We start from the raw sequence: 72089 nt of genomic DNA, 5'->3' as shown, positions 1-72089 counted from the left end.
ATTTTGTGAGTTATTTGACTGATTTTTTCCAGAAATATTCACTTTTCTTCTACTACTTTTGTGTTACCTATGATCATGTCACATTTGTCTTTCATTTCCAATCAGAGTACCCTTTAATATTTCTTGCAAAGCTGGTTTAGTAGTCATGAATTAATTTGTTTTTATTTGTCTGAGAAATTCTTTATCTCTCATTCTATTCTGGATGGTAACTTTGCTGGAGAGAGTATTATTGGGTGCAGACTTTTCTCATTGAGCACATTGAGTATATCATGCCACTCCTTTCTGGCTTTGAAAGTTTCTCCTGAGAAATATCCTTGTAGCCTTATGGATTTTCCTTAATATGTTACTATCTTCTTTTTTTTTCTTGCTGTTTAAAATTTTTCCTTTATCATTATATTTTTCCAACTCAATTACAATATTTCCTGGTGTAGATTTGCTTCTGTTGATTTTGTTGGGGGTCCTCTGTGCATCCTGGATCCAGATATCTGTTTATTTCCCCAGATTAGGGAATTTTGTGGCTATTATTTCTTCAAATAAATATTTTTATTATTATTTTAATTACTTCTTCAAATAAATATTTTATCTGTCTTCTTCTTCTGGGACTCCTCTAATATGAATGTGATTACATTTTTTAATTTAAAAAAAATTTACATTTATTTATTTTTGATAGAGACAGAGGAGGAGGGGCAGAGAGAGGAGGAGACACAGAATCCGAAGCAGGCTCCAGGCTCTGAGCTGTCAGCACAGAGCTCAACGTGGGGCTCGAATTCATAAACCACGATATCATGACCTAAGCCGAAATCGGACGCTCAACCGACAGAACCACCCAGGTGCCCCATGATTACATTTCATGGAGTCACTGAGTTCCCCATGTTTATTCTCATTTTGCATAATTCTTTTTCCTCTTTTGTTCACCTTGATTACTTTCCATTTCTATGCCTTCTAGGTCATTTCTTCTTTCCTGTGTTTCCTCCAGTCTGCTGCTCATTTCATCATGCATGTTTCCCATTTAATTTATTTAGCCCTTTATCTCTGTTATGTTATTCCTTATCCTTTTGTTAAGGGTATCACTCATGTCTTCCACTATTTTGTCAAGTCCAGTGAGAATCCTTATGATCATTCCTTTTAATAGTCCATCAGGCAGTATCTTATATATGTTGCACTTAGCTCTCTGTCCGTGGCCTTGTCCTGTTCTTTCAGTTGTGATAAATTTATCTGTCTTCTCATTTTGTCTAAGTTTCTTTGCCTGTTTCAACTTGTTTTAATAGTCAGCTATGTCTCCCTTTCTTGAGGGTAATGGCTTTATAAAGAAGAGGTCCTGTAGTGCCCCGCCATGTATTGCCACTGCTCCCCAGCACCTGGCACTTAAGGGATTATCTCTTTTGGGTTTCCTGTTCTCTGATGTTCTGTCCTGGCTGATTTACCTTTCAGGTCAGTCATATCCAGTGTCTCTTTTAGTCTGTTGAAAGCAGTGTTTGGTCCCTGGCCTGTTTGTGATGTGTTTTAACTAGGTTTGCTCTTATCTAGTTGTGAAATGAGAACAGTCACCACTGCCACCAGAACAAAGGCTCTGCAAAACTCCTGAGTAGGCAGACATAGTGTAATTAGGGGTTTGGGCTGGTCTTTGAGAGGAGGCCCACCTTGCTGGAACTAAGGCAAAGGAGACTGGAACTGTGGTTCCACCAGAGTGCAGCAGAGGCAAGGCTTGGTGTAAGCAAGTTAGGTAGTGTCAGTGCTGAGCTTGTTCCAGCAGGTGGCCCTGTGCTTATGCTGATGTACTGGGGAAGGAAATGGCACTGGCCAGTTTGTTCCTGAAGGGGTCTGTCTGTGAATGCTGCCCCTCTGGGATGTACTCCAAAATGAACAAATAATCTCCCACTGTGTTCCCCGGGTGTTCTTCAGATTGCTGTTTCCATGCTGTATGCCCTTGGGTTGTTTGCCTACCTCCTCTTCATGAGAAATGCAATTCCCTCCAGGGTATATCCCAGCCAAGCCTGCTGTCCTTTAAAACTCCAGACTTTAAGCCCCACAGTTGTAAGATATCAAGAAATTTAGCTTCTCACTTTTCAAGCCAGTTGCTACCGAGATTCATTTTTCCCATGTACTCCCCTGTGTGTTAGTCTGTCTCTCCTTTTCCACTACCATGGCTCCCTTGCCACTGCTGAGGCCATGATCTGTTTGATTCTCAAACCACATTTCCACACATTATCCCTTCTTTGATGTGGTCTCTTGTCTACATTAGTTGCGCAGTTTTTTTCTGCAGTCTTCAGGTGAATTTGTTAGGTATTTAGGATGTTAATAGTTTTTCAGTTGTGTTAGTGGGGCAAGGCAAGCCTAGGGTCCTCTATTCTGCCTCCATCTTCCCCTATCCTCTAAAAACCCTTGATTTTTACCACGTTAAAATTAATACCAGCTCTTTTGAAGAATTAGAGGGAAAAAAACAAAATGGAAAAAAAATACCCTAAAATCTACCAAATAAGCCATTATTAATATTTTGGTAGCTCTCTTTTCATTTATATTCTCTCTATCTCTTAAATCTATTTGAAATTGCACAAATGCTTTACATGTCAAAATCTGGATGATGTAGACAAAGGAATACTCTGAGGAAAATGTTCAGCATTAACTGTATTAGAAAAAATAGGAAAATGTACAATATATAAACTTAACTTTTAACTTAGAATGCTGAAATATAATTGCAAAACTAATATTTATTTTCCAATTATATGTGTGTGCAATCTTTAGATACCAATCCCTCCTTTCAGTATATTGTAGTTTTTCATACTTCTGAGATATTTATATCATGACCTTCCCTATGTCTTTGCATAAGTTTATTGTTCATTGCATCTTTAGCAGTTTGGCTTGCCGATTACAAAACAATTCATTAGGTAAATAGACAATCATATCTGTCACAGTTTCATTTTTCTTTTTTTTAATCTTTTTTTCTTTTTTTCACAATTCCTTTTATTTATCTATTTTGTCACAACCTAGTACCTTTCATCTTCATTTTCATTCTCCTCATTGGTATGTTATTGTTTATTCTTCTGACTTCCATTTAGCATGTTTACTGTGGATGCCAGCATTTCTTAACCTTTTCTTCTTGATTGTTTTCAGTGGAATATTTTCAGAGATATTTTTTTTTCTTTGAATCACTGAATACTCTGCTTTTACAGGCTTCATATTACTTTTCTCTGTTTACTCATGTTAAAAAAATTACATTTATAAGTGTATTTATTTTGACGGAAAGAGAGAGAGTATGAGCAGGGGAGGAGCAGAGGAAGAGGAAGATAGAGAGAGAATCCCAAGCAGGCTCTGCACTGTCATCATAGAGCCTAACATGCGAATCTATCCCATAAACCGTGAGATCATGTCCTGAGCCAAAATCAAGAGCCAAATGCTTAACTTATTGGGCTACTCAGGCACCTCTCTTTAAACAAATTTCTTTAAACAAGGTAAGGGGACTTTATATTCCATAAATGTTTTAAAAAGAAAACAACACAAAACAAAAATCTACTTGTGCAGCTTTTCCTTCATGCTACTGTTATTGCTTGTGTGAGTGTGTGTGTGTGTGTGTGTGTTTCTGTTCTTTTTTTTTAAATCAAATTTATTGCCATATTGGTTTCCATACAACACCCAGTGCTCATCCCAACCAGTGCCCTCCTCAATACCCATCACCCACCCTCCCCTCCCACCCACCCCCATCTACCCTAAGTTTGTTCTCAGTTTTGAAGAGTCTCTTATGATTTGCCTCCTTCCCTCTCTACCTTTTTTTTTCTTCCCCTCCCCCATGGTCTTCTGTTAAGTTTCTCAGGATCCACATAAGAGTGAAAACATATGGTATCTGTCTTCCTCTGTATGACTTATTTCACTTAGCATAACACTCTCCAGTTCCATCCACGTTGCTAAAAAAAGGCCAGATTTCATTCTTTCTCATTGCCACATAGTATTCCATTGTTGATATAAACCACAAATTCTTTATCCATTCATCAGTTTATGGACATTTAGGCTCTTTCCATAATTTGGCTATTGTTGAAAGTGCTGCTATAAACATTGGGGTACAAGTGCCCCTTTGCATCAGCACTCCTATAATCCTTGGGTAGAATCCTAGCAGTGCTATTGCTGGGTCATAGGGTAGGTCTATTTTTAATTTTCTGAGGAACCTCCACACTGTTTTCCAGAGCGGCTGCACCAGTTTGCATTCCCACCAACAGTGCAAGGGTGTTCCCTTTTCTCCACATCCTCATCAGCATCTATAGTCTCCTGATTTGTTCATTTTAGCCAGTCTGGCTGGCATGAGGTGGTATCTGAGTGTGGTTTTGATTTGTATTTCCCTGATGAGGAGCGACGTTGAGCATCTTTTCATGTGCCTGTTGGCCATCTGGATGTCTTCTTTAGAGAAGTGTCTATTCATGTTTTCTGCCCATTTCTTCACTGGATTATTTGCTTTTTGGGTGTGGAGTTTGGTGACTTCTTTATAGATTTTGGATACTAGGCCTTTGTCTGATATGTCATTTGAAAATATCATTTCTATCAGTTGCCTTTTAGTTTTATAGATTGTTTCTTTTGCAGTGTAGAAGCTTTTTATCTTCATGAGGTCCCAATAGCTAATTTTTGCTTTTAATTCCCTTGCCTTTGGAGATATGTCAAGTAAGAAATTGCTGCAGCTGAAGTCAGAGAGGTTTTTTTCCTGCCTTCTCCTCTAGGGTTTTGATGGTTTCCTATCTCACATTCAGGTGCTTTATCCATTTTGAGTTTATTTTGTGAATGGTGTAAGAAGGTGGTCTAGATTCATTCTTCTGGACGTTGTTGCCCCAGTTCTCCCAGAACCATTTGTTACAGAGACTGTCTTTTTTTCCATTGGATATTCTTTCCTGCTTTGTCAAAGATTAGTTGGACATACTTTTGTGGGTCCAGTTCTGGGGTTTCTATTCTATTCCATTGGTCTATGTGTCTGTTTTTGTGCCAATACCATGCTATCTTGATGATTACAGCTTTGGAGTAGAGGCTAAAGTCTGGGATTGTGATGCCTCCCACATTGGTCTTCTTCTTCAAAATTACATTGGCTATACAGGGCCTTTTGTCGTTCCATGCAAATTTTAGGATTGCTTGTTCTAGCTTCAAAAAGAATGCTGGTGCAATTTTGATTGGGATTGCATTGAATGTGTAGATAGCTTTGGGGAGTATTGACATTTTGACAGTATTTATTCTTCCAATCCATGAGCATGGAATGTTTTTCCATTTCTTTCTATCTTCTTCAATTTCCTTCATCAGCTTTCTATAGTTTTCAGCGTACAGATCTGTTACATCTTTGGTTAGCTTTATTCCTAGGTATTTTATGCTTCTTCCTGCAATTGTGAATGGGATCAGTTTCTTTATTTGTCTTTCTGTTGCTTCATTATTAGTGTATAAGAATGCAACTGATTTCTGTACATTAATTTTGTATCCTGCGACTTTGCAGAATTCATGTATCAGTTCTAGCAGACTTTTGGTGGAGTCTATCGGATTTTCCATGTATAATATGTCATCTGCAAAAAGTGAAAGCTTGACTTCATCTTTGCCAGTTTTGATGCCTTTGATTTCCTTTTGTTGTCTGATTGCTGATGCTAGCACTGACAACACTATGTTAAGCAACAGTGGTGAGAGTGGACATCCCTGTTGTGTTCCTTATCTCAGGGGGAAAGCTCTTAGTTTTTCCACATTGAGTATGATATCAGTTGTGGGCTTTTCATAAATGGCTTTTATGATGTTTAAGTATGTTCCTTCTATCCAGACTTTGTCGAGGGTTTTTATTAAAAAAGGATGCTGAATTTTGTCAAATGCTTTTTCTGCATCGATTGACAGGATCATATGGTTCTTATATTTTCTTTTATTAATGTGATGTAGCACACTGATTGATTTGATAATGTTGAACAAGCCCTGCAGCCCAGGACTGAATCCCACTTGATCATGGTGAATATTTCTTTTTATATGCTGTTCAATTCAATTTGCTAGTATCTTAATGAGAATTTTTGCATCCATATTCATCAGGGACATTGGCCTGTAGTTCTCTTTTTTTTACTGGGTCTCTGTCTAGTTTGGGAATCAAAGGAATGCTGGATTCATAGAATGAGTCTGGAAGTTTTCCTTCCCTTTCTATTTTTTTGGAATAGCTTGAGAAGGATAGGTATTATTTCCACTTTAAATGTCTGGTAGAATTCCCCTGGGAAGCCATCTGGTCCTGGACTCTTATTTGTTGGGAGATTTTTGATAACTGATTCAATTTCTTCGCTGGTTATATGTCTGTTTAAGCTTTCTATTTCTTCATGTTTGAGTTTTGGAGTGTGTGGCTGTTTAGGAATTTGTCCATTTCTTCAAGGTCATCCAGCTTGTTGGCATATAAGTTTTCCTAGTATTCCCTGATCATTGCTTGTATTTGTGAGGGATTGGTTGTAATCATTCCATTTTCATTCATGATTTTATCTATTTGGGTCATCTCCCTTTTCTTTTTGAGACTTTTAGCTAGAGGTTTATCAATTTTGTTTATTTTTTTAAAAAAACAACTCTTGGTTTCATTGATCTGCTCTCAGTTTTTTAGATTCTATATTGTTTATTTCTGGTCTTATCTTTATCATTTCTCTTCTGCTGGGTTTGAGGTGGCTTTGCTCTTCTGCTTCTATTTCCTTTAGGTGTGCTGTTAGTTTTGTATTTGGCATTTTTCTTGTTTTTTGAGATAGCCCTCGATTGCAATGTATTTTCCTCTCAGGACTGCCTTTGATGCATCCCAAAGCGTCTGGATTGTTGTATTTGCATTTTCGTTTGTTTCCATATATTTTTTAATTTCTTCTCTAATTGCCTGGTTGACCCACTCATTCTTTAGTAGGGTGTTCTTTAACCTCCATGCTTTTCGAGGTTTTCCAGACTTTTTCCTGTGGTTGATTTCAAGCTTCATAGCATTGTGGTGAAAGTGTGCATGGTGTGATCTCAATTCTTTTATACTTAGAGGGGCTGTTTTGTGACCCAGTATGTGATCTGTCTTGGTGAATGTTCCGTGTGCACTCGAGAAGAAAGTATGTTTTGTTGCTTCAGGATGCAGAGTTCTAAAAATATCTGTCAAGTCCATTCTATCCAATGTATCCTTCAGGGCCCTCGTTTCTTTATTGATCCTGTATCTAGATGATCTATCCATTGTTGTAAGTGGAGTATTAAATTCCCCTGCAATTACCACATTCTTATCAATAAGGTTGCTTCTGTTTGTGATTGTTTTATATATTTAGGGGCTCCTGTATTTGGTGCATAGACATTTATAATTGTTAGCTCTTCCTGATGGATAGACGCTGTTATTATTATATAATGCCCTTCTTCATCTCTTGTTACAGCCTTTAATTTAAAGTCTAGTTTGTGTAATATAAGTATGGCTACTCCAGCTTTCTTTTGACTTGCAGTAGCATGATAGATAGTTCTCCATTCCCTCACTTTCAATCTGAAGGTGTTCTCAGGTCTAAAATGAGTCTTGTAGTTAGCAAATATATTGGTCTTGTTTTTTTATCCATTCTGATACCCTATGTCATTTGGTTGGGGCATTTAGTCCATTTTTTTCAGTGTTACTATTGAAAGATATGGGTTTAGAGTCATTGTGATGTCTGTAGGTTTCATTCTTGTAATAATGTCTCTGGTACTTTGTCTCACAGAATCCCCCTTAGGATCTCTTGTAGAGCTGGTTCAATGGTGATGAATTACTTCAGTTTTTGTTTGTTTGGGGAAGAACTTTATCTCTCCTTCTATTATAAATGACAGACTTGGTGGATAAAGGATTCTCGGCTGCATATTTTTTCTGTTCATCACATTGAAGATTTCCTGCCATTCTTTTCTGGCCTGCCAAGTTTCAGTAGATAGATCTGTCACAAGTTTTATCGGTCTCCTTTTATATGTTAGAGCATGTTTATCCCTAGCTGCTTTCAGAATTCTCTCTTTATCCTTGTATTTTGCCAGTTTCACTATATGTTGTGCAGAAGATCAATTCAAGTTACGTCTGAAGAGAGTTCTCTGTGCCTCTTGGATTTCAATGCCTTTTTCCTTCCCCTGATCCGGGAAGTTCTCAGCTATTATTTCTTCCAGTACACCTTCAGCACCTTTCCCTCTCTCTTCCTCCTCTGGAATACCAATTATGCGTATATTATTACATTTAATTGTGTCACTTAGTTTTCTAGTTTTCCCCTCAATCTCCTGGATTTTTTTTATCTCTCTTTTTCTCAGCTTCTTCTTTTTCCATAATTTAATCTTCTAGTTCACCTATTCTCTCCTCTGCCTCTTCAATCCGAGCCGTGGTTGCCTCCATTTTATTTTGCCGCTCATTTATAGCATTTTTTAGCTCCTCCTGACTGTTTCTTAGTCCCTTGATCTCTGTAGTAATAGATTCTCTGCTGTCCTGTATACATTTTTTTACCCCAGCGATTAGTTTATGACTATTATCTTAAATTCATTTTCTGTTACATTGCTTAAATAGTTTTTGATCAGTTCGTTAGGGGTGGCTACTTCCTGGAGTTTCTTTTGAAGAAAATTCTTCCATTTCATCATTTTGGATAGTCCCTGGAGTAGCAGGGAACTGCAAGTCTCTTCCCCTGTGCTGTCTGGAGTAACTTGAGTTGGTGGGCGGGGCCACAGTCAGACCTGATGTCTGCCCCCAGCCCACAGTTGGGGCCACAGTCAGATTGGTGTGTACCTTATCTTCCCCTCTCTCAGGGGCAGGACTCACTGTTGAGTGGTGTGGCCCCTGTCTGGGCTACTTGCACACTGCTAGGCTTTGGTGCTACTTCTATGGGATCTGGCATATTAGCCGGGGTGGATCCACAAGGTGCACAGGGGATGGAGGGGCAGACAGCTCGCTTTGCCTTCAGTGGTCCAGTTCAGGAGGGTCCCTGTGGCATCGGGAGGGAGGCTGTCCCATCTGAGGGATGGATCCACAGTAGCACAGCATTGGGTGTTTGTGCGGTGCAAGAACGATCCGTGATGGGAACTGGTTCCCTTTGGGATTTTGGCTGGGAGATGTGTGAGGGAAATGGCACTGGCGAGCGCCTTTGTTCCACACCAAGCTGAGCTCTGTCCTCCTGGGCTCAACAGCTCTCCCTCCCATTGTCCTCTAGCCCTCCTTTTCTCAGAGCAGAGCTGTTGACTTATAACATTCCAGATGCTAAGTCCCGCTGGCTATCAGAACACACTCCATCTGGCTCCTTCACTTTTGCAAGCCAGACTCAGGGGCTCTGCCTTGCCGAGTGGGCTGGCTGCCCCTCCACTGCCCCGGTTCCCTTCCACCAGTCTGTGTAGCACACACCGCCTCTCTGTCCTTTCTACCCTCTTCCGTGGGCGTCTCGTCTATGCTTGGCTCTGGAGAGTCCATTCTGCTAGTCTTCTGGAGGTTTTCTGGGTTATATAGGCAGATGTGGGTGGAATCTAAGTGGTCAGCAGGAGGCGGTGAGCCCAGTGTCTGCCTACGCTGCCATCTTCCTCTGTCGGGTGTGTGTTTCTGTTCTAAAGCTAGAACATCGGCTAATACACTTGCAAAATTCTTAGTCCAGTTACCAGTTCCTAGTTTACATTCAGTATGAGACAGTGTATTTTCCTATCTTCACTCTCTGATTATTCGATGGGGTATAATAAGAACTACAATTCCAAGAATTACATGCCACCAGTGTTTTTACTGTTTCCCTGCCTAGAGTTTTGTTTCTGGGAAACAAAGTGCTCAGAATACAATAAACTAATCATTCTCATCACCACTTCATTGGTTGTGCATTTATCTCTGGAAGTCACTTTTTCTGATTTTCGACAGAAAAAGTGATATATGAAGGATAGTTGGTATTCCTTTGATTTCTGCACTTTTTGGGTAAAGGAAGTGTTTAACTTTCTATTAGGCAGAAACATTTAAAATTCCTTTTTAAAAGGTTAAAGACAGTTAAATTGATCATTGCACATGGTTCAACTTAATAGATGTTATAAGAAGTAAGTATCTGAATCACAAAAATAAAGAAGGGAAACCTGAGGCATGTTCATAAGGTAATAGCTAAGTAGATTATTCTTGTGCTTGTAAATGTTTGTTTATTTTTTTATTTTTATTTTTATTTATAGAGAGAGAGCAGGAGCAGGGGAGGGACAGGGAGAAGGAGACAGAGGATCTGAAGTGGGCTTTGCATTGACAGCCTGATGCAGGGCTCAAACTCACAAACCATGGGATCATGACCTGAGTCAAAATCGGATGCTTAATGGATGAAGCCATCAGGGTGCCCCCCCTAAGTAGATTATCCTTAAATTAATCATGTGCTTAGTAGAATTTGCTGCCAGATTCTGAAATTAAGTAGATACCTATTTTTATTGTGAACGAGAGGTTTCATCTTTCTTCTTAGTATTTATAGGTATATTAGGAGAAGGTTGACAGAAGTTCTATTGGGAGCAACTGTTAGATATATCCCTGCCACCCCTACAAAAGCTTTATTGAATTATGATTGTTGTACAATAAAATATACATACTTAAACTGTGCATTTTGATGAGTTATAATGTAAGCACTTACAGAATCATTGCATTCAAGACAATGAACACATCTTTATCTAATCCTCTGTTATTGCCAATCTCTGTCACAACTCCATTCCTTTTGACAAAGGAAGGAAGAATATGCAATAGGAAAAAAAGTCTCTTCAAATGAGATGTTGGTAAAACTAGTCAGCTACATGCAAAACAATGCAACTGGACCACTTTCTTACATGATACACAAGAACAAAGTCTACGTAGATAAAGGACCTATATGTGAGATCTGAAACCATAAAATCTTAGAAGAAAGCACAAGCAGTAATGTCTCTGACATTGGTCATAGCAACATTTGTCTAGATATGTCACCTAAGGCAAGGGAAATAAAAGGAAAAATAAACTATTGGGACTACATCAAAATAAAAAGCTTCTGCACAGTGAAGGAAACAGTCAACAAAACTAAAAGACAACCTACTGAACGGGAGAAGATACTTGCAAATTCCATGTCCAAGAAAGCATTAGTATCCAAAATATACAGAGCACGTTTATACAACTTAACACCCCCAAAATAAATATTCCAATTAAACATGGGCAGAATATATGAGCAGACAATTATCCAAAGAAAACATCCAGATGGCCAACACACACATAAAAAGATGTCAAAAATAACTCATCATCAGGGAAATGCAAATCAAACCTACAATGAGATATGACCTCATTCCTGTCAGAATGGCTAATGTTAAACACACAAGAAACAACAAGTGTTGGTGAGGTTGTGGAGAAAAAGGAACCCTAATACATTGTTGGTGGGAATGAAAACTGATGCAGCCACTGTAGAAAAGATTATGGAAGTTCCACAAAAAATTAAAAATAGAATTACCATATATTCCAGTAATTCCACTACTGAATACTAATCCAAAAGATACAATAACACTAATTCAAAAAGATATATGCACCTCTATGCTTATTGCAGCATTATATATAATAGGCAAATTATAGAAGCAAGCCATGTGTCCTTCCATTGATATATATATATATATATATATATATATCACATATATCACATATATATACACACACGCACACATACAAGTGTTATATATTGTATGTATATGCATATATATATATATAGTGAAATACTTCTCAGCAATAAAGAAAGAATAAAATATTTCCATTTTCAATGACATGGATGGAGCTAGAATGTATTATGCTAAGCAAAATATGTCAGCCAGAGAAAGACAAATATCATATGATTTCATTCATATGTGGGATTTAAGAAAGAAAACAAATGAACTGATGGTTGCTAGAGTAAAAGTGTGCATGGGGGGGAATGGGTGAACTACGTGAAAGGGATTAACACATTTATCATGATGAGCACGGAGTAATGTTGAATCACTATACTGTCCACCTGAAACTAATATAACACTACATATTAATTATACTGAAATTAAAATAAAACCATAATAAAAAATGGAAAAATATGTTTTTCCTTTCTTCTGCTTTGTTTCAAGTTTTTATTTAAATGGCAGTTAGTTAACATATAGTGTAATATTAGTTTCAGAAGTAGAATTTAGCGATTTGTAACTTGCATATAACACTCAGTGCTCATCACAAGAGCCTTCCTTAATACCTTTCTCCCATATACCCACCAATCTACCCTCCAGTAACCCTCAATTTGTTTTCTATAGGTAAGAGCCCATTTTATGATTTGCCTCTATTTCTTTTGCTCATGTTCGCCTGTTTCATTTTCTAAATTCCACATATGAGTGAAATCATCTATTTCTCCTTCTCTGACTTAATTTGCTTAGCATAATACTTTCTACCGCCATCCACATCATTGCAAATAGCAAGACTCATTCCTTTTTATAGCTGAGTAATATTCCATTGTGTGTGTATATAGTTATGTATATATATATATATATAGTAATGGATATAGTAATATACATATATATACATATATATACATATATATATACATACATATGTATCCCACATCTCCCTCATATTCTTTATCCATTCCTCAGTCTACGAACATTTAAACTCTGCATAATTTGGCTATTGTTGATAACGTTTCTATAAAAATTGGCGTGTCTGTGTCCCTTTGCATCTGTAATTTTGTATCCTTTGGTTAAATACTAACTAGTGCAATTGCTCAGTCATTGGGTAGTTATATTTTTACCTTTTTGAGGAACCTCCATACTGTTTTCCAGAGTGACTGCACTAGTTTGCATTCCTACCAACAATGCAAGAGGATTCCCTTTTATCCACATCCTCGGCAACATCTGGGGTTTCCTGTGTTGTTAATTTAGCCTTTCAGACTTGTTTTAGGGTATATTTCATTGTAGTTTTTGATTTGTGTTTCTCTGATGATAAGTGGTGTTGAGCAAATTCACATGTGTCTGTTTGTCATGTGTATGTCTTCTTTGGAAAATTTATTCATGCTTCTTGTCTATTTCTTCACTGGATTATTTGTTTCTTGGGTGTTCAGTTTTAAGGGTTACTTATAGATTTTGGATACTAACCCTTTATCAGTTAAAGCATTTGCGAATATCTTCTCCTATTTCAAGATTATATTCTTGAGATATATATATATATATATATATATATATATATATAAACATCTTTATTCCTTCAGCTGTTGATGAACCTTTGGGGTCTCTCCATAGTTTGGTTATTGTTGATAATGCTGCTATAAACATTGAGGTACATGTACCCCTTCAAATCTGTATTTTTGTATCCTTTAGGTAAATACCTAATAGTGAAATTGGTGGATTGAAGAGTAGTTCTATTTTTAGGTTTTTGAGGAAGTTTCATACTGTTTTCCAGAGTGGCTGAACCAGTTTGCATTCCAACCAACAATGTAAGAGAGTTCCCTCTTCTCTGCATCCTCACCAACACCTATTATTTTTTGTGTTGTTAATTTTAGACATTCTGACAGGTGTGAGGTGATGGTTTGGATTTGTGTTTCCCTAATGATGAGTGATGTTGAACATCTTTTCATGTGTATGTTAACCATCTGTATGTTTTATTTGGAAAAGTGTCATTCATGCCTTCTGCCCATCACTTAACTGGGTTGTTTTTTGGGTGTTGACTTTGATAAGTTCCTTATAGATTTGGATACTAAACTTTTTTTCAGATATGTTGCTTTCAAATATCTTCTCCCACTACATAGGCTTCCTTTTAGTTTCATTGATTGTTTCCTTTGCTGTGCATGATTTTTATCTTGATGAAGTACCAATAGTTCATGCATGCTTTTATTCCCTTGTCTTCAGAGATGTGTCTAGTAAGAAGTTGTGACCTAGGTCAAAGAGGTTGCTGCCTGTGTTCCCCTTTAGGATTTTCATGGTTTCCTGTCTCACATTTAGGATTCTCTTCCATTTTATTTTTTATTTTTTGTATTGTATAAGAGAGTGGTTGAGATTCATATTTCTGCATGTTACTGTCCAGTGTTACCTATACCATTTGTTGAAGAGATTATCTTTTTTCCAATGTATGTTCCTTCCTGTTTTGTTGAACATTACTTGTCCATATAGTTATGGGTCCACTTATGTGTTTTCTTTTCTGTTCCATTGGTCTATGTGTCTGTTTTTGTGCCACTACAATACTGTCTTGATGACTATAACTTTGTAATATAGGTAGTCCAGAATTTTGATGCCTCCTGCTTGGCTTTTCCTGTTCAAGAATGCTTTGGCTATTTGGGATCCTTTCTGATTCCATACAAATTTCAGGATTATTTTTTCTATCTCTGTGAAACATGCTGCTAGCATTTTGATAGGGATTGTATTAAATGTGTAGATTCTTTTGGGTAGCATAAACATTTTAACATTATTTTTCTTCTAATTCATAAGCATGGAATGTCTTTCCATGTGTTCGTGTTCTCTTCAATTTCATTCATATGGGCTGTATAGTTTTCAGAGTACATGACTTTCACCTCTTTGGTGAGGTTTATTCCTAGGGTATATTGTGGGTTTTGGTACAATTGTAAATGGGATCAATTTCTTGATTTCTCTCTCTGCTGCTTCATTGTTGGTATAGAGATGGACCAGATTTCTGTATCTTTTTTTAATTTCTTCAATTTTAGTGAAATCATATATGAGTTCCAGCAATATTGTGGTGGAGTCTTTCAGGTTTTCCACATAAAGAGTCATGTGAATACTGAAAGTTTGATTTCTCCCTTGCCAATTTGGATGCCTTCTATTTCTCTTTGTTGTCTGATTGATGAGGCTAGAACTTACAGTATTGTGTTAAATAACAATGGTGAAAGTGGACATCCGTGTCTTGTTCCTAATAATAGAGGAAAAGCTCTCAATTTTAACTCATTGAGGATGATATTAGCTGTGGGTGTTTTGTATATGGCCTTTATGATGTTGAGGTATGTTCCCTCTATCCCCACTTTCTTGAGCATTTTTAAAAATCAAGAGTGGATGCTATACTTCATTAAATGTTTTTCTACATGTATTCAAAGGATCATATGGTTCTTATCATTTCTTTTATTAATGTGGTATATCACTTTGGTTTATTTGTAAATTTTGAATCACCCTTGCAAGCCAGGGATAAATCCCACTTGATCTTGTTGAATGATTCTTTTAATATATTGTTGGATTTGATTTGGTATTATTTTGTTGAGAACTTTTGCATCCATATTCATTAAGAATATTTACCTGTAATTCTCCTTTTTAGAGGATTATTTGCCTGGTTTTGGAATCAAGGTAATGCTGACCTTCTAGAATGAGTTTTGAAAGTTTTCCTTCTGTTTCTATTTTCTGGAACAGTTTGAGAAGAATCAGTATTAGCTCTTATTTAAATGTTTGGTAGAATTCCCATGAAAACCCATCTGGCTCTGGACTTTTGTTTTTGGGGAGATTTTTGATTATTAATTTCTTTGCTGGTTATAGCTCTGTTCAAATTTTCTATTTCTTTCTTTTTCAGTTTTGGTAATTTATATGTTGCTAAAAATTTATGCATTTTACCCAGATTGTCCAATTTGTTGGCATAAAAATGTTCATAATATTCTGTTATAATTTTTTTTGTATTTTTTTGGTTTTGCTTGTGACCTCTCTTCTCTCATTTGTGATTTTATTTATTTGGTCCTTTTAATTTTCTTTTTGATAAGTGGATAAGGCTTTATCAATTTTATTTATTTTGTGAAAGAACCAACTAATGGTTTCATTGATCTCTTTTACTGTTTGTTCATTTATATATCATTTATTTTTGCTCTAATATATCATTTATTTTTGCTCTAATATTTATCATTTCCCTTCTTCTACTGGCCTTAGGTTTCAATTGTTCTTTTTCTAGCTCTTTTAGGTGTAAGGTTGAGTTGTTTATTTGATATTTTTCTTGCTTCTTGAGATAAGCCTCTATTGCTATATATTTCCATCTTAGGATAGCTTTTGCTGCATCCCAAAAATTTTGGACTATCATGCTTTCTTATCGTTTGTTTCCATGTATTTTTATTTGTTTCCTGTTTGACCAATTCATTATTTAGTAGGATATTGTTTAAGTTCTATGTATTTTTGGTCTTCCCAAATTTTTTTTGTTGTTGACTTCAAGTTTCATAACACTGTCATTAGAAAATATGCATGGTATGATCTCAGTCTTTTTGTACTTGGTGAGGCCTTATTTGTGACCTAGTGTGTATTCTGGAGCATGCCCCATTTACACTCAAAAAGAATGTGTATTCTGTTGCTTTAGGATGAAATATTCTGAATGTACCTATTAAGTCCATCTGGTCCAGTGTGTCATTTAAAGTTATTATTTCTTTGTTGAATTTCTGCTGAGATGATCTATCCACGGTGTATGTAGGGTGTTAAAGTTTTCTAACATTGAAATATTATTATGAATTAGTTCCTTTATGTTTGTTATTAACTGATTTACATATTTGGGTGTTTTGTGTTGGGGACATAAATATGTACAATTATTAGGACTTCTTATTGGATAGACACCTTAATTATGATATAATACTGTTCTTTATCTCTTGTTATAGTCTTCAGTTTAAAATCTAAATAATATAAGTATTGCTAGTCTAGCTTTCTTTTGATGTCTATTAACATGAGAAATGGTTCTATATCCCCTCACTTTCAATCTGCAGGTGCCTTTAGGTGTGAAATTAGTCTCTTGTTCTCTTGTTGGCAGGGTACAGATAGGTTTTGTTTTTTAATCCATTCTGACACCATATGTCTTTTGATTAGAGCATTTAGTCCATTTACATTCAGAGTGATTATTTGTAGATATGAATTTAGTACCAGTTTATTGCTTGTTTTATTGTTGTTTCTTGAAATTTTCTCTTTTCTTTTCTAGTCATTTTTATAATCAAAAATTTCCTTTAATATTTCTCACAGGGCTGGTTTAGTTATCACAATGTCCTATGAGTTTGGATTCTAGGGAAGATGGCAGTGTAGGAGTAGGCTGGGCTCACCACACGTCCTGCTGATCACTTAGATTCCACCTACACCTGCCTAAATAACCCAGAAAACTGCCAAAAGACTAGAAGAATGGAGTCTCTGGAGCCAAGCACAGACGAGAGGCCTACGGAAGAGGGTAGGAAGGGCTGAGAGGCGGTGAGCTCTACACGGACTGGCGGGAGGGAGCTGGGGTGGAGGGGCAGGTGGGCATAGCCCCTGAGTCTGGCTTGCAAAAGCGGAGGGGCCAGACAGAGTGTGTTCTGACAGCAAGCAGGACTTAGCATCTGGGAGGTCATAAGTTAACAGCTCTGCTCGGAGAGCAGGAAGGCTGGAGGACAATGGGAGGGAGAGTTGCTGAGCCCCTGGAGGACAGAGTTCAGTTTGGCAGGGAACAAAGGAGCTCACCAGTGCCTTCTCCCTCGCCCATCCCCCAGCCAAAATCACAAAGGGAACCAGTTCCTGCCAGGGAACTTGCTTGCACCGTGCAAACACCCAACACTGTGCTTCTGTGGAACCACACCACCAGTGGCGGGTCTGACTCCCTCCCGCTACCGCAGGGCCCATCCTGAAGCGGATCACTGAACAAAGAAGCGAGCTGAACCTGCCCCTCCTGCCCCCATGCATCTTGCCTACCTACCCTAGCTAATCCGCCAGATCCCCAGCACCACAAGCCTGGCAGTGTGCAAGTAGCCCAGATGGGCCATGCCACACCACAGTGAATCCTGCTCCTAGGAGAGGGGAAGAGAAGGTACACACCAATCTGACTGTGGCCCAAGCGGTGGGCAGGGGGCAGACATCAGGTCTGACTTCGGCCCCGCCCACCAACTCCAGTTATACAACACATCACAGGGGAAGTGCCCTGCAGGTCTGCACCACTCCAGGGACTATGCCAAATGACCAAACGGAAGAAATCCCCCCAAAAGAATCTCCAGGAAATAACAACAGCTAAGGAACTGATCAAAAAGGATTTAAATAATATAACAGAAAGTGAATTTAGAATAATAGTCAAAAAATTAATCACTGGGCTTGAAAACAGTATACAGGACAGCAGAGAATCTATTGGTACAGAGATCAAGGGACAAAGGAACAGTCAGGAGGAACTGAAAAACACTTTAAACGAAATGCAAAACAAAATGGAAACGACGACGGCTCAGATTGAAGAGGCAGAGGAGAGAATACGTGAACTAGAAGATAAAATTATGGAAAAAGAAGAAGCTGAGAAAAACAGACATAAAAAAAAATCCAGGAGTATGAGGGGAAAATTAGGGAACTAAGTGATACACGAAAAAGAAATAATATACGCATAATTGGTATTTCAGAGGAGGAAGAGAGAGGGAAAGGTGCTGAAGGTGTACTTGAAGAAATAATAGCTTTGAACTTCCTGGATCTGGGGAAGGAAAAAGGCATTGAAATCCAAGAGGCACAGAGAACTCCCTTCAGATGTAACGTGAATCGATCTTCTGCACGACATATCATAGTGAAACTGGCAAAATACAAGGATAAAGAGAAAATTCTGAAAGCAGCGAAGGATAAACGTGCTCTAACATATAAACGGAGACCTGTAAGACTCGTGACTGATCTTTCTTCTGAAACTTGGCAGGCCAGAAAGGATTGGCAAGAGATCTTCAATGTGATGAACAGAAAAAAATATGCAGCCGAGAATCCTTTATCCAGCCAGTCTGTCATTTAGAACAGAAGGAGAGATAAAGGTCTTCCCAAACAAAAACTGAATGAATTCATCACCACTAAACCAGACCTACAACACATCCTAAGGGGGATCCTGTGAGACAAAGTACCAGAGACATCGGTACAAGCATAAAACATACAGACATCACAATGACTCTAAGCCCATATCTTTCTATAATAACACTGAAAGTAAATGGACTAAATGGGCCAACCAAAAGACATAGGGTATTAGAATGGATAAACACCAAAGACCCATCTATTTGCTGTCTACAAGAGACTCATTTTAGACCTGAGGACACCTTCAGACTGAGAGTGAGGGGATGGAGAACTATTTATCATGCCACTGGGAGCCAAAAGAAAGCTGGAGTAGCCATACTTATATCAGACAAACTAGACTTTAAATTAAAGGCTGTAACAAGAGATGAAGAAGGGCATTATAAAATAATCACAGGGTCTATCCATCAGGAAGAGCTAACAATTATAAATGTCTATGCGCCGAATACAGGAGACCACAAATATATAAAACAATTGCTCACAAACATAAGCAACCTTATTGATAAGAATGTGGTAATAGCAGGGGACATTAACACTCCACTTACAGAAATGGATAGATCATCTATACACACGGTCAATAAAGAAACAAGGGCCCTGAATGAGACATTGGATCAGATGGACTTGACAGATCTATTTAGAACTCTGCATCCCAAAGCAACAGAATATACTTTCTTCTCGAGTGCACATGGAACATTCTCCAAGATAGATCACATACTGACTGGGTCACAAAACAGCCCTTCATAAGTATAAAAGAATTGAAATCATACCATGCATACTTTCAGACTACAAAGCTATGAAGCTTGAAATCAACCACAGGAAAAAGTCTGGAAAACCTCGAAAAGCATGGAGGTTAAAGAACACCCTACTAAAGAATGATGGGGTCAACCAGGCAATTAGAGGAGAAATTAAAAAAAATTGATGGAAACAAACGAAAATGAAAATACAACAATCCAAATGCTTTGGGATGCAGCAAAGGCTGTCCTGAGAGGAAAATACATTGCAATCCAGGCCTATCTCAAGAAACAAGAAAAATCCCAAGTACAAAATCTAACAGCACACCTAAAGGAAATAGAAGTAGAACATCAAAGACAGCCTAAACCCAGCAGAAGAAGAGAAATAATAAAGATCAGAACAGAAATAAACAATATAGAATCTAAAATAACTGTAGAGCAGATCAACGAAAGCAAGAGTTGGTTTTTTGAAAAAATAAACAAAACTCACAAACCTCTGGCCAGGCTTCTCAAAAAGAAAAGGGAGATGACCCAAATAGATAAAATCATGAATGAAAATGGAATTATTACAACCAATCCCTCAGAGATACAAACAATTATCAGGGAATACTATGAAAAATTATATGCCAACAAATTGGACAACCTGGAAGAAATGGACAAATTCCTGAACACCCACACTCTTCCAAAACTCAATCAGGAGGAAATAGAAAGCTTGAACAGACCCATAACCAGTGAAGAAATTGAATCGGTTATCAAAAATCTCCCAACAAATAAGAGTCCAGGACCAGATGGCTTCCCAGGGGAGTTCTACCAGACATTTAAAGCAGAGATAATACCTATCCTTCTCAAGCTATTCCAAGAAATAGAAAGGGAAGGAAAACTTCCAGACTCATTCTATGAAGCCAATATTACTTTGATTCCTAAACCAGACAGAGACCCAGTAAAAAAAGAGAACTACAGGCCAATATCCCTGATGAATATGGATGCAAAAATTCTCAATAAGATACTAGCAAATCGAATTCAACAGCATATAAAAAGAATGATTCACCATGATCAAGTGGGATTCATTCCTGGGATGCAGGGCTGGTTCAACATTCGCAAATCAATCAACGTGATACATCACATTAACAAAAAAAAAGAGAAGAACCATATGATCCTGTCATTCGATGCAGAAAAGGCCTTTGACAAAATCCAGCACCCTTTCTTAATAAAAACCCTTGAGAAAGTCGGGATAGAAGGAACATACTTAAAGATCATAAAAGCCATTTATGAAAAGCCCACAGCTAACATCATCCTCAATGGGGAAAAACTGAGAGCTTTTTCCCTGAGATCAGGAACACGACAGGGATGCCCACTCTCACTGCTGTTGTTTAACATAGTGCTGGAAGTTCTAGCCTCAGCAATGAGACAACAAAAGGAAATCAAAGGCATCAAAATTGGCAAAGATGAAGTCAAGCTTTCGCTTTTTGCAGACGACATGATATTATACATGGAAAATCCGATAGACTCCACCAAAAGTCTGCTAGAACTGATACATGAATTCAGCAAAGTTGCAGGATACAAAATCAATGTCCAGAAATCAGTTGCATTCTTATACACTAACAATGAAGCAACAGAAAGACAAATAAAGAAACTGATCCCATTCACAATTGCACCAAGAAGCATAAAATACCTAGGAATAAATCTAACCAAAGATGTAAAGGATCTGTATGCTGAAAACTATAGAAAGCTTATGAAGGTAATTGAAGAAGATTTAAAGAAATGGAAAGACATTCCCTGCTCATGGATTGGAAAAATAAATATTGTCAAAATGTCAATACTACCCAAAGCTATCTACACATTCAATGCAATCCCAATCAAAATTGCACCAGCATTCTTCTCGAAATTAGAACAAGCAATCCTAAAATTCCTATGGAACCACAAAAGTCCCCGAATAGCCAAAGTAATTTTGAAGAAGAAGACCAAAGCAGGAGGCATCACAATCCCAGACTTTAGCCTCTACTCCAAAGCTGTATTCATCAAGACAGCATGGTATTGGCACAAAAACAGACACACAGACCAATGGAATAGAATAGAAACCCCAGAACTAGACCCACAAACATATGGCCAACTCATCTTTGACAAAGCAGGAAAGAACATCCAATGGAAAAAAGACAGCCTCTTTAACAAATGGAGCTGGGAGAACTGGACAGCAACATGCAGAAGGTTGAAACTAGACCACTTTCTCACACCATTCACAAAAATAAACTCAAAATGGATAAAGGACCTAAATGTGAGACAGGAAACCATCAAAACCTTAGAGGAGAAAGCAGGAAAAGACCTCTGTGACCTCAGCCGTAGCAATCTCTTACTCGACACATCCCCAAAGGCAAGGGAATTAAAAGGAAAAATGAACTACTGGGACCTTATGAAGATAAAAAGCTTCTGCACAGCAAAGGAAACAACCAACAAAACTAAAAGGCAACCAATGGAATGGGAAAAGATATTTGCAAATGACATATCGGACAAAGGGCTAGTATCTAAAATCTATAAAGAGCTCACCAAACTCCACACCCGAAAAACAAATAACCCAGTGAAGAAATGGGCAGAAAACATGAATAGACACTCTAAAGAAGACATCCAGATGGCCAACAGGCACATGAAAAGATGTTCAGCGTCGCTCCTTATCAGGGAAATACAAATCAAAACCACACTCAGGTATCACCTCACGCCAGTCAGAGTGGCCAAAATGAACAAATCAGGAGACTATAGATGCTGGAGAGGATGTGGAGAAACGGGAACCCTCTTGCACTGTTGGTGGGAATGTAAATTGGTGCAGCCGCTCTGGAAAGCAGTGTGGAGGTTCCTCAGATAATTAAAAATAGACCTACCCTATGACCCAGCAATAGCACTGCTAGGAATTTATCCAAGGGATACAGGAGTACTGATGCATAGGGGCACTTGTACCCCAATGTTCATAGCAGCACTCTCAACAATAGCCAAATTATGGAAAGAGCCTAAATGTCCATCAACTGATGAATGGGTAAAGAAATTGTGGTATATATACACAATGGAATACTATGTGGCAATGAGAAAAAATGAAATATGGCCTTTTGTAGCAACGTGGATGGAACTGTAGAGTGTAATGCTAAGTGAAATAAGCCATACAGAGAAAGACAGATACCATATGGTTTCACTCTTATGTGGATCCTGAGAAACTTAACAGGAACCCATGGGGGAGGGGAAGGAAAAAAAAAAAGAGGTTAGAGTGGGAGAGAGCCAAAGCATAAGAGACTGTTAAAAACAGAACAAACTGAGGGTTGTTGGGGGGTGGGAGGGAGGGGAGGGTGGGTGATGGGTATTGAGGAGGGCACCTTTTGGGATGAGCACTGGGTGTTGTATGGAAACCAATTTGTCAATAAATTTCATATATATATATAAAAAAAAAGAAATGGGAGAGGACCCAAATAGACAAAATCATGAAAGAAAATAGAATTATTACAACCAATCCTTCAGAGATACAAGCAATGATCAGGGAATAGTATGAAAAATTATATGCCAACAAACTGGACAACCTGGAAGAAATGGACAAATTCCTAAACACCCACACGCTTCCAAAACTCAATCAGGAGGAAATAGAAAGCTTGAACAGTCCCACAACCAGCGAAGAAATTGAAACAGTCATCAAAAATTTTCCAACAAATAAGAGTCCAGGACCAGATGGCTTCCCAGGGGAGTTCTACTCGACGTTTAAAGCAGAGATAATACCTATCCTTCTCAAGCTATTCCAAGAAATAGAAAGGGAAGGAAAACTTCCAGACTCATTCTATGAAGCCAGCATTACTTTGATTCCTAAACCAGACAGAGACCCAGTAAAAAAAAGAGAACTATAGGCCAATATCCCTGATGAATATGGATGCAAAAATTCTCAATAAGACTCTAGCAAATTGAATTCAACAGCATATAAAAAGAATTATTCACCGTGATCAAGTGGGATTCATTCCTGGGATGCGGGGCTGGTTCAACATTCGCAAATCAATCAACGTGATACATCACATTAATAAAAGAAAAGACAAGAACCATATGATCCTGTCAATTGATGCAGAAAAGGCATTTGGCAAAATTCAGCAACCTTTCTTAATAAAAACCCTTCAGAGAGTCGGGATAGAAGGAACATACTTAAAGATCATAAAAGCCATTTATGAAAAGCCCACAGCTAACATCATCCTCAATGGAGAAAAACTGAGAGCTTTTTCCCTGAGATCAGGAACACGACAGGGATGCCCACTCTCACCACTGTTGTTTCACATAGTGTTGGAATTTCTAGCATCAGAAATCAGACAACAAAAGGAAATCAAAGGCATCAAAACTGGCAAAGATGAAGTCAAGCTTTCACTTTTTGCAGATGACAGGATACTATACAGGGAAAATCCGATAGACTCCACCAAAAGTCTGCTAGAAGTGATACATGAATTCAGCAAAGTTGCAGGATACAAAATGAATGTACAGAAATCAGTTGCATTCTTATACACTAATAATGAAGCAACAGAAAGACAAATAAAGAAACTGATCCCATTCACAATTGCACCAAGAAGCATAAAATACCTAGGAATAAATCTAACCAAAGATGTAAAGGATCTGTATGCTGAAAACTATAGAAAGCTGATGAAGGAAATTGAAGAAGATAGAAAGAAATGGAAAAACATTCCATGCTCATGGATTGGAAGAATAAATATTGTCAAAATGTCAATACTACCCAAAGCTATCTACACATTCAATACAGTCCCAATCAAAATTGCACCAGCATTCTTCTTGAAACTAGAACAAGCAATCCTAAAATTCATATAAAACCACAAAAGTCCCCGAATAGCCAAAGTAATTTTGAAGTAGAAGACCAAAGCAGGAGGCATCACAATCCCAGACTTTAGCCTCTACTCCAAAGCTGTATTCATCAAGACAGCATGGTATTGGCCCAAAAACAGACACATAGACCAGTGGAATAGAATAGAAACCCAGAACTAGACCCACAAACGTATGGCCAACTAACCTTTGACAAAGCAGGAAAGAACATCCAATGGACAAAAGACAGTCTCTTTAACAAATGGTGCTGGGAGAACTGGACAGCAACATGCAGAAGGTTGAAACTAGACCACTTTCTCACACCATTCACAAAAATAAACTCAAAATGGATAAAGGACCTGAATGTGAGACAGGAAACCATAGCAACCCTAGAGGTGAAAGCAGGAAAAGACCTCTCTGTCCTCAGCCGTAGCAATCTCTTACTCGACACATCCCCAAAGGCAAGGGAATTAAAAGCAAAAATGAATTACTGGGACCTTATGAAGACAGGAAGCTTCTGCAGAGCAAAGGAAAGAACCAACAAAACTAAAAGGCAACCAACAGATTGGGAAAAGATATTTGCAAATGACATATTGGAAAAGGGCTAGTATCCAAAATCTGTAAAGTGCTCACCAAACTCCACACCCGAAAAACAAATAACCCAGTGAAGAATTGGGCAGAAAACATGAATAGACACTTCTCTAAAGAAGACATCCGGATGGCCAACAGGCACATGAAAAGATGCTCAACGTCGCTCCTCATCAGGGCAATACAAATCAAAACCACACTCAGATAGCACCTCACACCAGTCAGAGTGGCCAAAATGAACAAATCAGGAGACTATAGATGCTGGCGAGGATGTGGAGAAACGGGAACCCTCTTGCACTGTTGGTCGGAATGCAAATTGGTGCAGCCGCTCTGGAAAACGGTGTGGAGGTTCCTCAAAAAATTAAAAATAGACCTACCCTATGACCCAGCAATAGCACTGGTAGGAATTTACCCAAGGGATACAGGAGGACTGATGCATAGGGGCACTTGTACCCCAATGTTTATAGCAGCACTCTCAACAATAGCCAAATTATGGAAAGAGCCTAAATGTCCATCAACTGATGAATGGATAAAGAAATTGTGGTTTGTATACACAATGGAGTACTACATGGCAATGAGAAAGAACGAAATATGGCCCTTTGTAGCAACGTGGATGGAACTGGAGAGTGTGATGCTAAGTGAAATAAGCCATACAGAGAAAGAGAGATACCATATGTTTTCACTCTTATGTGGATCCTGAGAAACTTAACAGAAACTCATGGGGGAGGGGAAGGGAAAAAAAAAGAGGTTAGAGTGGGAGAGAGCGAAAGCATAAAAGACTCTTAAAAACTGAGAACAAACTGAGGGTTGAGGGGTGGGGGGGGGGGGGGGAGGGTGGGTGATGTGTATTGAGAAGGGCACCTTTTGGGATGAGCACTGGGTGTTGTATGGAAACCAATTTGACAATGAATTTCATATAGTGTAAAATAAAAAAAAAATAAAAAAAAACCCAATGTCCTTTTAGTTTTTGTTTGGGAAACTCCTTATCTTTATTTCTATTCTGAATAATTTCTTTGCTGGATAGAGTTTTCTTGGCTGCATATTTTTCCCATTCATCAAATTGAATATATCGTACCACTCCCTTCTTGCCTGCCATGTTTCTGTGGAGAGATCTACTGCTCACCTCATTTGTCTTAGAGTTAGGGACTTTTTTTTTGTCTTGCATTTTATAGGACTTTTTCTTCATCTCTATATTTTATAAACTTAACTGTAATAAGTTTTGGTGCTGGTCTATTTTTGTTTATTTTGATGAGTGTTTTCTATGCCCCTGGACCTTGATGTCTGTTTTCTTCCCAGATTAGGGACGTTTTCAGCTATAATTTCCTCAAACAAACCTTGTACCCTCTTTTTAATCTCTTCTTCTTCTGGGTCTACTGTCATAGGAAAGTTATTACCTGTAATGATTTCATGCATTCACTGTGTTCCTTATGTCTAGTTTTGTGATCCATGCTTTTTCTTTTCCTCTTTTGATCAGCTTCATTATTTTCCATAATTCTCTTTTCTATATCACTAATTCATTCCTTTGCTTATTCCATCCCTGTGGTCATTGCATTCAATTGGTTTTAAATATAAGTTGTTGCATTTTTCATTTTGGTCTGATTGGTTTTAAGCTCTTTTACCTAGGGAGTAATCAACTTCCTGGTGTCTTCCTTGCTTATCTCAAGCCCAGCTAGTATCCTTATGATTATTGCCTTAAATTCTGGATAAGGCGTAATACTCATAGGTGTTTTAATTAGATCCCTGGCCATGGCATATTCTTGTTCTTTCTTTTGAAAGGAATTCCTAAGTCAGCATTTTGTCTAGATCTGTGTCTTCCTCAGTGTGTTATGAAAGCCTGTTATATTCCCTGCTCTTAAGAATAATGGCTTTATGAAGAAGAGTTTTTACAATGTCCATGGCCTGAAACTTCAGGATGTTTCTCTGGTGTATGCTGTGTGCACTCTACTGTTGTCTTATATCTGCTCTATTCCTCCTGTATGTCCTCTGCAGAGTTCCTCCTTGCATACATTGGGAATTGTTTTGGCCTTGGCCAGAATGCGGCAAGTTTTAACAAGGTATGCTTTGGCGTGTTTGTTAAAATAAACCTGATGCTATTTCCACTAGAGCTGGAGTTCTGCAGAGCTCTATGTTCAGTAGATGTGGTGCATGCTGGTTTGTGCTGGTCTTCTGGGGAAGGCACTGTTGCTCTGGTCCTCAGGCTCACTTGCTGGAGAAAAGCAGCACCTGCAGAGTCCAGGGTGTTAAGCTTTGTGTAACTAGTTAAGCTTCCCCTGTTGACACTGTGCTGTTTACTTAATTTAGTTTATGTTAAGGAGCAGAGGATAGAAATGGTGTCAGCCTTATCATCCCAGAGAGGGGAATTTGCACCCAATGTTGTCCAGGAAGCTCTCCCATAAGAATGAAGAATCTCACCTCGTGTGTTCCAGCCTTTTCTCAGATCCCTGATTTCACTGTATGTCCAGGCTGTCTGCCTTCCCAGAAGTTCATTGCACCTGTGTTTTATCCCATGCATGGTGGCTAAGTTTTAAAACTCCAAATGTAGGGACCCCTCATGGTGTGGGCCCATGGTGGTCCTCATGCAGGTTTGTCCCAGAAGAGCAGTCACACCAAAGTGCAGGTGTGTGGATTTTGGAGTGTAGCACAGCAAAGAGCCAGTGTCCAGGTTCACTACTCTCAGCAGGTGTCTCTGTTCCTATCTTGAGGTACAGGGGTTGGTAATGTTGCCAGCCAACACTTTTGTCCCTGGAAAGGCAATGCCACCTCTCCAGATATGCTCCAAGAAAGGAGAATCGTCTCTCCCAGTACATCCCACTAGATCCTCAGGTTGTGCTATGTATTCCTGAACTATCTACCCTCCTTCTGTACAGAAGAACTGTAGCACCAGCTGGGCTCCACACTGGCCATACTATGGACCTCTAAAACTCCAGTTTTGAGCACTGCTTGTTTAAAAACAAAAACTCACAAAAATCAGCTCCTCTTGTTTTCCCAGTCAATGGCTTTGAAGAAGTGTTCTCCTTGTGATATCTCCTATGCACACTTATCTCTCTCTCCCACTTCTATCTGTGACCAAGGCTTTCTCCTGTCCACAACATCAGCAATCTTTTTCTCCCCCAAATCACATCTCCTCACCTCCTACCTTCCACAACGTGGACCCTTCTGTCCCTCTAGTTTTACAGTTATGTCAGTACTCAGATAAATTTCTTGGGTATTCAGAATTATTTGATATTTATCTAGCTGTGTTTAAGGGGTGAGGCAAGCCTAGGGTCCTCCTAGTACTCTGCCATCATAGCTCTTCCCAAAATGGAAACTATTTTAATGTCAATCAACTAACGAATTCATAAAACTGAATTTTATTCACCGATAACATGAAAATAATTATCAATACAGGCTACAACATTGATCAGATTTGAAGATATTATGCTAAGTGAAAAGAGGAAGATATGAAAGGGCACATATTGCATGATTTCATGAAATTATATAAGGAATGTCCATTATATGCAAATCCATAGAGACACACATTACATCAGTGAGGGTTGAGGGAATTAGGAGTGACAACTGGTGGATATACATTTCCTTTTCTAGATGGTAGAATATACAATAATTGTGTCGCTTGTTGCACAACTTTATCTGGTTGGTAGTATTTTTTTTATTCAGCACTTTGAATATATCATCCCACTCCTTTCTGCATTGCAATATTTGTGGTGGAAAATCTACTGATAGCTTTATGGAGGTTTTCTTGTATGCAACAAGTTGCATTTCTATTGCTGCTTTTAAGATTCTCTCCATGTCTTTAACCTTATACAATGCAGTTAATATATCTCATTTGGGTCTCTCTGGCTTTTTTTTTTTGTTTTCTTTTTCCTTGATCCAGATGTCTCTTTTTTCCTCAAGTTAAGGATGTTGTAAGGCACTAGTTTCTTTGTCTGTTTTTGTTTTTGTTTTTAAAGTTTTTAATATGAAATTTATTGTAAAATTGTTTTCCATACAATACCCATTGCTCATCCCAAAAGGTGCCCTCCTCAATGCCCATCAATCACTTTCCCCTCCCTCCCATACCCATCTAACATAACTTTATTTTCAGTGTTTAAGAGTCTCTTATGGTTTGCCTCCTTCCCTCTCTGTAACTATTTTTCCTCCTTCCCCTCCAGCATGGTCTTCTATTAAGTTTCTCAGGATCCACATAAGAGTGAAAACATATGATATCTGTCTTTCTCTGTATGACTTATTTCACTTAGCATCACACTCTCCTGTTCCATCCACGTTGCTACAAAAGGCCAGATTTCACTCTTTCTCTTTGCCAAGTTGTATTCCATTGTATATATAAACCACAATTTCTTTATCCATTCATCAGTTGATGGACATTTAGGCTCTTTCCATAATTTGGCTATTGTGCTGCTATAAACATTGGGGCACAAGTGTCCTTATTCAACAGCACTCCTGTATCCGTTGGATAAATTCCTAGCAGTGCTATTGCTGAGTCATAAGGTAGTTCTATTTCTAATTTTTTGAGGAACCTCCACACTGTTTGCCAGAACTGCTGCATCAGTTTGCATTCCCACCAACAGTGTAAGAAGGTTCCCATTTCTCCACATCCTCACCAGCACCTATAGTCTCCTGATTTCTTCATTTTGCCACTGTGACTGGCAGGAGGTGATATCTGAGTGTGGTTTTGAATTGTATTTCCCTGATGAGGAGCAACGTTGAGCATCTTTTCATGTGCCTGTTGGTCATCTGGATGCCTTCTTTACAGAAGTGTCTATTCATGTTTTCTTCCTATTTCTTCACTGGATTATTTGTTTTCCAGGTGTGGAGTTTGGTGAGTTCTTTATAGATTTTGGATATTAGCCCTTTGTCTAATATGTCATTTGTAAATACCTTCTCCCATTCCGTCGGTTGCCTTTTAGTTTCATTGATTGTTTCCTTGGCAGTGAAGAAGCTTTTAATCTTCATGAGGTCCCAATAGTTCAGTTTTGCTTTTAATTCCCTTGCCTTTGGGATGTGTCAAGTAAGAAATTGCTGCGGCTGAGGTCAGAGAGGTTTTTCCTGCTTTCTCCTCTAGGGTTTTGATGGTTTCCTGTCTCACATTCAGGTCCTTTATCCATTTGAGTTTATTTTTGCATATGGTGTAATAAAGTTGTCTAGTTTCATTGTTCTGCATGTTTCTGACCAGTACACCCAGCACCATTTGTTAAAGAGACTGCCTTTTTACTATTGGATATTCTTTCCTGCTTTGTCAAAGATTAGTTGGACATAATTTTTTGGGTCCAGTTCTGGAGTCTCTATTCTATTCCATTGGTCTATGTGTCTGTTTTTGTGCCAATACCATGCTGTCTTGATGATTACAGCTTTGGAGTAGAGGCTAAAGTCTGGGATTGTGATGCCTCCTGCTTTGGTCTTCTTCTTCAAAATTACTTTGGCTATTCGGGGCCTTTTGTGGTTCCATACAAATTTTACGATTGCTTGTTCTAGGTTTGAGAAGAATGCTGGTGCAATTTTGATTGGTATTGCATAGAATGTGTAGATAGCTTTGGGTAGTGTTGACATTTTGACAATATTTATTCTTCCAATCCATGAGCATGGAATGTTTTTCCATTTCTTTGTATCTTCTTCGATTTCTTTCATAAGCTTTCTATAGTTTTCAGCATACAGATCTTTTACATCTTTGGTTAGATTTATTCCTAGGTATTTTATGCTTCTTGGTGCAATTGTGAATGGGATCAGTTTCTTAATTTGTCTTTCTGTTGCTTCATTATTAGTGTATAAGAATGCAACTGATTTCTGTACATTGATTTTGTATCCTACGACTTTGGTGAATTCATGTATCAGTTCTAGCATACTTTTGGTGGAGTCTATTGGATTTTCCATGTATAATATCATGTCATCTGCAAAAAGCGAAAGCTTGACTTCATCTTTGCCAGTTTTGATGCCTTTGATTTCCTTTTGTTGTCTGATTGCTGATTCTAGAACTTCCAACACTGTGTGAAACAACAGCAGTGAGAGTGGGCATCCCTGTCGTGTTCCTGATCTCAGGGAGAAAGCTCTCAGTTTTTTCCCATTGAGGATGATATTAGCCATGGGCTTTTCATAAATGGCTTTGATGTTGTTTATGTATGTTCATTCTATGCCGACTTTGTTGAGGGTTTTTATTAAGAAAGGATGCTGAATTTTGTCAAATGCTTTTTCTGCATTGATTGACAGGATCATACGTTCTTATCTTTTATTAATGTGATGTATCACGTTGATTGATATGCGAATTTTGAACCATCCCTGCAGCCGAGGAATGAATCCCACTTGATCATGGTGTATAATTCTTTTTATATTAGCTGTTGAATTCGATTTGCTAGTATCTTGAGAATTTTTACATCCATATTCATCAGGGATATTGGCCTGTAGTTCTCTTATTTACTGGGTCTCTGTCTGGTTTGGGAATCAATGTAATGCTGGCTTCATAGAATGAGTCTGGAAGTTTTCCTTCCCTTTCTATTTCTTGCAATAGCTTGAGAAGGAAAGGTATTATCTCTGCTTTAAAAGTCTGGTACAACTCCCCTGGGAAGCCTTCTGGTCGTGGACTCTTATTTGTTGGGAGATTTTTGATAACTGTTTCAGTTTCTTTGCTGGTTATGGGTCTGTTCAAGTGTTCTATTTTTTCCTGTTTGAGTTTTGGAAGTGTGTGTGTGCTTAAGAATTTGTCCATTTCTTCCAGGTTGTCCATTTTTTTGGCATCTATCTTTTATAGTATTCTCTGATAATACCTTGTATTTCTGAGTCATCCGTTGTAATAATTCCATTTTCATTCATGATTTTTCTACTTGGGTCATCTTCCTTTTCTTTTTGAGAAACCTGGCTAGAAGTTTATCAATTTTGTGTATTTTTTGGAAAAAAAACAACTCTTGGTTTCATTGATCTGCTCTACAGTTTTTTTTTTAGATTCTATATAGTTTATTTCTGCTCTGATCTTTATTATTTCTCTTCTTCTGCTGGGTTTGTGGTGTCTTTGCTGTTCTGCTTCTATTTCCTTTAGGTGTGCTGTTATATTTTGTATTTGGGAGTTTTCTTGTTTCTTGAGATAGGCCTGGATTGCAATGTATTTTCTTCTCGGGACTGCCTTCGCTGCATCCCAAAGCATTTGGATTGTTGTATTTTCATTTTCATTTGTTTCCATATATATTTTAATTTCTTCTCTAATTGCCTGGTTAATCCATTCATTCTTTAGTAGGGTGTTCTTTAACCTCCATGTTTTTGGAGGTTTTCCAGACTTTTTCCTGAAGTATACCTTCAGCCCCTTTCTCTTCTTCTGGAATTCCAGTGTTACGGATATTGTTCTGTTTGATTGCATCACTTATGTCTCTTATTCTCCTCTCATACTCCTAGATTTTTTTTATCTCTCTTTTTCTAAGTTTCCTCTTTTTCCATAATTTTATCTTCGAATTCACCTATTCTCTCCTCTGTGTCTCCAATCCATGCTATGGCCGCTTCCATTTTATTTTGCACCTCATTTATAACATTTATCAATTCATCATGACTGTTTTTTAGTCCCTTGATCTCTGCAGTAATAGATTGTCTGCTATCTCTATGCTTTTTTTTAAGCCCAGTGATTAATATTATGACTATTATTCTAAATTCTTATTCTTTTATATTGCTTAAATCAGTTTTGATAAATTCGATAGCTGTTGCTACTTTTTGGAGTTTCTTTTGAGTAGAATTCTTCCTTTTTGTCATTTTGGCTAGTTTTCTGTCCCTTATGCATATTAAAAGCTTGTGTGCTCTGCACCTGTGAGCACTGCTATATTAAAGAAGGGTCATATACTGTCCAGGGCCCAGCCCTTCAGGAGGTGTTTTTTTTCAGGGATTGTTGCTCTCTGTTGTTGTGACTTTGGTTATTTTATTACCCTAGTCATAGTAATATTTTGTATCCTCCATCAGGTGTGCTTTGATTTGTTCCTTGGAGTAGCCCTGTAAAGGAAAACAGATAGACAAACAGGAGACAAAACACACAAACACACAAATAACACAAACAAATAAACCAAACCAAAAACCTAAAGACTAAAAACAAAAAACCCCAAAACACTGATTACAAGCAAAGAAGAGGGTGGAGGCAGTGCTGATGGAAGAGCAATACAAAGAGACAAATGACAGAAGCAGGTGGGGGGTGCGGTCGTGGTGGAATAAAGGTTCATTAGGCAGATAGACTAAAAGGCTTAATCGAGACAGAGTGAAAGGAAAATAAAGAAGGAGGCAGAGAAAAATAATCGAAGATAAAATTACCCAGACAGAGAAACTATATGGCTTGATTATTCCAGAGAGAGAGAAAGGAGTGTAGTGACGGAGGTGTAAAACATGTATCAAGAAAATGGATTAAATATGCCTGTTTAGACAGACCAATAACCAGAGTAACCAGCCTAGGGGAGGGAAGAGAGAAGGAGAAATGGTGGGGCAGAATATATCTATACATCCAGAATTGACCTAGAATTAATCCAGGCAATGCTGCATCACTTACAGGTAGCAGCTGTCTGCAGAGTCTGTGCTGCTCTGGTGGATTTGTAGTTACCCAGTACAAGGGGGCGTGGTTTGGCGTTTTGTGGACCTACCTCCTCTATGGGCCTAGGGAGTGAACCCTGAGGCCCCATCTTGGTAGTGGTGGGGGTGGGGGAATGGTGATTTCCCAGTCTCTTCTCCATGGAGCCTGACCGTTGGGCTCTGTTTGAGTCATCCTCACTGTGCTGCGGGCACAGAGAGGGGCAGTCCCTTTCGCTCCACCAACTCCCCTGACCCTGTGCTTGTCTAGGAATCAAAGTCCTGCTCCTTGTGCTCTGGCGCTGGGGAAACACCTCTCAGTGCAGTGATGTGTGGTCCCGGCGGGCTTTGTCTGTGCCTCTGCACTACATGGAGGACTGATTTTTATTGCGGACTGGGAGCCACTGCCCTCGAGGTGAGCCCCAGCGGTGGGGTCCCAGGCAGGCTTTGTCTTTTTCCACAGCACTCCAGGGATAAGGCCGCCTTATCCACCTGCAGACTGAGCCCTGGGCCCAGCCAGTGCACCTGGGGTGGCAGACGCAGGCAGGTTCTATGCTATCACGAAGCCCTCCAGGGAGGGAACCACTTTCTCCAGCTGCAGACTCAGCCTCTGACCTACCACCGCACCCAGGCCTGGCTCCCCACCTCCCCAGGTGCGCGAACTGGGAGCCTGCCCAAATTAGAAGAAAGCCCCACAGCTTTAGAGATCAGATCCCTCTCACTCAATCCGAGGTCTTTCTCCTGTCCAGCTATGGTCCTGCACTTCCCTACATGCTCTTTCTCTTCCCTTTGTCTTTCTACAGAATGGGGTCCCTCCCCTCCGTGCCCATGCAGCCTTTTATATCTCCTCCAGTTCACAGTTACCAACCTATATTTTTTCCAGCTTTCCCATTTTCTTTCTAGTAGATTCAGTATCTTTTCCTCCCAGGTCTGATGTTCAAAGTCCTTTGGCTTCTACAGTTCTTTGTTTGAGAGACGTGGGACTATGAGTCCCCCTACATCTCCACTATGTTGGCCCCAATCTCTCTGTTAGTCTGTTTTTGAATAAATTTTCTATCCCTTTCTTTTTCCTCTTGGAATCCAATAGTGAATAAATTGGTTTACTCATTGTTGTCCCATAAGTACCTTAAACTATTTCCATTATTTTATTTTTGTTTTTTTGTTTGGATGCGTTTCACTTTCCTGATTTGGAGTTCATGGATCTTTTTGTAAACTTGATCTACTTGTTGTTGAACTCCTCTATTGAATTTTCCAGCTTTTAAAAGAAAAAAATATTTATTTATTTATTTGTTTATTTATTTATTTATTTATTTATTTATTTATTTGTTTTTGGGAGAGAGAGAGAGAGAGAGAGAGAGAGAATGAGCAGGGGAGGAACAGAGAGAGAGGGAGACACAGAATCCATAGCAGGCTTCAGGCTCTGAGCTGTCAACACAAAGCCTGATGGGGGACTCGAAGTCATAAACCATGACATCATGACCTGAGCTGAAGTCAGACACTTAACTGACTGAGCCACTCTTGCGCCCCTTGAATTTTCCAGTTTAATTATTGTATTCTTCAGCTCTATGATTTCTGTTTGATACTTTTTTTAATATTTTATTTTTGTTGAATTTCTGACTTTGTTTATATATTGTTCTTCTGCCCTCAGTGAACACCTTTATGACTGTTACTTTTAACTCTTCCAGTAAAATCACTTATCTTCATTTCATTAACATCTGTTTCTGGAGGTTTATTTTGTTCTTTTGCTTGGAACAAATTCCTTTTTTTTTTTTTTTTCATTTTCCTTCACTGTCTGTTGGTCTGTGCATTAACATAAAATGCCCACTTCTCCCAGTATTCACAGAGTGGTCTCCTGTAGGAAATGAACTTTGTCATATCAGCTGAATCTGAGCTTCTATTTGTCTCTTGAACATTTGTGATTGTCCAGGCCAACTTCTTTGTTCTTACTGGCTCCTAGTATTTGAGGGTGTGTCAAGACCCATGGTTTTCCCAAAGTGGATGATTTAAGTTAGCATTTAGATGCAAGCTGATTAAAAGCTGGACTCTCAGACAGTAGCTGAGAAAATATGCTGTTAAGCCCTTTCCAGGGAGAAACTTTGAAATGAGCTTCTTTGCTCCCTCTGTGCTGGGCTCAATTATATATCTGTTGACTAGGCAGTACTCCTGCACGTGTTTTTTTTTTTTTTTTCTTTCTACAGTCCTATTGGACTTGTAAATGCAAACTCTATTGGCTATCAGAGCCAGGCTACCCAGAGGCTCATTCCATGAGCAGTATACATAAAATCTGGGGTTTCAGACACCCATGTAACCTCTGTCCAGGGAGATACTGGTGACTTGGTTTTATTGTTGGAGCAGGCTGGAGACAGAAGGCAAGGAATGTATCCACTGTCTTCCCCGTTCTCCAGGGAGGATCTCGACCAGCACCTAGATGTATGCTAAATTGAGAACCTGACCCTCAGCCAGCTGTTTCTAAAATATGTAGATAAACTTCTTTCAGGGATAGACTAGGAGATGACCATTTTTGCCTACTCCCTCCGTGCTGAGTTCTGAAGCGATCATTATGGCAAATGTTTGCACATCCATTAAGAACTGATTGGGGTGCCTGGGTGGGGCAGTCGGTTAAGCGTCCGACTTCAGCCAGGTCACGATCTCGCGGTCCGTGAGTTCGAGCCCCGCGTCAGGCTCTGGGCTGATGGCTCGGAGACTGGAGCCTGTTTCCGATTCTGTGTCTCCCTCTCTCTCTGCCCCTCGCCCGTTCATGCTCTGTCTCTCTCTGTCCCAAAAATAAATAAAACGTTGAAAAAAAAATTTAAAAGAACTGATTGATATTGTCTTGTGGACATAAGCCCAGTTGTATTTCAGACATAGGTCCCTTGGATGAGACCTTGGGTGTGAGTCTTAAAAGTTAAAGGCTATCGGTAAGGTCCAAACCCTTCACTCCACAGAGAGAACTTCGGAGTTGAAGATTCCCTCCTGGTGGTATGGTGTTGTACCGTGGCTAATGATCATGGCTCGAATGTATCGTAGCCATTTACCTGTTTTATTGTGGGCATTTTATCAGTGTGTATGAGCCACTGAGCTAATTTTGGATCTCTTTTCAGTATGTAGTGGTGCATTTGGTGTATTTGTGGGAGGCGGGCTCAGGTGCCTCCTATTTTGCCATCTTGGTTGACTTCTTTGTTTTAAAGTTTATTTTGAGAGAGAGAGAGAGAGAGAGAGAGAGAGTAGGGGAGGAGCAGAGAGAGAGAGTGAAAGAAAATCTCAAGCAGGCTCTATGCTGTCAGTGTGAAGCCCAATGTAGAGCTCAGTCTCATGCACCATGAGATCATGACCTGAGCTGAAATCAAAAGTTGGATGCTTAACCAACTGAGCCACCCAGCTGCCCAGTTGACTTTTTATTTTTCTTTCTTTTTTTTTTTAATTTTTTTTCCCAACGTTTATTTATTTTTGGGACAGAGAGAGACAGAGCATGAACAGGGGAGGGGCAGAGAGAGAGGGAGACACAGAATCGGAAACAGGCTCCAGGCTCTGAGCCGTCAGCCCAGAGCCCGATGCGGGGCTCAAACTCACGGACCGCGAGATCGTGACCTGGCTGAAGTCGGACGCTTAACCGACTGCGCCACCCAGGCGCCCCTTATTTTTCATTTTTGAAGGATAGTTTTGGGGGTATAGAATTATTTTTTTCCATTGTCGAGTTTTTTTGTTTGTTTGTTTGTTTGTTTGTTTGTTTGTTTTAGAGAAATAGAGTGTGAGTGGGGGAGAGGAGCAGAGGGAGAGAGAAAATCTTAGGCTGGCTTTCACGCACAGCCTGAAGTCCAACACAGGTCTTGATTCAACGACTGTGGGATCATGACCCTAGCTGAAATCAAGAGTCAGACACTCAACCAACTGAGTCATCCAGGTGTCCCCAGAATTCTATATTGACATTTTTAAGTAAATATGTCATTCTAATGTCTTCTGATCTCTATGGTTTCTGATGAGAAATCAGCTGCTATTCTTTCTGAAGATCTTTTGCATGTGATGAGTCACTTCTGTTTAACTGCTTTCAAGAATTCTTGCATTTTGGTAGCTTGACTATTATGTGTCTAGTTGTAAATCTCTTTGATTTTATCCCACTAGACATTTTTTTTAAAAACTACTTGAATGTGTACATCAATAAATTTGGGAACATTTCTATATCTTCCATTTATTACTCTCCTTATGAGAATTCCAATACATGTATGTTGATGTTTTGATGGTGTCCTATGGGTTTCTAAGATTCTGTTTAGTTTTCTTCTTTTTTCTCTCTTCCTCAAACTGAATAATATCAATTAACCTGTCTTTAAATTTACTCATTCTTCCTTCATTCAAATCATGTTGAGTCTGTTTATTGAGTTTTTCATTTCAGTTATTGTACTTTCCAATTTCATAATTTCCATATATTCAAAATAGTCTAGGTATACTTAATCAAGATGAGAAACTTCCCTTCCATTCCTATGAACAAATTTCCAGATATTCAAAATAGTCTAGGTATACTTTATCAAGATGAGAAACTTCCCTTCCATTCCTAAGAACAAATTTTTTTATCCTGTAAAATTTATTTTCTCTATTGGGATAATTACTCCCTTATTATCTTAATATTGTGTGCAATATTGTTTGGTTTTCATATATTGAATCAACTTTTCATTCCTCGTGGCATTAGTGAGTAAGCATATTAATAAGTGGTTCTATCCAGTTTCTTAGTATTTTGTTGAAGAATTTTGCATCTATTTTAATAAGAGATGTATATCTTTTACAAGATGTATACATCTTGTAAAAAAGATGTATATCTTTTTTTCTTGTGTTTCCTGGTTTTGATATCAGGGTAATACTAGCCTCACATAGAAAGTTAGAAGATGTTTCATTTTTTTGTAAATGTTTGTAATAGATTTGTATTAATTGAATTTTTGGTAGTATTCACCAGTGAAGTCATCTGGGTCAGGCTTTTGTTTGTGATCTATTTTGATTTACTTAATGAATATCGTTTTTTTCTTAATGAATATCTTAACTTGTTAAATATTTATTCAGATTTTCTATATCTTCATTTGTTAGCTCAGTAGTTTTTATGTTCCTGGGTATTTGTTCATTCATTTAATGTATCTAAGTTTTCGCATATCATTGCCCGTAGTATTTTCTTATTTTTTTTAAGGTTGGTAATAATGTCTTCTCTTTCATTCCTGATTTTGATAAATTGAATCTCATCTGTTTTTTTATGATCAGTCTAGCTCAAGATCTGTCAATTTTGTTGATTTTTTTAAAGGCAACTTATAGTTTTGCTGATTTTTTCCATTATTTCTCTGTTCTTCATTTTATTTTGAGTTTATTTATTTTGAGAGAGAAAGCACGTGTGCTAGCAGGAGAGGGAGAGGGAGCCCGATGATGGGCATGAATTCATGAACCATGAAATCATGACTTGAGCCAAAATCGAGTTGGATACTTAACCAATTGAGCCACCCAGGCGCCCCTTCTTTATTTTATTTATTATCTCCACTATAATATTTATAACTTTTATCTTGCTTGCTCTGCATTTAGTTTGTTCTTCTTTTAATAGTTTCTTTATGTGAGATGATAGGTTTTTGATTTGATATCAATTTTCTTTTTTAATATAGGCATTTTCAGCTATAAATTTGCCTCTGACCATTGCTTTAGCTTTATTCCAAAAGATTGTTGTGTAGCTTTGTTTTCATTTCTCAAGGTGTTTTCTTATTTCCCTTGTGATTTCCTCTTGGACCCATTTGTTATTTGGACTGTGTTGTTTAATTTCCTCATATTTGTGCAGTTGTTCAAGTTCTCTTTTATTAATGATTTCTAATATCATTTCAGTGTGATTGGACATTGTGCTTTTATAATTTCAATAAATTTAATTTTATTGAATATATTTTGTATGGTCCTTCATATAGTATATCATTAATAATGTTTCATGTATGTCTGGAAATATTTTGTATTATATTTGTTTGTTTTAAATATTCTATACATTAAGTCTAGCTTGAATATAGTGCTAATCAAATCTTCAATTTTCTTATAAATCTCTGATTAGTTATTGTATCCTATTATTGCAAGCGAGATATATAATTCTCTAACTCCTGCTGGTGAATTGTCTATTTCTATTTTCAGTGTGTCTGTTTTTGCTTCATGCAATCTGAGACTATGTTGTTAGTCACACTTATGCTTACAATTGTTATATCTTTCTGAGGAACTCATTTCCCTTATCATTACAGTATGTCTTTTACTATATATAATAATTTTGGGGGTGCCCGGGTGACTCAGTCAATTAAGCATCTGACTCTTCATTTGTCTCAGGTCATGATCTTGTGGTTCCTGAGTTTTAGCCCCGTGTTGGACTCTGCGCTGGGAGTGCAGAGCATGCTTTAGATTCTCTGTCTCCTATCTCCCTCTTTGCCCCTCCTCTGCTCATGCTCAATCTCTCTCTCTCTGTCTCTCAAAAATACATAAATAGACATTTAAAAACTAATTTTTGTGTTAAAGCTTATTTTATATTATTAGTATAGCCACTCCAGCTTTCTTTTTGTTACTGTTTGCATGGTATACCTTTTCCCAACCTTTTACTTTCAACAATAAATCTAAACTGTGTCTTATAAACAGCCTATAGTTGTATGCTGTTTTTATTTTTTTATGGTTGTGTGGTGTTTTAAAAATCCATTCTGCCATTCTCACTTTTATATTGGTGTGTTAAATTCATTAAAATTTCATGTAATTACTGACAGTGTTGGCTTTATATCTGTCATTCTATTATTTATATTCTATATGTTTTATTTCTTTTTTGTTCTATTTTTCTGTTGCTGACTTCTTTTTGATTAAACAGGTATTTTGTACTGTACCATTCTATTTTTTAATTAATTGATTTTTATTTAGTTATTTATTTATTTAGCCAAACAAAAGATAGCATATTTATTTGGAAAACAATCATTTCACAATTATCTCCCAAACTCAGAATCTGTGGGCCAAGGTACAAATGAGTGAGGTCATCATTATTTTTTCAATAATTAATAAAAGTTTAAAGTAACTGATTTTGTGCAGTAGTGTTTTTAAAACCACATTTCTATGATAAGAATCACTTGGGAGTGCTGGAGATTAATTCTACTAATTAATAGAGTGGGCCTGGAATAAGCCAGTGAATACAGACATTTTTATTTTTACAAATATTCCAGATGATTATGATTAAGGAAATTTAGGAAATGTGATTTTCAATTTCCTTTGCAGATTTTAAGTTTTCAATTAAGTTTTGAGTTATTTTCTTAGTGGTTGCCCTGGTTAAATTCTTAGCTTGAAACAATCTAGTTTGTATTGAATTAATTTTATTTTGACATTTTATTTAAAAACTTTGCTCCAATACACCTCCATTCCCCCATCCTTCCTTTTATGCTATTATTATCATACACATTAAGCTTTTAAATAGACTATTAACACATCTTGTTGCTTGTTATTTAATGGTAATGTCTTTTTAAAAACATAGAAGAATAAAGTTACAAATGAAATTTATTTTATACTCTTTCTATTGGTCTATGTAGTTACCTTTATCAGTGCCCTTTATTTTTTCATACAGGTTTGAGTTTCTGTCCAGTGTCCTGTCTTTCCTGCCTGAAAGATTATCTTTAGCAATTCTCATAGATCTTCTAATAACATTTTTCTGTGTTCTGGTATATCTTGAAACGACTTAATTTCTGCTTTATTTTAAAATATTCGAGACTATAAATTTCCTGCTAAGCACTGTTTTACCTACATCTTGTATGTTTTGGTATTTGTGTTTTCTATCTCATGCATTTCAAAGTATTTTCTAATTTCCTTTGTGATTTCTTATTAGGACAATTGGTTATTGAGAAGTGTGTTGTTTAATTTCCACATATTTGTGAATTCCCCAAATATCTTTTCCTATATATTTCTAATTTAATGGCATCATGTTCAGGGCCATATTCGATATGCTTCCAGCCCTTTTAAACTAAACTGTTTTAAACATTTTTTCCAGTATTTCTTGTAAGATAGGTCTCTAACTATAATTCTTTTTGTTTGTTTGTTTGTTTATCTGGGAATGTTTAAATTTTTTCTCAATGTTTTGAAGGATAGTTTTGTGGGATATAGTTTTTCACTGCCAGTCTTTTCCTTTTCCTTTAAGTTCATTAAATATGTCATACTACTTTCTTTTGGCCTCCAAGTTTTCTGAACAGAAATCAGCTATTAAATATTTGAGAATTATTTGTATGTGATTAGTAATTTTTCTCTTGCTGCTTTCTTTTCTCTTTCTGTCATTTGGCAGTTTGACTATTACATACATAGGTGTGGATCTCTTTGTCCAACTTAGACTTTGTTGAATTTCTTGGATGTATAATTTAATTCTTTTAATCAAATTTGAGAAGATTTGGTAATTATTTCTTCAAAAAATATTTGCTCTTTCATCTCTCCTCTTTTTCTGGATTGTTCTTTTATTGAAAAAATTCTCCTTGGGTTGCTGCAAAGCTTTGCTTAGTAATAGAATTCTTAAAAAAATATTGATTTTTACAATTTTGCTAGTGCTTTAAATGGCTTTATAGAACAGCAGATTTCTAGAGATGTTATATTTATCATCCCAGAGATCACATGCTTATCTCATCTTTTATTTTTTTACGTTTGTTCTGCAAAATTAATACAGAATAATAGTTTGAATACCACTAATACAATTCTCCAGATAATACCTTTTTATTAATTTAATTACATGAGGATTATATTTAAATAACTTTAAATAAATCAAGCATATCAGTTTAAAATTGAAGAATATAAGTTTAGCAAATATACAAGGACTTTCATGAGTAATAATTATCTCATTATTTCTTATGAAAATCTGGGGACAGTTTTACTACTTTTATTTTGAATATAAAAAAATCAAAACAACATTAATAAGAAAGCAAGAAAAATAACCCACCTCAAACCCACTGTTATTGTGACAACTCAAATTTCCATTTTTTCTTGCTTTCTTGCATCCTTATCCACAAATATCATTTTTATATAGTTGGGATTATAGGAAAAGTTTCATTTTATACGTTTCAATCAATGAACCTTATAAGAATTTACCATGTTTGCTAAACACTCTTGCTAATTATAGATTTAATGAATAACTGATATTTTATCCAGGATTATATCATAACCTACTACATGTATTATTGGACATTGTTTTAAATAGTACTAAAATGAGCAAATTCGTGCATTTATATACATTTTTTCATTGGCTTACATTCTTTGCCTAAATTTATAGGATGATAGCTATCAGGTGAAAGAGTAAGAACATTTATATGTTTCTACATAATTATTGCATTATTTTTTTTAATTTTTTAAATTTTATTTTTATTTTTTTAAACAAAAACTATTTTTAAGAAAAGTATGTTTTCTCATTTTCTATTCTTGGCGTTAGTTTTAATTCTTCCCAAAACCTCCTGAACCCCTTTCAGTGTCATCCAAAACCTGAACTTCCTCTATTTCTGGGTCAAAAATCCGTTCACAAATGAGCTGTGCAATTCGATCACCCTTTTTGACTTCAAACTTTTCTTTGTCAAAATTAAATAGTACAACACCCACATTTCGTCTATAATCTTCATCTATGACGCCAGCTCCTACATCTATGAAGTGTTTTGCAGCCAAGCCAGAACCGGGAGCTACTCTTCCACAGCACCCAGAAGGAAGAGCTATCTGAATGTCTATTTTCACAAGGGCTTTTTCCATAGGTGGTACTGTATAATCATAGGCACTGTACAGGTCGTAGCCCGAGGCCCGCGCAGATTCCTTGCTCTGGGCGGTGGCGTGCTCAGAGAGCCGGACAAAGCGGGGCCACATGGCGTCCTCCGCAGGCGGAGGCTGCTTTCTGGGGGTGATGGTGGGTGTCGCTTCAGAGCAGGGCATGGAAGAGCAGAACGAGAGAAAAGAGGGAACAAGTGGACTCCTTGCATTATATATTTTTTAAAGTAATATCAATTCGAAGGCCAAGTTTCAATTAATTACTCTAACAGTTTCAAACCATTATCATTATGTATTCTAGTGTTTGGCCTAATTTAATGTATATGTAACATGATACTCAAAGAAGTGGTTTTTGATTTTATGATTGCTAGGGAGATCACATATATGTTTATGCAATCTGTTTGAGATGATTTTTGCTGTAATGGTCATTAAAAGCTGGTTTAGATAGTTAGATGAAAATATTTTTATATATGTGTTCTTTTATGTAGACCCATCTGACACTGTAAATACTCAGTTGAAAGGATATACTTTAACATTTCTTAGAGGCAGGTCTGCTTACTCTGAATTCTTTCTGCTTTTATATATCCGAAAGTGTCTATTTCACCTTTGTTTTTAATATGTATTTTTGCTGTGTGAAGAATTCTAGATGACAGTATTTTTCTTTGAGTATTTTAAACGTTTTCCTTCTCACTTACATTGCTTCTGATTGAAAAAAATCTCATGTCAAGCTTTTTTAATTTTTATTTGTCGTGTCAAACTTTTCTTTCTTACTCTGCATGTAATCTGTCTTTATTCTCTGGCTGCTTTTAAGATTTTTATACCACTGGTTTTAGGCAATTTGATTATGATGTGCTTTGGTGTGGTTTCTTTTTATATCTGTATTTAGGGTTGGTTAAACTTCTGGGAAATGAGCTATTACAGTTTTCATCATTTTTTGAAAAGTTTCAGCCATATTTCTTTAAATATTTTTCTGTATCCTCCATCCCTTATCTTCTTCAGGGAATCTAATTACATGCATTTATGGCTACTTGAAGTAGTCCTGCAGTTCACTGATGCTTTGTTCTTTTATATATATATATATATATATATATTCTATCTATCTATATCTACATCTATATATATAATTATTTTAGATAGTTTCTTCCTATGCCCATTTTATAGAAAATGTTAAGGGGAAGTAATTCAAGGTCACTGAAAAAGACAGGATTACAACCCATATATCTTGGGTATCACTCCAGTGTTTTTTTATTTTTACTTTTTTAACTTAAATCAAGATTTAGGCTTACAGAATCAAAATATCATTCAGACAAAAATAAAATTTAAACAAGTTTCTTTGTGTCATATATACAAAAGCATATTTCTTACTCTTCAAACTGAATTTTTGGTGTTGGGAAGTTATAACTGGACACATAAACTTAAGCCCTGTCTTAATTATTTACTGTTAGGCTTTCATGTGGCAGCACCCAAACATAATTCTTGTAGAAAACTTAAAGCATCTCATTTCCACACCCTAATCTTACAGATAGTAGAGCGGCTTCACTCTGTATGGCCCAAAATAATAGAAATCTGGTGTTTTATCTGTTAAGAGACCATGTACAAAGTTGTGACCAAAAAAAAAAAAAAAAAAAAGCCAAGGTTGGAGGTTGATAAGGATTCTCTGCCAATTTGCTTACTTCTGGGCCAACTACCCCCTTTATATAGGTCATCTATGCCATCCTACTTCCTGATCCCATCGCATACTCACATAACTTATTTAGCTTCCTCCTGGAAACTGAAATTTTACTCATAAAAAACTGACCTCATTCTGGGTTTAAACAGATTCATTAATGACAGCAGAGGGATTAAAATAATCATAAAAATCAATTTTGATACTAGATTTGTGCTACAGATATTTTAGACATTGTTTCATTTAAATTAATCCTTACAAAAATAAGAGGAAGATACTATTAGATATTATCTCTGCTTCAAACGTCTGGTAGAACTCCCCTGGGAAGCCGACTGGACTGGACTCTTATTTGTTGGGAGATTTTTAATAACCGATTCAATTTCTTCGCTGGTTATGGGACTGTTCAAGCTTTCTAATTCCTCCTGATTGAGTTTTGGAAGCATATGGGTGTTTAGGAATTTGTCTATTTCTTCCAGGTTGTCCAGTTTGTTGGCATATAACTTTTCATAGTATTCCCTGATCATTGCTTCTAAATGAGGGATTGGTTGTAATATTTCCATTATCATTCATGATCCATTTCTTCCAGGTTGTCCAATTGGTTGGCATATGATTTTTCATAGTATTCCCTGATAATTGTTTGTATCTCTGAGGGATTGGTTGTAATAATTCCATTATCATTCATGATTTTATCTATTTGGGTCCTCTCCCTTTTCTTTTTGAGAAGCCTGGCTAGAGGTTTGTCAATTTTGTTTATTTTTTTCAAAGAACCGACTCTTGGTTTCGTTGATCTGCTCTACAGTTTTTTTAGATTCTATATTGTTTATTTCTGCTCTGATCTTTATTATTTCTCTTCTTCTGCTGGGTTTAGGCTGCCTTTGCTGTTCTGCTTCTATAACCTTTAGGTGTGCTGTTAGATTTTGTATTTGGGATTTTTCTTGTTTCTTGAGATAGACCTGGATTGCAATGTATTTTCCTCTCAGGACTGCCTTCGCTGCATCCCAAAGCATTTGGATTGTTGTATTTTCATTTTTGTTTGTTTCCACATATTTTTTTTAATTTCTTCTCTAATTGCCTGGTTGACCCACTCATTCTTTAGTAGGGTGTTCTTTAACCCCCAATCTTTTGGAGGTTTTCCAGACTTTTTCCTGTAGTTGATTTCAAGCTTCATAGCATTGTGGTCTGAAAGTATGCATGGTATAATTTCAATTCTTGTATACTTATGAAGGGCTGTTTTGTGACCCAGTATATGATCTATCTTGGAGAATGTTCCATGTGCGCTCGAGAAGAAAGTATATTCTGTTGCTTTGGGATGCAGAGTTCTAAATATATCTGTCAAGTCTATCTGATCCATTGTGTCATTCAGGGCCCTTGTTTCTTTATTGACTGTGTTTCTAGATGATCCATTTCTGTAAGTGGAGTGTTAAAGTCCCCTGCAATTACCACATTCTTATCAATAAGGTTGCTTATGTTTATGAGTAATTGTTTTATATATTTGGGGCTCTGGTATTCGGCGCATAGACATTTATAATTGTTAGCTCTTCCTGATGGATAGACCCTGTAATTATTTTATAATGCCCTTCTTCATCTCTTGTTACAGCATTTAATTTAAAGTCTAGTTTGTCTGATATAAGTATGGCCACTCCAGCTTTCTTTTGGCTTCCAATAGCATGATAAATAGTTCTCCATCCCCTCACTCTCAATCTAAAGGTGTCCTCAGATCTAAAATGAGTCTCTTATAGACAGCACATAGATGGGTCTTGTTTTTTTATCCATTCTGATACCCTATGTCTTTTGGTTGGCACATTTAATCCATTTACATTCAGTGTTATTATAGAAAGATATGGGTTTAGAGTCATTGTGATATCTGTATGTTTTATGCTTGCAGTGATGTCTCTGGTACTTTGTCTCACAGGATCCCCCTTAGGATCTCTTGTAGGGCTGGTTTAGTGGTGACAAATTCCTTCAGTTTTTGTTCATTTGGGAAGACCTTTATCTCTCCTTCCATTCTAAATGACAGACTTGCTGGATAAAGGATTCTCAGCTGCATATTTTTTCTGTTCATCACATTGAAGATCTCGTGCCAATCCTTTCTGGCCTGCCAAGTTTCAAAAGAGAGATCAGTCACGAGTCTTATAGGTCTCCCTTTATATGTGAGGGCAGGTTTATCCCTTGCTGCTTTCAGAATTTTCTCTTTATCCTTGTATTTTGCCAGTTTCACTATGATATATCGTGCAGAAGATCGATTCAAGTAATGTCTGAAGGGAGTTCTCTGTGCCTCTTGGATTTCAATGCCTTTTTCCTTCCCTAGTTCAGGGAAGTTCTCAGCTATTATTTCTTCAAGTACCCCTTCAGCACCTTTCCCTCTCTGTTCCTCCTCTGGGATACCAATTTTGCATATATTATTTCTTTTTAATGTATCACTTAGTTCTCTAATTTTCCCCTCATACTCCTGGATTTTTTTATCTCTCTTTTTCTCAGCTTCCTCTTTTTCCATAACTTTATCTTCTAGTTCACCTATTCTCTCCTCTGCCTCTTCAATCCGAGCCGTCGTCATTTCCATTTTATTTTGCATTTCATTTAAAGCGCTTTTCAGCTCCTCCTGGCTGTTCCTGAGTCCCTTGGTCTCTGTAGCAAGAGATTCTCTGCTGTCCTCTATACTGTTTTCTAGCCTAGTGATTAATTTTATGACTATTATTCTAAATTCACTTTCTGTTATATTATTTAAATTCTTTTTGATCAGTTCCTTGGCTGTTGTTATTTCCTGGAGATTCTTTTGAGGGGAATTCTTCCATTTGGTCATTTTGGGTAGTCCCTGGAGTGGTGAGGACCTGCAGGGCACTTCCCCTGTGCTGTGGTGTATAACTGGAGATGTGGGCGGAGCCGCAGTCAGACCTGATGTCTGCCCCCAGCCCATGGATGGGGCCACAGTCAGACTGGTGTGTGCCTTCTCTTCCCCTCTCCTAGGGGCAGGATTCACTGTGGGGTGGCGTGGCCGTCTGGGCTACTTGCACACTGCCAGGCTTGTGGAGCTGGGGATCTGGCATATTAGCTGGGGTGGGTAGGCAAGGTGCACGGGGGCAGGAGGGGCAGGCTTACTTCACTTCTCCTTTGGTGATCCATTTCAGGAGGGGCCCTGTGGCAGTGGGAGGGAGTCAGACCCGCTGCCGGAGGGGTGGCTCCACAGAAGCACAGTGTTGGGTGTTTGCGTGGAGCAAGTATGTTCCCTGGCAGGAACTGGTTCCCTTTGGGATTTTGGCTGGGGGATGGGCAAGGGAGATCGCGCTGGTGAGCACCTTTGTTCCACAACAAACTGAGCTCTGTAATCCCAGGGCTCAGCAGCTCTCCCTCCCTTTGTCCTCCAGCCTTCCCGCTTTCTGAGCAGAGCTGTTTACTTATGACCTCCCAGATGCTAAGTCACGCTTGCTGTGGGAACACACTCTGCCCGGCCCCTCCGCTTTTGCAAGCCAGACTCGGGGGCTCTGCTTGGCAGGCAGGCCGCCCCTCCACCCCGGCTCCCTCCTGCCAGTCCATGGAGTGTGCACCGCCTCGCCACCCTTCCTACCCTCTTCCGTGGGCCTCTCGTCTGCGCTTGGCTCTGGAGACTCTTTCTGCTAGTCTTCTGGCGGTTTTCTGGGTTAGTTAGGCAGGTGTAGGTGGAATCTAAGTGATCAGCAGGATGCGCAGTGAGCCCAGCGTCCTCCTACGCCGCCATCTTCCCTTGGTCACCTACTTGAATTTTAAAAAAGACAAACCTTTAGCTATACTAACCAAGAAAAAAAACCACTAAGATAAATAAAATTAAAATTAAAGAGGTGACAATTGATGCTACAGAAATACAAAGGATTGAGAATAAAGTGAACAATATATGCCAACAAATTGGACAAACTAAAAGAAATGAATAATTCCTAGATGCGTACTACATACCGAGACTGAATCATTAAGAAATATAAAGTCTGAAGAGACCAATAATGAAGGAGATTTATTAGTAATCAAAACCTCTCAAAAAAGAAAAGACCAAGACCTTAGTTTCCACTGGTGAATTTCACCTAACATTTAAAGAAAATTAATATTAATCCTTAAAGTCTTATAAAATACAGAATAGGGAATACTTCTGAACTCATTTTAAGCAGCCAACACCACCCTGATACCAAAGTCATACAAAAACACCAAATAAAGGAAACTACACGCCAATATCCCTAATACTGCATAGATGCAAAAATCCTCAACACAATATTGGAAAACTACCATCACACTGAAGTATCATGCATCATGACCAAGTGGGATTTATCCTTGTAATTGAGGGATGGTTCAACATATACAAATCTGTAAATGTTATACACCACAATAAAAGAATGAAAGGAAAACATCACATAATCCTCTCAATATATGTAGAAACAGATTTGACAAAATTATACACTTTTCTTGACAAGACAAAACAAAGAAACAAACAAAAAATCAACTCAACAATTTAGGAACTCACCTCAATGCAGCAAATGCCATATATGAAATGCTCACAGTTAACATTACACCCAATGGCTAAAAGCTAAAAACTTTTCCTTTGATATTTGTAGTATTAGAAAAATGTTCACTCTTTCTACTTATATTCAACATAGTACTAGAAGTTCTGGCCACAGAAATTAAGAAAGTAAAAGAAACGAAGCGTATCCAAATTGTAAAGGAAGATATAAAATTATCTTGTTGGTGATGATAGGATTCTATATGTAGAAAACCATAAAGATGCTACACACACGCACACACACAAACACACATGCACACGCACACACACACACACACACAACTGTCAGCACTAATGAATTTATTCGGTAAAATTTCAGGATATAAAAAGTCAACATGCAAAATTAGTTGTACTTCGGTACACCACAAACAAGTTACCTCAAAAGGAAATTGAAAAACTCCTATTTGCAATAGCATCAAAAATAATAAAATATGTTTTCATCAAAAGTCCTAGAACAAATGGACATCGACATGTAAAAAATGAATATAGATAGATTTTATACTCTTCACAAAATTTAACTCAAAATGTATCACAGACCTAAGTGTAAAACCTAAAACCTCTAGAAGATAACAAAGGAGTAAACTTAGATGGTATGGGTATTGTGAAGACTTTTTAGATATAAGATTAAAAGCACAATCCATGAAAGAAATAATTAATAAGCTGAAATCATCAAAACTAAAAATTTCTGCTCTGTAAATGACATTTTGAAGAAAATGGAAAGACAAGTCACAGACTGGAAAAAATATTTGCAAAAGAGACGTCTGATAAAAGACTATGAAAATATATAAAACTATAGACTTGGCATAATAATGAAGTGCCAGTGTAGGTTTGTTGGTTGTAATTAATGTATTACTCTGGTGAGAGATTACAATAATAAAATAAGCTAAACATGTGTGGGGGCAGAAACTCACGGAAAATCTCTGTACATTACTGTCTGTTTTGTTGCAAAGCTAAAACTACTTAAAAAAAAAGCAAAAATAATAAACTACTTAGGAATGCACATGAACAAGGAGGTGAAAGTCTTGTACATTGAAAACTATAAAGCATTTATAAGGAAATTAAAGCAGATAAAATAAATAGAAAATACCCCAAGTTCACAAGTTGGAAAAAAAATTAATATTGATAAAATGTCCATACTACAAGTGATCTACAGATTCAATGCAATTCTCATCAAAATTTCAATGGTATTTTTTTCCCAGGAGAACTGTACCAAATATATATATATATATATATATATATATATAGAAAACCATAAAGATGACACACACACACACACACACACACATGCACACACACACGCACACACACACACACACACACAACTGTGAGCACTAATAAATTCATTCGGTAAACTTTCAGGATAAAAAAAGTCAACATGCTATATATATATATTATATATATATATTTCATTCATTTATTCATTTATTTTTAATATAAAATTTATTGTCAAATTGGTTTCCATACAACACCCAGTGCTCCTCCCAAAAGGCGCCCTCCTTAATGCTCATAACTCTCCCCTCCCTCCCACTCCCCATCGATAGTATTTTTTATACACAAATCGAAAAACAATTCTAAATTTCAATGTGATACCACAAAAGACCCAGAATAGGTGAAATGATATTGAAAAAGATGAATAAATCTGCAGGTATTACACTTCCTGATTTCAAAATATATTACAATGCTATAGTAATGAACACGTTATGGTACTGGCATAAAAACAGACACATGGAACAGAATACAGATCTCAAAGAACTATGCATATGCAATCATCAAATCTTCAACAAGAATGCCATGAATACATAATGGAGAAAAGATAGTATCCACAATAAGTGATATTTAGAAAACTAGATAACCATTTCCAAAATAGTTAATTAGAACATTAATTTGACACCATACACAAAAATTATCCACAATGGATTAAAGAATTAAACTTAAGATCTGAAACCACAAAGCTTCTAGAAGAAAACATAGGGGAATAGCTTATTGATATTGATCTTGGCAATTATTTCTTGCATTGACACCCACAGCATAGTCAAGAAAAGCAGAAAATAGACCAGTGGGACTACATGAAACTAAAAACCTGAGCAGAAAAAGAAACAGTCAAAAAAATGAAAAGGTAACCTATAGACTGGAGAATATATTTGCAAGCCATATATCTGATTAAGTGTTAATATCCAAAATATAAAGGAACTCCTGAGTTCATTTATCAGTTCTTGTAATTTTTTGGTGGAGTCTTTTGGATTTTCCATATAGAGTATCATATCATCTGCAAATGTTTGGCTTCTCCTTTGCTGATTTGGATGCTTTTATTTCTTTTCGTCATGTTGTGATTGTTGTTATTAGGGCTTCTAGGACTATGTTAAATAACAAGGATAAGAGTGGATATCCCTGTCTTGCTACTGACCATAGAAGAAAAACTCTCAGTTTTTCCCCATTGAGTATAATATTAGCTGTGAGTTTTTCATACATTGCCTTTATTGTGTTGAAGTATGTTCCTTCTAACCCTACTTTGTTGAGGATTTTTATCATGAATAGATGTTGTACTGGTGCAGCCACTCTGGAAAACAGTATGGAAGTTCCTAAAAAAGTTAAATATAGAACTTCCTTATGATCCAGTAATTGCACCACTAGGTATTTACTCGAAGAATACAAAAATACTAAGGGACACATACACGCTATTTTTAAATATGAAATTTATCGTCAAGTTGGTTTCCATACAACACCCAGTGCTCATCCCAACAGGTGCCCTCCTCAATGCCCATCACCCACTTTCCCCTCCCTCTCACCCCCCATCAACCCTTAGTTTATTCTCAGTTTTTTGGAGTCTCTTATGGTTTGCCTCCCTCCCCTCCCTCTCTAACTTTTTTTCCCCTTCCCCTCCCCCATGGTCTTCTGTTAAGTTTCTCAGGATCCACATAAGAGTGAAAACATATGGTATCTGTCTTTCTCTGTATGACTTATTTCACTTAGCATAACACTCTCCAGTTCCATCCACATTGCTACAAAAGGCCAGATTTCATTCTTTCTCTTTGCCAAGTAGTATTCAACTGTATATATAAACCACAACTTCTTTATCCATTCATCTACACCCTGATTTTTATAGCATTATCTACAGTAGCCAAATTTTGGAAAAGCCCAAATGTTCATTGACTGATGAATGTATAAAGAAGATATATATATATATATATATATATATATATATATATAATGGAATATATATATAGAACATTATGGAATATATATATGGAATATATGGAATATGCCATCTATATAATGGAATATTATATAGAGAAAGAGTAGAATGGTTGTTGCCAAGGACTGGGTGAAAGGAAGAATGAAAAGTTATTTTTTCATGAATAGAAGAGTCATAATTTCATAAGATAAAGAGTGCTGGAAATGGAAGATGGTGATTTTTACCCAATAATATGGATATACTCAATGCCACTAAAGTACATACTTAAAAATTGTAAAGATGGTAAATTTTATGCTATGTGAATCTTTACTACAAAAATAGTTAATTTCTCTTTCTGCTGCCTTATTATTGATGTATAGAAATGCAACAGATTTATGTACACTGATTTTTTATTATGCAAATATATTGAATTTGTTTATAATTTCCAGTTTTTTGGTGGCGTCTTTCAGGTTTTCTATATAAAGTATCATGTCATTTGCAAAAAAAATGAAAAATTTACTTCTTCATTGCCACTTTGGATGCTGTTAATTTCTTTTTGTTTTCTGATTGCCGTGGTTAGTATTTCCAGTACTATGATAAATAACAGTGGTAAGAGTGGACATACCTGTCTTATTCCCGACTGTAGAAAGAAAACTCTCAGATTTTCACCATGATGATATAAGATGTGGAGTTTTCATATATGGCCTTTATTGTATGGAGGTATGATCCCTCCAACCCTTCTCTGTTGAGAGTTCTTATCATGAATTGATGTTGTACTTTGTGAAATGCATTTTCTGCATCTATTGGATCGATCATATCATTATTATTCTTTATTTTATTAATGCCATGTATCATGTTGTTTTATTTATAAATATTGGACCACACTTGTAACCCAGGAATAAATCCCATTTGATCATGTTTAATAATTTTTTAATGTATTGTTGAATACACCAATAATGAAGTGGAAGAAAGAGAATTTAAGGAATCAATTCCATTTACAACTGCACCAAAAACCATAAGATACCTAGGAATAAATCAACACTTGTACCCAGAAAACTGTGAAACACTGATTAAATAAATTGAAGATGACACAAATGGAAAGACATTCCATGCTCATGAATTGGAAGAACAAATATTGTCAAAATGTCTATACTGCCCAGAACAATCTAAACATTTAATGTAATCCCTACAAAATACCAACAGCATTTTTCACAGGGTTAAAACAAACAATTCTAAGTTTGTATTGAAACACAAAAGACTCCAAACAGCCAGAGCAGCCTTGAAATGAAAAGCAAACCTGGAGGCACCACAATTCTGGACTTCAGTTATATTACAAAGCTTTGGTGATCACAACAGTATGGTACTGGCACAGAAAGAGATCCATAGATCAATGGAATAGGATAAAAACACAAGAGTGAACCCACAACTACATGGTCCATTAATATTCACCAAGAAAGAAGGAATATCAAGTGGAAAAAAAGACAGTATCTTCAACAAATTGTGTTAGGAAAACTGGACAGCAACATGCCAAAAAATGAAACTAGACCACTTTCTTATATCTAACATGAAAATTAAATTTCAGATGAATTAAAGACCTAAATGTGAGACAGGAAATCATCAAATCCTACAGTAGAACAAAGGCAGAAACCTTTTTTTTTTATATATGAAATTTATTGACAAATTGGTTTCCATACAACACCCAGTGCTCATCCCAAAAGGTGCCCTCCTCAATACCCATCACCCACCCTCCGCTCCCTCCCACCCCCCATCAACCCTCAGTTTGTTCTCAGTTTTTAATATTTGACATTGCCATAGCAGCTTCCTTCTAGATATGTCTCATAATGGAAAACGGGGCAGGGAGGGGGGGAAATAAACTATTGGGACTACATCAAAATGAAAACCTTCTGTACAGTAAAGGAAACAATAAATAAAACTAAAAGGGAACAAACAGAATGGGAAAAGATATTTGAAAATGACATCTGACAAAGGTTTAGTATCCAAAATATACAAAGGTCTTATAAAACTCAACTCCCAAAAAAAACAAAATAATCCAATTTAAAAATGGGCAGAAGACATGAATAGACATTTTTTTTTCAAAGAAGACATCCAGATGGTAAATAGACACCTGAAAATATGGTCCACATTACTCATCATCAGAGAAATATAAATCAAAACCACAATGAGATACCACTTCACACCTGTCAGAATGGCTAAAATTAACAACACAGGAAAAAAAGAGTTGTTGGTAAGTATGTAGAGAGAGGGGAACATCCTTACACAGTTGGTAATGCAAACTGGTGCAGTCACTCTGGAAAACAGCATGGAGGTTCCTCAAAACGTTAAAAATAGATCTACCTTATGATCCAACAAATGCACTATTAGGTATTTACCCAAAGGATACAAAACACTAATTCAAATGGACACATGCACCCCAATGTTTATATCAGCATTATTTACAATAGCCAAATTATGGAAACATCCCAGATGTCCATCGACTGATGAATGGATAAATAAGATTATATATATATATATATATATATATATATATGATATATACGATATATAAGATGTATAAGATATATAAGATAAATAAGATTATATATATATATATATATATATATATATATATATATAATTACTCTGCTATAAAAACAATGAGGTCTTCACATTTGTAAGGATGTGGATGGAGCTAGAGCATTATGCTAAGAGAAGTAAGTCAGTCAGAGAATGACAAATACCACATGATTTCATTCATATGTGGAATTTAAGAAACAAAACAAAAGATATGAGCAAAGAGCTAAAAAGAGAGAGGAAAACCAAGAAACAGTCTTTTGACTATAGAAAACAATCCAATGATTACCAGAGGGGAGATGGGTGGGGGGATGGGTTACATCATAGATGATGGGGATTAAGGGGTGCCCTGAACTGTCAAATTAGTATATAGTAAGACTGAATCTAATATTTCACTATATGTTACTAACTGGAATTTAAATAAAATTTAAAATACAGTTAAAATGGTAAATTTTATATTATGCATATTACACCACAATTTTGAAGTTAAAAAGTAAATATGGAGCTAATATACTTACAATGTAAGATTTTGAGGTGTCAATAATATGTTTCTTGTAAAATACCTTACCAGAATATTTGACTCACCCTAATTACTTAACTGTTATTAGTTCCTTCCATCTTTTTCTCAACTTCTTCTCCTCTGCCTTTTCACATATCATAATTCATAATTTAGGCTCTGCCAAATTTCCCACTTCACAACATATTCTCTTGTCTTTCATTTTTTCTTCCTCCCTTCCTTCTCATTTATTTAGTTATTCTAGGAAACATCAAGGACTTCCAGGAAGAATGCTTCAATTCTTTTGCCATTGTTCTCTTTTAAATACTACCACACACACACACACACACACACACAAATACATATTCAGATATATCAAAAAGTATTGCTGGATCTACAGGGATGATGTATACAGTTGTACAGATTGTTCAGTACACAGTGTTGTCTTAGAAGATACATTGGGTCAATATGCCTGTTATAGGCCTGAATTCAATGGATTCCTACTCCTAATTCACAAAAATTCACCACAAACCCCAGTGTCAACACTGTGCATGTATAATTGAGATATTGTGGAGCCTTCAAGTCAGATCTGAGGTACTCACTGTCCAGAGAAAGGATAAAATCATAGCACTGGATGAACTTTCCACAGATTTGGCTTTTATATTGAGCTTTGCCACCAGCTTGCTCTATAAGATCCACTGGACCTCAGGTTACATATCTGAAAAATAAGGACATTGTATTTCATGATCTCCAAGTGGCTTTAAAGCTCTAAAGAACTGAATTTTTTTTTTTAATTTTTTTTTTCAACGTTTATTTATTTTTGGGACAGAGAGAGACAGAGCATGAATGGGGGAGGGGCAGAGAGAGAGGGAGACACAGAATCGGAAACAGGCTCCAGGCTCTGAGCCATCAGCCCAGAGCCCGACGCGGGGCTCGAACTCACGGACCGCGAGATCGTGACCTGGCTGAAGTCGGACGCTTAACCGACTGCGCCACCCAGGCGCCCCTAAAGAACTGAATTTTTAAGAAATAGTTGTTCTGATTTGCCATACCCTTGAGATGACTCACTAAATCCTATTTATATAAAGAAGGTGTGGGAAGATATAATATCTTATTCATGATTTTCTCAATAGTGTAATTTATAGCTTTGCTTTTATTCCCCTTCATTCCACTAAAGTCCCATGAAAGAGAAGGGGGTGAGAGGACTGGCTATTTCAACTGAGCCTGAGTCTGTATGGAGTGAGTTGATGGGTTTATTTAAAACTGGCTAGTGACAGTTTCATTTTTTTTTCCTGAACTGACTGGTTGAGGCACTTAGTGTCACATAGACAGACAATGAGGCTCCATTCAATTTATTCTTCCTCTTTATGTAGGGTTTTCAGTTCTTTCAAGTTTTCAGAAATGGTGATATTTTAAAATCCTTATATTTATTTGAGAAGACTTTGTATGACTAGGATCAGGCCAGTTTAAAGGGTAGGAGAGAAAATAAAAGTAACTTCATTTTGAGCTGGTTCCTTTTTAAAATTCTTTTTTAATTGAAGTGTAATTAACATACAATGTTATATTACTTTCAGGTTACAGAATAATGATTCAACATTTCTATATATTAGTCAGTGCTCATCACAATAAGTGTACTCTTAATCCCCTTTATATACTTCACCCATCCCCTAATCTCCCCTCTGGCAACCATCAGTTCTCTGTATTTAAGTATCTGTTTTCTTGTTTGCCTTTTCTTTTTTTTGATCATTTAATTTGTTTCTTTAATTACACATTTGAGTGAAATCATATGGTATTTGTCTTTGATTTATTGCACATATTATTATAACCTCTACATCCATCCTTCTGGAAATGGGAAGATTTCATCCTTTTTAATGGTGGTGTAATATTCCATGGTGCATGTGTGTGGGAGTGTGTGTATACATACACACATGCCACAACTTTTTTTTAAAGCTTTTCTTTAAATTTAAGTTAGGTAACATACAGTATTATATTAGTTTCAAACGCACAATATGCTGATTCAACAATTCCATACACCAGCAGGTGCTCATCACAAGAACACACCTTAATCCCCAAAACCTATTTAACTCATCCACCCAACCCACCTCCACTATGGTAACCATCAGTTTGTTCTCTATAAGTAAAAGTCTATTTCTTAGTTTGACTATCAATTTATTCTCTATAAGTAAGATACTATTTCTTAGTTTGCTTCTTTCTCTCTCATTTTTGTCTTTGATGTTTGTTTTGTTTCTTAAACTCCACATATAAGTGAAATCAAATGGTATTTGTCTTTCTCTGACTGAATTATTTCCCTTAGCATACTCTCTAACTCCATCTATGTCATTGCAAATGGCAAGATTATATTTTTTATGGCTGAGTAATACTCCATTGTGTGTGTGTGTGTGAATTCTTTAACAATTAATCAGTCAATGTACATCTGGACTGTTTCCATAATTTGCCTATTGTAGATAATGCTGCTATAAACATTGAGGGCATGTATCCCTTTGAATTAACTTTTGTATTCTTTGGGTAGATAACTCCTAGTGAAATAGCTAGATCATAGGGTAGTTATATTTTCAACTTTTTGAGGAACCCCCATACTGTTTTCCAGAGTGGCTGAACCAGTTTGCATTTTCACCAACAGTCCAAGTGGGTTCTTTGTTCTCCACATCCACATCAACACCAATTGTTTCTTGGGTTATTGAAAATAGCCATACTGACAGGTGTGAGATGATGTCTACTGTAGTTTTGATTTGTATTTCCATGATTATGACTGATATTGAACATCACTAGAAGTGTTTCTTGGCTATGTGTATTTCCTCTTTGAAAAAATGTTTATTCATATCTTCTGCCCATTTTTAAATTGGATTATATATTTTTTCAGTATTGAGTTTCATAAGTTTTTATATATTTTTTATTATAACCCTTTATATGATATCTCATTTGTAATTATCCTCCTATTATGTAGGTTGGGTTTCGGTTTTGTTGATTGTTTCCTTCCCCTGTGCATAAGTTTTTATTTTGATAAAGTCTCAATCGTTTATTTTTGCTTTTGTTTTTCTTGCATCATGAAGCATATCTTAGAAAGAAGCTGCTGTGGCTGATGTCATAAAGGTTATTGCCTGTTCTCTCTTGTAGGATTTTTATGGTTCCAGATATCACATTTAAGTCTCTGATCCATTTTGAATTTATTTTTGTGTATGGTGTAAGAAAGTGGTCCAGTGTCATTCTTTTGCATGTTGCTCTCCAGTTTTCCCAACATCATTTGTTAAAGAGTCTGCCTTTTTCTCACTGGATATTCCCTCATTCGTGGCAAATATTAAATGACCATATAGTTGTAGGTTCATATCTGGGTTTTCTATTCTGTTACACTGATCTTTGTAAATGTTTTGGTGCCAGTACCATACTGTTTTCATCACTACAGTTTTGTAATATAACCTGAAGTTCAGAATTGTGATGCCTCCAGTTTTGCTTTTCTTTTCCAAAATTGTCTATTTAGGTTTTTTTATGGTTCCATGCAAATTTTAGGATTGTTTGTTCTAGCTCTGTGAAAAATCCTATTTATATTTTGATATGGATTTCTTTTTTTTTTATTTTTTTAATTTTTTTTTTCAACGTTTATTTATTTTTGGGACAGAGAGAGACAGAGCATGAACGGGGGAGGGGCAGAGAGAGAGGGAGACACAGAATCGGAAACAGGCTCCAGGCTCTGAGCCATCAGCCCAGAGCCTGACGCGGGGCTCGAACTCACGGACCGCGAGATCGTGACCTGGCTGAAGTCGGACGCTTAACCGACTGCGCCACCCAGGCGCCCCTGATATGGATTTCTTTAAATGTATAGATTACTTTGGGTAGTATAGACATTTTGACAATATTTATTCTTCCAATACATGAGCATGGAATGTCCTTCCATTTGTTTGTGTCGTCTTCAATTTCTTTCATCAGTGTTTCATAGTTTCCAGGGTACAGGTGTTTGGCTTCATTGGTTAGGTTTATTCCTAGGTATCTTATGGTTTTTGGTGAAATTGTAAATGGAATTTGCTCCTTAATCGCTCATCCTACTGTTTTATTTTCGGTGTTTAGAAATGCAATGGATTTTTGTATGTTGATTTTGTATCCTGTGAATTTTCTGAATTCATGTATAAATTCTAGCATTTTTTGATGGAGGTGTTTAGGTTTTCTATAAAGAGTATCATGTAATATGCAAATAGTAGAAGTTTGACTTCTTCCTCAGTGATGTGGATTTTTTTTTCATTTTTTTTTTTCCTCGTCTGATTGCTGTGGCTAGTACTTCTGGTGCTGTGTTAAATAACAGTGGTGAGAGTGGACATGCCTTTGTTGTTCCTAACTGTAAAGGAAAAGTTCTCAATTTTTCCCCATCGATGATATTACCTGTGGGTTTTTCATATATAACCTTTATTACACTGAGGTATATTCCCTCTAAACATACTTTGTTCAGGGTTTTTATCAGGAATGGTTGTTGTGCTTTGTCAAATGCTTTTTCTGCACCTTTGAAATGATCATGTGGATCTTATCTTTTTTTCTTTTTAAATTAATGTTGTGTACCATGTTGATGGACTTCAAAATATTGAATCTCTCATGCAACCCAGGAATAAATCTCACTTCATTGTGGTGAATGATTTTTTAAAGGTATTGTTGGATTTGGTTGGAGAATATTCTATTGAAAATGTTTGCATCCTTGTTTATCAGGGATATTGGCCTGTAGTTCTACTTTTTAATGGTGTCTTAATCTGCTTTTGTTGTGAGGGTAATGCTAACCTCATAGAATGAGTTTTGAAGTTTCACTTCCTTTTCTTTCGAGGTTTCACTTCCTGTTTTTTCGAATAGTTTGGGAAGAATAGGTATTAACTCTTCTTTAAATGTTTGAATTCACCTGTGAATCCATCTGGGACTGGACTTTCTTTGCTGCCAGTTTTTTAATTGCTGATTCAATTTCTTTGGAGGTTATTGGTCTGTTTAAGTTTTCTATTTCTTCCTGATTTGGTAGTTTATATATTTTTAGGAATTTATCCATCCCTACCAGACTGATTTGTTTGCATATATTGTTCCATAATATTCTCATAACTGTTTGTATTTCTGTGGTGTTGGTTGTTATTCTCCTCTCTCGTTTGTGATCTTATTTGACCACTTTTGCTGCCTACCAAAGATTTTGGATGTCCATGTTTTCCCTTTCATTTGTTTTCATGTATTTTTTTTAATTTCTTGTTTGATTTGCTCAGTGACACATTCATTGTTTAATAGCATGTGGTTTAACCTCCGTATATATGTGTTCTTTCCAGATTTTTCCTTGTGTTTGACTTCTGGTTTCATAGTGTTGTGGTCAGAGAAGATGCCTGGTATGTTTTAAATCATTTTGTATTTTTTGAGGCCTGTTTTGTGACTTAATATGTGACCTATTCTGGAGAAGGTTTATTGTGCACTTGAAAAGAATGTGTATTCTGCTGTTTTAGGATGGGATATTCTGAATATATCTGTTAAGTCCATCTGGTTCAGAATGCCATTCAAAGCCATTGTTTTCTTGTTTATCTTCTCTTTAGATAATCTTCCATTGACGTAAGTTGGATGTTAATGTCCCCTACTATTATTGCATTACTATAAATTAGTTCTTTTATGTTTGTTAATTGTTTTATATATTTGGGTCTTCTCATGATGGGTGCACAATTATTTACATCTGCTAGGTCTTCTTGTTGGATTGCCCCCTTTATATGGTACCTTTCTTTGTCTCTCATTACAGTCTTTCTTTAAAACTCTAAAGTGTCTGATAAGTGTTGCTATTCCAGCTCTCTTTTGACATCCATATGTGTGATATCTCTTCATCCCCTCACTTTCAATCTGCAAGTGTCTTTAGATTTAAAATGGGTCTCTTGTAGGCAACATATATGTGGATCTTATTATTTAATCTAACACCCTATGTCTTTTAATTAGAGCTTTTAGTCTCTGTGCATTCAAAACAATTATTGATAGATATATATTTAGTGCCATCTATTATTATTTTTATTTAGTAATTTTGTTTCTGGAGATTATCTGAGCCTTTCTTGTCCTTGTTACTTTTGGTATCTCCTTTGCATTCAAAGAGTTCTTTTTATTATTTTTTTAAATTTTATTTAAAGTTTATTTATTTATTTTGAGAGAGAGAGAAAGAGAGAGCATGATCAGGGTAAGGGCAGAAGGAGAGAGAGAAAGCTAAGCAGGCTCCACACTGTTAGCAAAGAACCTGAGGCAAGGCTTGAACCCATGAACCATGAGAGTATGACATGATCTGGATCCCAGGCTACCCAGGCACCACTTGAGTCCCTTTTAATATTTCTTGTAGGGATGGTTGAGTGGTCATGAACTCCTCTAGTTTTTGTTCGTGTGCAAACTCTTTATCCTTCCTTCTATTCTGACTGATAGCCTTGCTGGAAAGAATATTCTTGGCTTCAGATTTGTTCCCTTCAGCACTTTGAATATATCATGTCATTCCCTTATGGTTTGCCAAGTTTCTGTTCAGAAAACTCCAGCTAGCCTTATGGGTTTTCCCTTGTAAGATAAGCAGTTCTTTTGTCCTGCTGCCTTTAAGATATATTTTTTATCACTATATTTTGCAAATTTAATTGCAATATGTCTTGGTGTTGGCCTGCTTTGCTGATTTTTATTGTGGTTTCTGTCCTTCTTGGATCTGGATGTCTGTTTTCTTCCCCAGATTAGGGAAGTTTTCAGCTATTATTTATTCAACTAAATTTTCTGCCCCCTTTTCTTTTCTTCTTCTGGGATGCCTATAATGTGAATGTTATTATATCTGATGGAGTCACTGAATTCCCTAAGTCTGTTCTCCTGTTGCATAATTCTTCCTTCTGTCTTTTGTTTAGCTTCTTTATTTTCCATTATTTTCTCTTCTATGTCACTAATTTATTTCTCTGCTTCTTTACAGCCTGATGTTTTTACATCAAGACTGTTTTCAATGTCATTTACTGCATTCTTTATTGATTCTTTTAAAACTGTTTTATCTCTATGGTAATTTTATCACTTATCTCTTCTATTCTTTTCTCAAGCCCAGTACACTACAAGGATATCCACTCTCACAGCTGTTGTTTAACATAGTGTTGGAAGTTCTAGCATCAGCAACCAGACAACAAAGGTAAATCAAAGGCACCAAAATTGGCAAAGAGGAAGTCAATCTTTCATTGTTTGCAGATGACATATTATACATGGAAAACCTGATAGACTTCACCAAAAGTCTGCTTGAACTGATATATGAATTCAGCAAAGTTGTAGGATACAAAATCATGTACAGAAATCAGTTGTATTCTTATACACTAATAATGAAGCAACAGAAAGACAAATAAAATAACTGATCCCATTCACAATTGCACGAAGAAGCATAAAATACCGAGGATTAAATCTAACCAAAGATGTAAAGTGTCTGTATGCTGAAAACTATAGAAAGCTTATGAAGGTAATTGAAGAAGATTAAAAGAAATGGAAAAACATCACATGCTCATGGATTGGAAGAATCAATATTGTTAACATGTCAATACTTCCCAAATCTATCTACATATTCAATGCAATCCCAATCAAAATTGCACCAGCATTCTTGTCGAAGCTAGAACAAGCAATCCTAAAGTTTGCATGGAACCACAAAAGATCCTGAATAACCAAAGCAATTTTGAAAAAGAAGACCTAAGCAGGAGGCATCACAATCCCAGATTTGAGCTTCTACTACAAAGCTGTAATCATCAAGACAGCATAGTATTGGCACAAAAACAGACGCATAAGACCAATGGAATAGAATAGAGACTCCAGAATTGGACCCACAAAAGTATAGTCAACTAACCTTTGACAAAGTAGGAAAGAATATCCAATGTAAAAAAAAGACAGTCTCTTTAACAAATGGTGCTGGGAGAACTGGACACTAGACCAGAATGAAACTAGACCACTTTATTACACCGCTCACAAAAATAATCTCATAATGGATAAAGGACCTGTATTTGAGACAGGAAACCATCAAAACCCTAGAGGAGAAAGCAGGCAAAAACCTCTCCGACCTCAGCTGCAGCAATTTCTTACTTGACACATCTCCAAAGGCAAGGGGATTAAAAGCAAAAATGAACTATTGGGACTTCATGAAGATAAAAAGCTGCACTGCAAAGGAAACAATCTATAAAACTAAAAGGCAACCGATGGAAAGGGAAAAGATATTTGCAAATGACATATCGAACAACTGCCTAGTATCCAAAATCTATAAAGAGCTCACCAAACTCCACACCCAAAAAACAAATAATCCAGTGAAGAAATGGGCAGAAAACATGAATAGATACTTCTCTAAAGAAGACATCCAGATGGCCAGCAGGCACATGAAAAGATGCTCAACGTCGCTCCTCATCAGGGAAATACAAATCAAAACCACACTCAGATACCACCTCACGCCAGTCAGACTGGCTGAGAGACTATAGATGCTGGCGAGGATGTGGAGAAACGGGAACACCCTTGCACTGTTGGTGGGAATGAAAACTGGTGCAGCCGTTCTGGAGAACAGTGTGGAGGTTCCTCAAAAATTTAAAAATAGATCTACCCTATGGCCCAGCAATAGCACTGCTAAGAATTTACCCAAGGGACACAGGAGTGCTGATGCATAGGGGCACTTGTAACCCCAATGTTTATAGCAGCATTTTCAACAATAGCCAAATTATGGAAAGTGCCTTAATGTCCATCAACTGATGAATTGATTAAGAAATTGTGGCTTATATACACAATGGAATACTACGTGGCAATGGGAAATAATGAAATCTGGCCTTTTGTAGCAACGTGGATGGAACTGGAGAGTGTTATGCTGAGTGAAATAAGTCATACAGAGAAAGACAGATACCATATGTTTTCACTCTCATGTGGATCCTGAGAAACTTAACAGAAGACCATGGGGGAGGAGAAGAAAAAAAAAGGTTAGAGAGGGAAGGAGGCAAACCATAAGAGACTCTTAAAAACTGAGAACAAAATGAGGGTAGATGGGGGGTGGGAAGGAGGGGAGGGTGGGTGATGGATGTTGAGGAGGCACTGGTTGGGATGAGCACTGGGTGTTGTATGGAAACCAATTTGACAATAAATTCTATATTAAAAAAAGAACTGGAAGTTATTATGCTAAGTGAAATAAGTCAGTCCGAGAAAGACAGATATCATATAATTTCACTTATATGTGGAATTTGATAAACTCAGCAGATGAACAAAGGAGATGGGAAGTAAAAATAAGATAAAAACAGAGGGAAGCCAACTATAAGAGAAGATTAAATACAGATAACAAACTGATGTTTGCTGCAGGCAGTCATTAAGGCATTAAGGAGGGCACTTTTCAGGATGAACACTGGGTGTCACATGTAAGAGATGAATCACTGGGATTTACTCCTGAAGCCAGGACTACACTACATATTAACTGACTTAATATAAATAAAATATTTTTCATTAAAAAATAAGTTCATAACACAGGATTATTTATAAGCACAATATTTTACAGCAGATCTCCGGAACTTAATCTTGCATAATTGAACATTCTTTCTAGAATACATTATTTTCTCCAGTCTCCACAGTTCTCTCAGAGTGTTATCAATTGCTCCCTTGTGAACAATGACAATTTGGTATTAAAACCATTTACTACTGAGGTGTAATTAGCTCAGACTTTAGTCAACATGACGGAGCTTTGGAGATTGAGTTACTTATAAGGAAAATTAATTAAGAAGGATACATAAGAGTTGGAAAAACTCTCCATAGGTACTTGGAAGGTGTAGATTTTTTGTCTGCTAATTCTCCTCCTACCTTATCATGAAGGCAAAGTTTTAGATATTAGTTATCAGCTTGGTTATGAGGAAAGGTATTCAAAAAGATTTCCCCTGAAAATATAGCTAGGGTTAACTACCATCCTTAGAGCTGGTCAGACACCTGGAAGCTAATCTCAGAGAAGACTTTTTACTTCTTCCTTAGAAAAGGATTACATTTCTGGTCATAAACTACATTGCCCCTTATAAAAGCCCTAGTTAGCACCCAAGGCTCAACAAAGACTAGGCTTAAAGCAATGTCACAGTTAAGAACCCCTGGATGTGTCTGATTTATTAACACTTCCTTGCCATGCATTTCTAGAATATGATTAATATTGTTTTGGAAAAGTTGACAAACATGCCTATATCAGTGCTCATTAGCCAGGCTACAGAACAGAGACAAATGAGACAAATTTCTGAACCAAAAGTAATGAAGGCCCTTTTATTTTCCAAACTTTTACATGGAAGCCTGCTGATATAGGTTGAGTTGTGTCTTCCAAAAAATATATGTTTAATTTTTACTCCCCAGTACTTCAGAATGTGATCTTATTTGGAGATAGAATCTTTACAAACATAAGTTAAAATGAGGTCATAACGTTGGGCTTTAACCCAATATGACTGTTGTTCTTATAAAAAGAGGAAATTTGGATACAGAGACAGACATGCAGACAGAAGACGATGTGAACAGACACAGAGAGAACACCATGAGAAATGGGGGTTATAGAAATACATCTACAAGCCAATGAAGGCCAAAGATTGCTGGTTAACCACCAGAAGCTAAGATGCAAAGATTCTCTCCTTACAGGTTTTAAATGGAGCATGTCCTGCAGACACCTTGATTTTGGACTTCCAAACTTCAGAACTGTGAGACAATTAACTTCTGTTGTTTTGGGCAACCGAGTTTGTGATACTTTGTTGTGGAAGCCCCAGAAAACAAATAGAGCTAGTATGTAAAATATGAGATCTTTTCTCCCTGAAGAAGAGGTGTGGGATGTAAAGTCCCATCTGACAGCATCCACTATTTTCTTTGAAGTGTCCCTGCAAAATCTTAATACAACTCATAACGCATTTGAAAACCACTACTTTGATCCCCTTGTGTTTCTGTGGAGAGGTATGCTTTATAAGTTTTATAGTATAATAAAGTGAAATAAATATTCAGTTTAGTCTAAAAAGACTTCACTTTCCCTCCCAATTTTACAACAAATAGACTCTAACCTAGAGAAAGTCCTTTTTCTCTGGATGTTGGTTTCTTCAACTCTAGGGTCCTTTTTAGTCCCCAAATTTTATAATTTTAAACATTGGTAGAAAGTAAGCAAACCTGTTTCCTCCTAGGAATGCATTCAATTTAGCTAAATAAATTATGAGCCCACAACCCCAGAATAATTAGGAAGAATTATTTCCTAATGAGTTAAGTAAATTCTTTCTGAAGCTCCATCTAGTTTTGTCCTATCTTCTAGAAACATAAGCCATGGTACTTCACCCATTTAAAGTAGAGAAATGAAGCTCCTAACTCCTTGTTGACAAGGGTAGATCCTGCATGGACTTTTGTAGCCCTCTCTCTCCCTCTCTTTCTCTCTGTTTTTTACACAAGTGGTGTATTGAAAGGTGTGTGTTAGTGACTTGGGGAACAATGGGGATGACCCTTTATACATACTCCACAAAGTTCTGTTTGTGCCAAGACTGTTTGAAAAGTGACACGTTTGTGTACTAGAATGAGACCAGCAGTAGATAGGAGAAATTAATTTAAAGTAATATTGGGATTTACAAAGAATTAAGTCTTCTGGAAAGGGTGCACCAGTCAGGAAGGCTGATATATGCTCTAAAAGTGTAGGCAGCTGATGTCTTTACAAACTGTGACATTGACAACAGGGCTAATGCTGTCTATAGTTACTGGGAATGTACAGTCTCAGAAACATGACAAGTTCTACCTAATTTAATTCTCACAATTATCCCCTCATTACAGATAAGAAATGTGAATTTTAGTGATAATGAGTAACTTGGCCAAAGTCACAGATCTGGATGGTGGTTGACTCACACTTCTAGCATAGACAGTCTGACTCAAACACTCAAAACCACTAGGGTATAGGTATCTATGTTAAGGAGTATACAAAAGGCATGTATTAATTGTATTTTTTCTTCTTTTCATGGTACTTTGTGTATATCCTAAGCCTGAGCTTTCTTTAATCCATGAAGGGAGGATTTTGGGGTCCTCAAATGTTTGGTCTTATCAGACACTATACTGGGGAGTACCTATGGGGCCAAAGATTGGGGAGAAGTAAGGATCAACATTTTTGAGGCTTAAGTTATAGGAATAAGCTTAATCACAGTATTATGAGGAACAGAGAGGAATCAGACACCACTTCTGTTCCCAAGGAGTTTCTTACCTAGCAGAGGAGATGAGCCAATAGACAGAAATGAGAATGTGGTCAGTGCAACAGTCAGCAGAGAATTGAGTGTGAAATTGTATGTAACAAATTCTAAGAGTTAAAAAAAGTTTTAAGAGGATAAGGTAAAAACAGTATACTGGTGGTCTGCGTGGGGAGATGTAATGGATGAGGTTTGTTTTGTTTTGTTTTGAAGGACAGTTAAAATTTTAGAGGTAGAATAGGAGGGATGAAGGGGAAGGACATAGCAGGGTAGCTAAGTGTACTTAAGTAGTAAGATAAGAATAGTATAGTGTGTGTGTACATGTGCATGTGTGTGCATGCATGTGTGCACAAGTGCTCACGTGTTTCAGTACAGGAACAATGTTCTACACCAGATTCTATCATACACCAACCTAAGAATAACTAGTATATGAGTGTAAGTGTGGAGAGCATGAAACATGTTGAGAAGAAAAATGCAAATAAATAATAACTTTATTCTTGAATACTTTTTCTATTCCTATCTACCATATTCCCCTTCCAAAACTGAGGCTCATGCTATGTCTCATCCTAGTGGCCCGCCTTGATCTCTATGTACCGTACAGTATATACAAAGAGCTTATCAGATGAGAACTCAAGGCCCAGTATTTAACCCTTGCATTTTAGTATGCAATTTTGGAAAACTAAGATCTAAAGGATTAAATCTCTACTGGTGAATTTTTGACCCTGTAGAATGAATGGAGGAAGATTTTTGGTGAGTGGACTTGCCAGTGTACTTCAAACCATGCCATTTGTCTACTATGCTTTCAGAACTAATCTTTCTTTCTTATGTTTAGTTGTTTATTTTTGAGATGAGAGAGACAGAGAAACAGAGACGGAGAGAGACAAAGAACCTTAAACAGGCTCTGTGCTCTCAGCACAGAGCTCAATCTGGGGCTTGAACTCACAAACCACGAGATCATGAGCTGCAACCAAGAGCTGGACACTTAACCAACTGAGCCACCCAGGTGCCCCAGAACTAACTTGCTTTCAATACTAAACTGTGTTCCACTATTTTTAATGTTGTGGAAACTTTAAAGAAAATGGGGATATAATTATTATGTACGTTTGACCTTACTTCTGTCTCATGGCATGATGATGCTGAGGTAATGCCCACATCCATGAATTTCCCTACATGCATAGACACCCAGGTTGAGACATTTGAAGTCAGGACTATTCAGCTCCTATCCCCATAAGTTACACTAGAGTCACTTACATAGGAGCTACTGGGAAGTTAAAGTGAAGTAAAACTATCATTTATTTAATTGCTGCTGCGTGCTATTTGCACAAAGTTTACTAAACACTTTTCATGTATTATCTTGGGCACAAGCATATTATTGACCAGAGTGCTAACATACTACTCATTTGTGGCTTTAGGCAGTTGTGTTTTTAGCAGGAATCTCCCTTTCTTGCTCTCCTTAACTACTTTCTTATGCATTTCCAGTTGATATTTTAGGGATTAGTGTGTTGTGAAACCACTTTTTGGGATCATGTCCAGAAGTTAACAAAAATAGGTTAGGGTAAAAAGAGATAAAATTGGTTAGAATAAAAAAGAAAAATAAAAGATTAGAGGGTCTCACATAAAGATTAATATTCTTTCATGAAACTATTATTGTCAGTATGTGTGTCTGTGTGCATGCCGTACATAAAAAGATTGTTTAACTGTGAGCTGTGGTTCAGAAAATTTGAAAATCACTTATATACAGTGGAAGTAAGAGGCTATCAGGAGAAAACAAATAACAAGGTTGTCCAACAAGGACTTGCGTTTTACACATAACAATACCACGTTTGTACATTTTCTTTGAGGTTCTAACATTTCTGTACAGGTGAGTGTATGCAGTCTTGCTACTCAAGATTTTTTGTTGGGGCGCTTGGGTGGCTCAGTCGGTTGAGCATCCGACTTAAGCTCAGATTCATGATCTCGTGGTTTGTGAGTTCGAGCCCTGCATCAGTCTCTGTGCTGACACCTAGAGGCCTGGAGCCTACTTCAGATTCTGAGAGGGAGTTCTCTCTCTGTCCCTCCCATACTTGATCTCTCTCTCTCTTTCTCTCTCTCAAAAATAAATATACATTATAAAAGGGACTTTTTGTTATTTAATACAATAGCCACATGTGACTATTGAACACTTGAAATATCTCTGCTATTAATTGAAATGTGCTGCAATTGTAAAATACAAATCAGATTTTGAAGAAAAATATTAAAAAAGATAGAGTATCTTATTAATATTATTTGGTTTGATTTTATGTTGTAGTGGTAATATTTTTATATATTTGTTACATAAAATACATTGTTATTAAAGTAAGTTTCTGTTATTTCTTTCCACTTTTTAAATTTTTTTCTAGCATTTTATTATAAAAATTTTCAAACATACAGAAAAGTTGAAGAATTGTACAGGGAATATCCACATATCCATCATCTAGATTCTGCCATTTAACATTTTACTGTACTTGCTCTATCATTTGTATTCACTCATTTCTTTGTCCATCTATAATTCTATCATAATTTTATAGTATTGTTTTATTGTTTAAGAATTCAAAATGGAAGGAAAAATAAGATAAAAACAGAGAGGGAAGGCAAAACATAAGAGAGTCTTAAATACAGAGAACAAACTGAGGGTTTTTGAGGGGAGATGGGTGGTGGGATGGACTATATGTGTGAGGGGCATTAAGAAGAGCACTTGTTGGGATGAGCACTGAGTGTTATATGTACTTGATGGGTCACCGGGTTCTACTTCTGACTGTAGTAGAAGTCAATACTAGACTGTAGGTTAACTAACTTGAACCAAAATAAATAAATTAAGAATAAATTAAAAAGTAAAATTAAATAGATGTGTCTAGGCAGAACTCACAATAAATGTTGACTAGATGGTAAAAAAGTAATTTCAATAAATGGCAGCATGTACTTAACTTTTTGCAATGTTGTTTTTCTTAGTATTGATTTTTAAAGATAAATTTATACCTGTTCACCCATTTTTCCCACCCCGTACCTGCCTCACCTAGCAACCACTCTAAATGTGGCTATAACAAATTTGAATGTACATGTTTAACTTGTATCATATTTCTTTTGGACATTATTGATCTATACAACAAATATGCATATAAGCAAAATTTGATAATATCATAATTTGATTATTTGTTCTGTGATTATGTCACTAAGGTTTCAAGAAGGTCCTATACCCAGATATGACCTCTATATATTTTGTTAAAGGGACAAGGTGCAATGCTTCCCATTCAGCCCTCTTGCACAAATTCTACTTTGTTTGGGGGCTCTAGAAATCACTTAAAATTTAATCTGATCTAATCTCAAAGACTGAAAAGGAAGTTTACTCAACCTGTATCTCTGAATGTGGCAGAGAACTTATCATCTTTGGCGACAACTTGTTATTTAGATTGACCCCATCTCCTTCTTGTACCTTGTGATCTTAGTTCTATTATTTAAACCTATATACAACATATCCCTCTTTCATGCTACTGCTCAAATAGTTATCAAAAATGACTATTATTTCTTCCTACTAAGTCTTTTCCAGTCTAAATAGTTTTAGTTTTTGCAGCTTTTCCTCATGATATGATTTCCATCACCCTCATCGCTCTATCTTTTCCCCTATGAACATTCTTCAAATTATCATTGAGACTGTTAAATTATGAGACCTAAAATTATATTAAGTGGGGCACCTGGGTGGCTCAGTTGGTTAAGTGTCTGACTTCAGCTTAGGTCATATCTCACAGTTTGTGAGTTCAATCCCTGCATCAGGCTCTGTGCTGACAGCTCAGATCCTTGAACCTGCTTCAGATTCTCTCTCTCTCTCTCTCTCTCACACACACACACACATAAACATTAAAATTTTTTATTAGGTAAAATTATTCCTTTCCTACTTTGGACATTATGCTTCTTTTAGGGCATCCTAAATTTGACAAAATTAGTTTTCTGGGCAATCATATCATTTGTATTCTGGCATATTGAACTGCACTATGTTGATATTTCTATGTCTCACTGTTGTTTGTCCTCAACCATTTTATTATCCTTATACAAGTGTAGAAATGGTAATACGTCTCTCTATGATGCTCCATTTTGTGAGTTTAAATCTATCATTTGAATGTGCTAAGAATTATTTTTTAAATGTTTTTATTTATTTTTGAGAGAGAGAGAAAGAACAGGGGAGGGGCAGAAAGAGAGGGAGACACAGAATCTGAAGCATCCTCCACGCTCTGATGTATCAGTACAGAGCACAATGTGGGGCTTGAACTTGAGAACCGCGCGATCATGACCTGAACCAAAGTCGGATGCTTAACTGAGCCACCCAGGTGCTCCAAGAATTTTTTTTTGGATCCTTCCTGCCATATCATGAAATTTTAAACTTTCCTGTCTTAAAACCATTACCGATCTGATTAGCCCCTGGTGTTACCTTTCTGTCTCTAGGGTCAGCTGGATGCCTCTGCTCCCAGA

The 72089-nt window shown here is 36.9% G+C and overlaps 1 protein-coding gene across 1 annotated transcript; it reads right to left on the bottom strand.

Moving 5' to 3' along the window:
• Nucleotides 1-42704: 42704 nt before the first annotated feature.
• On the bottom strand, nt 42705-43220 carry LOC115507447 (deoxyuridine 5'-triphosphate nucleotidohydrolase, mitochondrial-like). Its single transcript, XM_032592188.1, has one exon. The coding sequence runs from the start codon at nt 43185-43187 to the stop codon at nt 42705-42707; it is 483 nt and encodes a 160-aa protein (XP_032448079.1). The 5' UTR covers nt 43188-43220.
• Between the last annotated feature and the right edge of the window lie 28869 nt (nt 43221-72089).

The sequence above is a fragment of the Lynx canadensis genome, chromosome X (assembly GCF_007474595.2).
Source record: "Lynx canadensis isolate LIC74 chromosome X, mLynCan4.pri.v2, whole genome shotgun sequence".
NCBI classification, from domain to species: domain Eukaryota; kingdom Metazoa; phylum Chordata; class Mammalia; order Carnivora; family Felidae; genus Lynx; species Lynx canadensis.
The sequence above is the reverse complement of the archived record's forward strand: the minus strand, read 5'-3'. Positions and strand labels throughout refer to the sequence as shown.

Coding starts and splice junctions, on each gene's coding strand:
- LOC115507447 (XM_032592188.1), bottom strand. CDS start 43,187: ATGCCCTGCTCTGAAGCGACACCCACCATCACCCCCAGAAAGCAGCCT.